The sequence below is a fragment of the Salmo salar genome, chromosome ssa11 (genome assembly GCF_905237065.1).
Source record: "Salmo salar chromosome ssa11, Ssal_v3.1, whole genome shotgun sequence".
NCBI lineage: Eukaryota > Metazoa > Chordata > Actinopteri > Salmoniformes > Salmonidae > Salmo > Salmo salar.
This window is the reverse complement of record NC_059452.1, coordinates 92,079,866-92,135,935: the sequence shown is the minus strand read 5'-3', so window position 1 is coordinate 92,135,935 and position 56,070 is coordinate 92,079,866. Positions and strand designations below refer to the sequence as shown.

Genomic DNA, 56,070 nt, shown 5'->3' with positions numbered 1-56,070 from the left:
AGGGAACCCATTTGTTTGAACTCCAGATTCCCCCTTTAACATTGAAAATATATTTAACAGCAAAGGTCAAGAAGAACATAAGACATTTTATTTGTATTTATTTAAACTCTATTTAACCAGGAAGGGTTCATTGAAATTTAGATAGGCAGATAAGTCATTACACAATTACAGACAGATAATCTAATAAAGTAATCTATAGGTAATCTAGTAAAAAAACATAGAATTCACAAGAGTATTACAAAATCATAAAACAGCCAATTAAAAATATTGACAGGTCAGGGAATCGGCCTCAAAATCCTTCATCAATGATTTAAAAACACCAATCAGGACAAGTTATTCCAGTTTAAAAGTATTTTGTTAGGCGTTCCAAGCCAATGGCGCAGGGTACATAAAAGCCTTTTTACCAAATTCAGCTCGGACATTTGGAACAGTTAGCAGGATAAAGTCCTGCGGACAAGAGAGTACCCACCACATTTCTGAACAATAAAAATGCCCAAATAAAATGGTAGTAAACCCAAAATGGCTTTGTAAATAAAAGTAGACCAGTGACTAGAGAAGGCCAGCCAACCCTGGTATATAAAGTGCAGTGGTGCGTAAGGGTTTTGCAGTTTAAAATAAATCTCAATGCTCCATGGTAAAGGGTGTCAGTTGATCTCAAAAACTGAGCAGAAGCTTTCATATAAAAGATCCCCAGAGTCTAGTATAGGCATAAATGTAGCTGATACTAGCCTCCTGGCTTCAGAACAGGTAGATCTGTGGGTGCACTGACAATGTGACATTTGCAGTTCTATGATATTTTTATACCGAACACCTCACCTCGCTGGACAAGGGAGATATAGTGCCCTAGATACAAGAACGTGTCCAACTGTTTGCACACGATAGACACATGTACTTTCCCAGGGGTGAGCTGAGTTTGATTCCTTTGAGGTAGGCCTGATCAATATGGACGTGACCATTTTTGAAATCTCTAAACTCCTGTAGCACACCGTAACACAATCGCCCTCTGGGCCACCATAACCACAACGTTCTTCAACTGATTGTTCAGTACAGTACCAACTCCATTGAATTAAACGTTGCACACCGTTCTGTTGTACTAAACATACCCCAGGTGAGTCACTGACTGCTCATGTTCAAGTAAAAGTAAGCGCATGTTCTGGGAATGACTGCCATCTGGGTTATTCTCAACAGTAACATAAGTGCATCTGACCTTTTGTCTTTAAAGGAGTGTTGTATTTGAGAGTAACCCAGATGGCAGTTATTCCCAGAACATGTGCTTACTTTCCCAGAACTCACTTGGGGTATATTCAGTGCACAGAACGGTGTGCAACGTTTAATTCAATGGAGTTGGTACTGTACTGAACGACCAGTTGAAGAAAGTTGTGGTTATGGTGTCCCAGAGGGCTCCCGAGTGGCACAGCGGTCAAAGGCACTGCGTCTCAGTGCAAGAGGTGTCACTACAGTCCCTGGTTCGAATCCAGGCTGTATCACACCCAGCCGTGATTGGGAGTCCCAGTCTTCTGGGTTTGGCCGGGGTAGGCCGTCATTGTAAATTAGAATTTGTTCTTAACTGACTTGCCTAGTTAAATAAAGGTTAAATAAAATAATCAACAGATTTAAGATACATTGAGGCCAATAACATAATGAGCATGGAGCAGGTAGATCTGATTTTGTCCCCCCCCAAGGATCGAGTCAATGGCAATTTGATATTGGCAGTGGTGGAAATGAGGTGGATTCAGGGAGTGAATTATTTCAGCATTCAGCTCGAACCCAGATTACCCTTTGCTGGGTTTTCTCAGTGAATCCAGTACATTTCCACCATTGGACAGGCCTATAAGTTACACTGAATAAGAACATTTTATATTTTCATTATTGTAGTGTACACAAGTACCGTGCAAATAATGTTTTTTGTAGCTTTTGTGGTTTCACTGGGCATGTACATGTATTTTTTTTCCTTTTTTGCCCACCTCCACCCTACATAATGGGAGGACAACTTCATTATTTAGATGTAATTTAAAAATAGGGTGTTTCAGATAAAGAGTCAGTAGAGTGGGTCAAATATACAGCGCCTTCGGAAAGTATTCAGAATCCTTGACTTTTTCCACAGTTATAAGCTTATTCTAGAATTGATTCAATATTTATTTTTTCTCCGAAATCAACACACAATACCCCATATTGACAAAGGGAAACGTTTTTTGACATTTCTGCACATTTATTATAAATACAAAAACAGATACTTTATTTACATAAGTATTTAGACCCTTTGCTCTGAGACTCAAAATTCTGCAGCATTGAAGGTCCCCAAGAACACAGTGGCCTCCATCATTATTAAATGGGAGAAGTTTGGAACCACCAAGACTCTTCCTAGAGCTGGTCGCCCGGCCAAACTGAGCAATCAGGGGAGAAGGGCCTTGGTCAGGGTGGTGACCAAGAACCCAATGGTAACTCTGACATAGTTCTAACGTTCCTCTGTAGAGATGGGAGAACCTTCCAGAAGGACAACCATCTCTGCAGCACTCACATGATGGGAGAACCTTCCAGAAGGACAACCATCTCTGCAGCACTCCACCAATCAGGCCTTTATGGTAGAGTGGCCAGACGGAAGCCACTCCTCAGTAAAAGGCACATGACAGCCTGCTTGGAGTTTGCCAAAAGGCACTTAAAGGACTCTCAGACCATGAGAAACAAGATTCTCTGGTCTGATGAAACCAAGGTTGAACTCTTTGGCCTGAATGCCAAGCGTCATGTCTGGAGGAAGCCTGGCTGCATCCCTACGTTGAAGCATGATGGTGGCAACATCATGCTGTGGGGATATTTTTCAGCGGCAGGGACTGGGAGACTAGTCAGGATCGAGGCAAAGATGAACAGAGCAAAGTACAGAGAGATCCTTGATGAAAACCTGTTCCAGAGCACTCAGGACCTCAGACTGGGGTGATGGTTCACCTTCCAACAGGACAACAACCCTAAGCACACAGCCAAGACAACGCAGGAGTGGCTACGGGACAAGTCTCTGAATGTCCTTGAGTGGCTCAGCCAGAGCCCAGACTTGAATCCGATTGAACATCTCTGGAGAGACCCGAAAATAGCTGTGCAGCAACGCTCCCCATCCAACCTGACAGAGCTTGAGAGGATCTGCAGAGAAGAATGGGAGAAACTTCCCAAATACAGGTGTGCCAAGTTTGTAGCTTCATACCCATGAAGTCTCGATGCTGTAATCGCTGCCAAAGGTCTTCAACAAAATACTGAGTAAAGAGTCTGAATACTTAAGTAAATGTGATATTTCAGTTTAATTGAATAAAGTAGCAAAAATGTCGAAAAACCTGTTTTTGCATTGTCATTATAGGTTATTGTGTGTAGATTGAGATAAAAACAACAAGAATGTAATACATTTTAGAATAAGGCTGTAACGTAACGAAATGTGGAAAAAGTCAAGGGGTCTGAATACTTTCTGAAGGCACTGTATATAAAAGCAAGTACACCAGGCACCAAATATGAGCTAGTATCTTCTTGATACCCACTCCCGTCACATAGCTCTACCACCTCTTTACCCTCCCCATCCCACCATCCAACAGTACATACAACTGTTTATTATAGTGAAGAAGGTCAACTTCAATTTAAAAGTAAGAAAGAGCAGGAAGGTTGGGTAAGAATAAAAAAAGAGGAGGAAGCAAAAAATAAAAATAAGGGAGAAGTCAAAACAGGACAAAACAAGAGATGATCTGACTGGAGAAGACAGGACAGAATGGAACGGGACAGGACAGTTAGCAGAGAGCTAATCATTAGGAAGGAGGTGCCATATTTGATCTTGTCTGGGGTTACCTGGGGGAATGTAGGATTTGAATGGTTCCCAGATTGTGTTAAAGTCCTTCAGTTGTTATTTCGTTTTAAGGTGGATCTCTCCAGGGAGGCCAGGTCAGACAGTAAACTAAGCCAGTGTATGGTTGGAACATTGGATCTGGTTTTCCAGTTTAACAGTATCACTTTTTTTGCAGATTGTTCATGAAATTAATAGGAAAAAATGTTTGTCCTTGGGGATAGCAGAAACACAGGGGTTGTCATCAAAGTAGTGCAGTATACAGAGTGATGGAGTTGTAATATGGAGGACGTTTGAGAGAATGCTCACAACTTTTTTCCAGTAATTCTCAATGATGGGACAAAACCAGAATGCATGGAGATGAGTGTCTGGAAGGTATTCTCGGCAGAATGGACACAGAGGTGAATCAACAAGCCCCATCGGTTACAACGTTCTATTGGTATAGTGGAATCTATGTAGGATTTTTTATTTTTTGGCTAAAGAGTACCAATTAATTTGATTTATGGGGACTTTCTCTGATTTGCCCCAATTAATCTTACATCCTGATATACTGTACTACCGAATGTGTTGATTGTCGAGAGCAAGTGTTCTAATGATCGATCGGGTTCTTGTACGAACATCAGAATATCATCAGCATAGACACTTATTTTGTGAGTTATGTTTGGGGATCGGACACCTATGATTGAGCTGTTTTGGCAAACAGCAACAGCCAAGGGTTCAAGAAAAATGTTAAACAGAAGTGGAGACATTGGACAGCCTTGTCTGGTCCCATTTAGTAATTTGAACAGATTTGAGATTATATTATTGGTAATTACGGAGGCTTGTGGTGAGCTACAGTTGAAGTCGGAAGTTTACGTACACTTAGGTTGGAGTCATTATAACTTGTATTTCAACCACTCCACAAATTTCTGGTTAACAAACTGTAGTTTTGGCAAGTTGGTTAGGACATCTACTTTGTGCATGACACAAGTAATTTTTCCAACAATTGTTTACAGACAGATTATTTCACTTATAATTCACTGTATCACAATTCCAGTGGGTCAGAAGTTTACATACACTAAGTTGACTGTGCCTTTAAACAGCTTGAAAAATTCCAGAAAATGATGTCATGGCTTTAGAAGCATCTGATAGGCTAATTGACATCATTTCAGTCAATTGGAGGTGTACCTGTGGATGTATTTCAAGGCCTACCTTCAAACTCAGTGCCTCTTTGTTTGAAATCATGAAAAAGTCAAAAGAAATCAGCCAAGACCTCAGATTTTTTTTTATAGACCACCACAAGTCTGGAAATTGCTCCCAAGGATGAAACAAATGCCTGAAGGTAGCACGTTCATCTGTACAAACAATAGTACGCAAGTATAAACACCATGGGACCACGCAGCCGTCATACCACTCAAGAAGGAGACGCGTTACGGTCTCCTAGAGATGAACGTACTTTGGTGCGAAAGGTGAAAATCAATCCCAGAACAACAGCAAAGGACCTTGTGAAGATGCTGGAGGGAACAGGTACAAAAGTATATCCACAGTAAAACTAGTCCTATATCGACATAACCTGAAAGGCCGCTCAGCAAGGAAGAAGCCACTGCTCCAAAACTGCCATACAAAAGCCAGACTATGGTTTGCAACTGCACATGAGGACAAAGATCGTACTTTTTGGAGAAATGTCTTCTGGTCTGATGAAACAAAAGTAGAACTGTTTGGCCATAATGACCATCGTTATGTTTGGAGGAAAAAGGGGGAGGCTTGTAAGCCGAAGAACACCATCCCAACCATGAAGCACGGGGGTGGCAGCATCATGTTGTGGGGGTGCTTTGCTGCAGAAGTGACTGGTGCACTTCACAAAATAGATGGCATCATGAGAAAGGAAAATTATGTGGCTATATTGAAGCAACGTCTCAAGACATCAGTCAGAAAGTTAAAGCTTGGTCGCAAATGGGTCTTCCAAATGGACAATGACCCCAAGCATACTTCCAAAGTTATGGCAAAATGGCTTAAGGACAACAAAGTCAAGGTATTGGAGTGGCCATCACAAAGCCCTGAACTCAATCCTATAGAAAATGTGTGTGCAGAACTGAAAAAGCATGTGCGCGCAAGAAGGCCTACAAACCTGACTCAGTTATACCAGCTCTGTCAGGAGGAATGGGGCAAAATTCAGCCAACTTATTGTGGGAAGCTTGTGGAAGGCTACCCAAAACGTTTGGCCCAAGTTAAACAATTTAAAGGCAATGCTACCTTATACTAATTGAGTGTATGTAAACTTCTGACCCACTGGGAATGTGATGAAAGAAATAAAAGCTGAAATAAATCATTTTCTCTACTATTATTCTGATATTTCATGTTCTTAAAATAAAGTGGTGATCCTAACTGACCTAAGACAGGGAATTTTTACTAGGATTAAATGTCAGGAATTGTGAAAAACTGTGTTTAAATGTATTTGGCTAAGGTGTATGTCAACTTCTGACTTCAACTGTATATAGAGAAGTTTGATCATTTGCATTCATACAGTTGAAGTCGGAAGTTTACATACACCTTAGCCAAATACATTTAAACTGTACTTCACAATTCCTGACATGTAATCCTAGTAACAATAACCTGTCTTAGGTCAGTTAGGATCACCACTTTATTTTAAGAATGTGAAATATCAGAATAATAGTAGAGAGAATGATTTATTTCAGCTTTTATTTCTTCTTTTATTTCCTCCTGACAGAGCTGGTGTAACTGAGTCAGGTTTGTAGGCCTTGCTCGCACACACTTTTTCAGTTCTGCGCACAAATGTTCTATTGGATTGAGGTCAGGGTTTTGTGATGGCCACTCCAGTACCTTGACTTTGTTGTCCTTAAACCATTTTGCCACAACTTTGGAAGTATGCTTGGGGTCATTGTTCATTTGGAAGACTCATTTGCGACCAAGCTTTAACTTCCTGACTGATGTCTTGAGATGTTGCTTCAATATATCCACATAATTTTAGTTCCTCATGATGCTATCTATTTTGTGAACTGCACTAGTCCCTCCTGCAGCAGCACCCCCCACAACATGATGCTGCCACCCCCGTGCTTCACGGTTGGGATGAGGTTCTTTGGCTTGCAAGCCTCCCCCTTTTTCCTCCAAACATTACGATGGTCATTATGGCCAAACAGTTCTATTTTTGTTTCATCAGAACAGAGGACATTTCTCCAAAAAGTACAATCTTTGTCCCCATGTGCAGTTGCAAACCGTAGTCTGGCTTTTTTATGGTGGTTTTGGAGCAGTGGCTTCTTCCTTGCTGAGTGGCCTTTCAGGTTATGTCGATATAGGACTCGTTTTACTGTGGATATACTTTTGTACCTGTTTCCTCCAGCATCTTCACAAGGTCCTTTGCTGTTGTTCTGGGATTGATTTTCACTTTTCGCACCAAAGTACGTTCATCTCTAGGAGACAGAAAGCATCTCCTTCCTGAGTGGTATGACGGCTGCGTGGTCCCATGGTGTTTATACTTGCGTACAATTGTTTGTACTGATGAACGTGGTACCTTCAGCCGTTTGGAAATTGCTCCGAAGGATGAACCAGACTTGTGGAGGTCTATAATTTTTTTTCTGAGGTCTTGGCTGATTTCTTTTGATTTTCCCATGATATCAAGCAAAGAGGCACTGGGTTTTAAGGTAGGCCTTGAAATACATCCACAGGTACACCTCCAATAGGCTAATTGACATAATTTGACTCAATCAGAAGCTTCTACAGCCATGACATAATTTTCTGGAATTTTCCAAGCTGTTTAAAGGCACAGTCAACTTAGTGTATGTAAACTTCTGACCCACTGGAATTGTGATACAGTGAATTATAAGTGAAATAATCTGTCTGTAAACAATTGTTGGAAAAACTACTTGTGCCGTGCATGAAGTAGATGTCCTAACCGACTTGCAAAAATTATAGTTTGTTAACAAGACATTTGTGGAGTGGTTGAAAAACGAGTTTTAATGACTCCAACCTAAGTGTATGTAAACTTCCGACTTCAACTGTATGCACTAAAACAAATTTCTCAAGTGCCAAGTTCAGGAAGGTCAGATTGACTGTCAGATGCCTTCTCTGCATCCAATATCACTAATGCTGTAGGAATATCGGTTTGGGATGCGAGATGCGGAGTGAAATTCGTTGGGAGTTAGCGCAGTGTATACAGTAGTTTGGAATAAAATACTTTGAAGATGGAATTAATATTTTCTTTGTGGTTGCTAGATTAACATTACCTTCAATGTTTTTAATAGAGTGGATTACCAATTTTTCCTTGTTATGTTTAAGCATATTAGCCAAGAACTTTCCGGACTTATCCTCGAGTTCATGGTCATTTTGTCGCGTTCTCATAATTAAAGCCTCTGTTTCTGCAGAAATCATTTAATTAAATTTTAGTTTGGCCTGTAATAGTCGCTTATGAATATCATCGGTTTGAGTGGATGCAAAGAGGGTATCAAGCTCCTTGACAATTTTTGCAAATTCTACTTTTTATTTTCCTTATTTTTCTTCTTTGCTGAGCAGAATGATATTTTTTCCTCTAAGTACAACTTTTGCAGCTTCCAAGAGTAGTGCCGGTGTACATTCAGATGTGCTATTAATCTCAATGAATTTGTTCTATTTGCTATTAAAATGCTTATCAAATTTGGAATCTGATAGAAGCAAGCTGTTAAATTTCCATATTGAAGGATGACGTTCGGAGTTGATGGTTAAGACAAGGCTGATCAATGCGTGATCGGAGGTGCTGCTCCAATGAATTTGGGGTTTGGAAATTTGGGATTGCAAAAATGCATTACCGATGAAAAGGTTTATACTGGATTACGTTTTATGATGAGGTGAGATACAGGTGTACTCTCTCTCGCCGGGATTGAAGAGGCGCCAAATATACCTTGTAGCTTTTAATGGTTCCTGGAGCGCTTGTTGAATGCATGTGCGCACTGCCATGGGACCTGTCAGCTAGTGGATCAATAACAGCGTTAATGTCTCCTCCAGCTAGAATTCTGGACTTGTGAAAATCTTGTAAATGCTTAAAGATTAAATGGAAAAATTGAAGATAGTCAGTTTTGCGACCATATAAAGTCAGTTTTGCGACCATATAAATTCAGCATGGTGTAGGATTGATTGTTGATTCTACCATTAATTAAAATGAAGCACCCTAAAAAATATATTAGTTTAAATGGTGTTTCTTTGTCGATGAGGATAGCGACCCCTCTGCTCTTGGAGTTAAAGGAAAAATAACACATTTGGCCAATCCACTTTATTTCTAATGTTTCATGTTCAAGATCAGTTAGATGTGTTTCTTGTGATAAACAAATATCTGATTTGACCAGACTGAGAGTGATGCCTTTTATTATTTTATTTGGTAACACTTTATAACCTTTCATGAATAAGCATTTATACACCATTAATAAAGAAGTATTTCATTATTTGTTAATATGTATAAACATTTATAAAACCGTAAAATGGATTGTTCATGAAAGTTATTATTAAGTATTACACATCATTATTTGGCTAAAAGATAGAGCCTATTTGTAAGTTATATAGCTAGGTCAATATGTATCATGTTGGTTTCTGAACTGGTTCTAATCTGGTTCAAAAAGAGAAACCTTCAGGACACCTGCTTAAACACACTCAAATTCTCACACATGACAAAACATCGACATGGTCAGAGGTTAAGGCTATTTAAGGAGACACCTGCACCCCTTCTGTCCAGACACCAACGAAGCAACCATGAAGGTAATGATCGCTCTGCTTCTGAGCACTTTGTGCTTTGAAGTCCTCAATGCCCAATGCCCAGAAGCCAATGCGTTGAAAGACGCAGATGGCGTGAAGCTTTGTGCACGGATGTTCGAGGACAGCCACTATTATTACGAGCAGAGTTGTGGGGGAGAGTACCTTGATTCCTACCCAGGTGAGGACGTCCCGATCATCCCATGGCGTTGGAACAACCGTATCTCTTCCTTGGTGGTGTCAAGGGGTTGCAGCCTTACTGTTTGGAAATACACCAAGAAGAGAGGAAGCAAATCTAAATTCGGTGCTGGAATCAAATATCGCCTCAAAGAAACGATGCAAGGTCTTTTCGGCAATTGGGAAAACGACATCTCTGGATACTACTGTGTGTGCTAGAGGCCAACATCACCATGTTCACCAGACACTTCTACCCATTCCTCTGAATTGTTATGCGCAATTAGCCTGAGGACGAGTTTAGAGATCATGCTAGAAGAGAGTCTGTCACCAGGAGAGTCTGCCAACAGAAGAGTCTGCCAATCAAAACAGAGACTATGTTGAGTGCATGATAATGATATCCTGTGTCTGGAGAATAAATGTATTTCTGCAAATCATCTTTGGGCCTATGTGAATTTATTTCAGGGAAAATGTTTTGTCCAGGTCAGTTCATAATAACAGGCCTTAAAACAAAGTACCCCTTTTAAAAATGTGTTTTGAATGTATTCATTGACTAATTGTTAAGGGAAATGGCCAGTCAGCATGTTATGGAGTGAGGAAAACAAGTTTAAAATGCACCAGAATAGTCTCAGGTGTAATCTGAACAAGTTAGTGTCTGACAATGGGCCATCCTTATCGTCTGCAGAATTCATTCAGTTCAGTGGGAAGTATAGATTTGAGCACAATATATAATAATAAAACATAATAATAGAGTTAATTTATATACCAAAAAAAGTGCATGTAGTGCTTGGGCTGGAAAATGGTCTTCAACAGAGGTTGGTGCCTCCAGGTCACACCCAACTCCGGTGGGCTGCACAAAGGCCTAGCCTAGAACAATTAAATCATCAACAAGTGTACATAAACTGCTGTTATTTAACCTATAAACATCTCAATGACTCACCAGCTGCTTAGCCCTCTGTGGCAACTTCTATACATGGTATGATATATCATTACACCATGGTCGAGACCCCTTTATACTTAAATCTGGACCTCGAAGCTATTTCCACTGCAATTTGTCATTGTTCCCCTCTAATCAGGGACTGATTTAGACTTGGAACACCAGGTGTGTGCAATTAATTATCAGGAAGAACAGAAGTCCAGAAGGCTCCGGACCTCGTAGGGTAAGAGTTCAGTACCCCTGGTCTAGACTCTAGAGTAAAAGTTTGATAAAATAACATGAATTCAATAAAAAAAACACCATTTAACAGAACACATTTCTGTGGGCAAACTATCCACCTCTGCCCCAGCAGCAGAGAAAGGGTTAGTGTAGAAGGGCTAGCTGGTTGGGCTGGTTGGAGCCCCCTACTTGCAGTGAGACGACCAATTAATGCAGGAAAAAACCTGCTAATGAGACGCTTGGCATTCAACTATGAGGCAGGCACTGTGCCCCCTGCTGTTGTCTGGCCCTGCAAGCCCTGCTGGAGATACTGACAATCCAGGCAGTACTATGAGTTACTGGAAGCTTACTGTAACTGCCCCTTGAAAGATTACATTTCACATTCTATATCAGACTGTCAGGATCCCTAGCATCACAAGGAATTATGATAATAGGCTAGCTATATGGTATTAAACATTCCGTATTACACTCCATCAAGAGTATTTTAAGATTACGATGATATTCTCTCCCTTCAATCCCAACAGATAAAATGTGTAGAGTCTGAAACTAAGCTTCCTCTCTTGTGTAATCTTGCAGGTACATATTTGTTGTGGGAGTATGTGGGAAAACAACCACTGGGCATATCTCTCACGACACCGGTCCTGCCTAAGGCACTTGGTTACATGCAGATCACTGGCTTAAATAATGAAATCCAATAAGCATTACCCAAATTTGCAAGAAAAATTATTATGAGAAGAAAAGTACAACCTTTACAACAAAATTACAATCTCCTTTCCAAAGAATGATCTAGTTGTCTAAGGTAAACAGATGAAATGCTAGTCTAATTGATGACAAGCAAATGATAAAGGAAGGTCACACCCCATGTTGCCTGCTACTACTGTTGCATTGAGCCCAACATGGGGGTAGAAAGACAGCTAATTATAAGAGGAGGCAACCTATTCAAGCACTCCTCCCCATCTTACCCCCTAATCTCTCTCCATTTGGAACTCTAAGTGGGTGGAGTGTGCCTTGTTCAACCATCACACCTCAACTGTAGCGCCCTGGACCTACCAACCCGTCTGTCTTGTTTTTGCGGTAAGTGGCTAATTAGACTCTTTGAATAAGATTGTGTTGATGTTTATGTTTTGTAGTCCATAGTGACAGTGACATTGTGTTTTGGTAAATAAAACATACATTTGGCTGTGTTCTGATATAAAAAATTATAAAGTTGTACATATTTTTTGTTGTACAGTCCATTAAAGTGTAGGTCATGTTATGTAAATGTTCATGTCAAAAACAAAACTAGTTTTCATCATCAGTTCATTCAGTTGTCTATGAAAGAAAAGTCTGAGAAAATAAACTGCAGTTAAGTTTGGATGTTTCACTGCCCTCTGAATGGGCATAGTGGGCAACAGTCATCAAGAGACAAACTGTGCCACATGATGACCAGCAACAAAACTGGGCATTGTATATGGAGGGATGAGAGGTGATTGTTATTTTCTTTATTCACATGCAATGTGTAAGAGAACGAATGCTACTTTAAATCATCACAAATACAGTACGATCCTCATTAAAGGATAATAAGTGTTAAGCTAATTTCATTTACAGATACATATACAGATACAGAGAAACAAGTGAGGTGCCCCCTGGGTAATGCTGCCGCCTATGCATGCCCCTCCCTGCACCTCTCCCTCTAAGGCCCTCACTGTAACACTTCCAGCTGAGACCCAGGCAGCAGAAGCAATAACAAGCACATGAAACCATTACACACTATCTCTTTGGCATGTATGTATGATGGAAAATGGCACTACCTGTGCAACTGATTTTAAGAAAAGTGTGATTTTGACGATTCTTGTTAATTGAATTAACATAATACATGATCTACAAACAGTTGGACCAGGCTGAGGTACAGCGACAGGAAGCAGGATGTCCAATAACATGGCTAAGATTGCAGATGCTCGCAAGACAGTGGAACAGCTGAAACTGGAGGTCAACATTGAAAGAATGATGGTGAGCAAGGAATGGTTACAAGGCATAAGCGCTGGAGTATCAGTAGTAGATTATATCTCTTCATGTTACCGAATAAGCTGTTGATTATCAGTAACTACATTGTAAATAGAACACATTGTCTTTGTCCCCACTCTCCAATCTTTTATCTTTGTCTTTGTTAACCATGTTTTATATGTGCAGGTGTCCAAAGCAGCAGCTGATCTAATGGCCTTCTGTGAGGCTCATGCCAAGGAGGACCCGCTGGTGACACCAGTGCCATCCTCTGAGAACCCCTTTCGGGAGAAGAAATTCTTCTGTGCAATACTCTGATCCCCACACTTATAACCTCAAGTTTTGTGTCATTATTAGCAATAATTAATTTCCAGTTCTAAGGAATAAATCTGATAGTAACAGTGAAGAACACCTGAATATGTTGGTTTTGGTATGCCTAGTCAGGGTGATGATTTTGTATTTAAAAACCTGTATAGTAAATGCTTTAAATATTTATCTGGATTGATCTGATTGACTGAAATAAATATTATTGATGATGGGAGAAAATTTCATTTGAGTCTGGCATTTACACTGGCCTCTCCCTTCCAGCAAACACTTCCCTGAAAGTAAGAGATTACACATTAACTGAAATTGTGCCTAAGTCCTCCTAAAACCCCCAGCAATACTCTACTGTAAAATGCCTGACATCTGAGAGTTGTGTGACCCTTTTCAGAGGTTACACAACAGTGTTGAACAGGGCTGTTCAACTCCGGTCATGGAGGGTGAAGCCACTTCTGGTTTTCATCCTCTCCTTCTAATCAGGGACTAATTCAGACCTGGGATACCAGGTGAGTGCAATTAACTACCAGGTAGAAACAAAAACCAGAAGTGTTTCAGCCCTTCAGGACCGGATTTGAACAGCCCTGGTATAGAAAAGTCAAATTTCAGTTATTTTGAAATTGACAACAAAATAGCTACCTGCCTTCAGAAAGTATTCATACCCCTTGACTTATTCCACTTTGTTGTTACAGCCTGAATTAAAAATTTATTAAATCAGGAGTTTTTCTCACCCATCTAAGCACCATACTCCATGATGACAAAGTTTAAACATGTTTTTAGACATTTTTGCACATTTACTGAAAACGAAATACAGAAATATTTTACACAAATTTACATAAGTATTCACACCCGAGTCAACACTTTGTAAAAGCACCTTTGGCAGCGATTACAGCTGTGAGTCTTTCTGGGTCTCTAAGAGCTTTGCACACCTGGATTGTGCAATATTTGCCAATTATTACTTTCTAAATTCTTCAAGCTCTGTCAGATTGGTTGTTTCAGGTCTTGCCATACAGTGAGGGAAAAAAGTATTTGATCCCCTCCTGATTTTGTACGTTTGCCCACTGACAAAGAAATGATCAGTCTATCATTTTAATGGTAGGTTTATTTGAACAGTGAGAGACAGAATAACAACAAAAAAATCCAGAAAAACGCATGTCAAAAATGTTATAAAATGATTTGCATTTTAATGAGAGAAATAAGTATTTGACCCCTCTGCAAAACATGACTTAGTACTTGGTGGCAAAACCCTTGTTGGCAATCACAGAGGTCAGACGTTTCTTGTCCATCGTCCCTTTGATGCGGTGAAGTTGTCCTGTCCCCAAATGTATTCAGGACAAAAAGTTAATTGCTTTGACACATTCTTTGCAGTATTACTTTAGTGCCTTGTTGAAAACAGTATGCATGTTTTGGACAATTCTTATTCTGTACAGGCTTCCTTCTTTTCACTGTCAATTAGGTTAGTATTGTGGAGTCACTACAATGTTGTTGATCCATCCTCAGTTCTCTTGTAACAGCCATTAATCTCTGTAACTGTTTTAAAGTCACCATTGGTGAAATCTCTGAGCAGTTTCCTTCCTCTCCGGCAACTGAGTTAGGAAGGACGCCTGTATCTTTGTAGTGACTGGGTCTATTGATACACCATCCAAACTGTGATTAATAACTTCACCATGATCAAAGGGATATTTAATGTCTGCTTCTTTTTTTTAACCTATCTACCAATACTGTAGCTGCACTTCTTTGCGAGGCACTGGAAAACCTCCCTGGTCTTTGTGGTTGAATCTGTGTTTGAAATTCATTGCTCGACTGAGAGACCTTACAGATAATTGTATGTATGGGGAACAAAGATTAGGTAGTCAATCAAAGATCACATTAAACACTATTATCAAAGACAGAAGGGGTAACCCAGACATGTCACAGGGGCTGTAAACCTGAAGCATCCGTTTGAACCATCTTGGGTTAGTTATAAATTCTTTGCTAGTATTGCACACAGAGCGAGTCTATCCTACTTATTTTGTGACTTGTTAAGCAAATGTTTACTCCTTAACTTATTTAGGCTTTCCATAACAAAGGGTCGAATACTTGACTTAAGACATTTCAGCTTTTCATAATTAATTGGTACAATTTTTGAAAATGGGTTAGGGGGTATTGTGTGTAGGCCAACGACCAAAAACATCTCAATTTAATCAATTTTAAAATCAGGCTGTAACACAACAAAATGTGTGGAAAAAATCAAGGGGTGTGACTACTTTCTGAAGGCACTGTATATTACTAGATCAAACTGTTTGCATATGAAACTGGTATTTTATTCGACTATTGAAGTAGCCATAAACACTGCAGGTGTCTCACATAATTCCATTGATGCACTACAATGACCAACAAAAAAGACATTAATGTAATAAATAGATAATTAAAATAAGCATACCATGTGTTTCCAGTTGTAATTAGAACCCTGGGGGCTGTGCTCATTGGTCGCAGTCAAGTCATGCAGAGCAAACAAGAGCAGCGTCACATGATGCTTTCAATACAGGTAGACGAGCAGGTGCACGGTGTGCGGACAGGTAGGATACTGTTATTGCAATTCATCTCAACTAACAGGATTCACTGATTTGAGAGGGAGCAGTCATCCCAACTGCTCTGTAACAACAAACAAGGTATGCACATTTTAAACTTTCTCTGGATTTTTATGGTTGTTTTGTATACAGTTTATTAATAGTGGAGAAAAAACAGTGTTCTTTCATGATTGATGAGTAAGGGTACAAAGTCTGGTGTTAATCCGGTAACGGCCCACATGTCAACAAGTCTGACGGTTTAATTTATAAACCAGACAGAAGAGGAGAAATACTCAAATTAAACTCAAAATCAACAATTCTTAGTTTTAATTGTGATGAGAACAGAAAAATGAACAGAAAATAAGGCAATATTTTATGCAATGTTGAAAGCGAATACAAGGCGACCAGTCGAGAAAAACTTGTCTGACAGATAGCTTACCACTCCTCTTTTTTAGCTCAAACACACACACACACACACACACACACACACACACACACACACACACACACACACACACACACACACACACACACACACACACACACACACACACACACACACACGTCCCCTGTCGAAACTAAAATAAACAGTAACCAACCAAAGGTATACAATACATTACACCAACAACCAAAAAATAAAAAGGATGGAACTCCAGCCTACTGTGATGCCTAATAAGTAAGTGACATCCCACCAGCATGACTTAAAGGACATCACCCGCATAACCAACTCTTGTTTTCCCCAGTACAGACAACATAGCAATATTGACCTATTATACACAGCACATGCATATTCAACTCAATACAGCATTTTTATTAAAGGTCAAATTTACTATGATCACACAAGTGCTTTTTTATATCAATTATCTGACATGACTGGAAACTACAAACCGGTGTGCAAACTCCAGAATTTTCTTGCCTTGGTCTCTCTCTACTATGCACCTCTAGGTACTCTCTAACCATCTAGCTCTCTTTTGGACTGCACAAATGGATTTGTATTTTAATTTGCAAGACAAATGTCTTTAGGACTGGTAGCTATCTCCCGGATACATGGGAGTCATTGCCAGGACTCAATGCGTGTTCTAAATGAATATACTTTCATTCTGGATGACTGAATAGGCCTAGTACAAAATCATTTCCATCTGCATCGTTTAGCTCATACGCACCTATTTGCATATTTTCTTAAAGTTGTGAAAATTGTAAAGTTGCTCAAACAATTACTCTCTGTGGTACTTTCTATTAGCACAAAACAACTTGTTTATGATTTATTTCTCATTTAATGTATCATTCCTATTTCTAATTTTTAGTTTTGACAGGAGGATGGCCAACTTCAAGGGGCATGCCCTTCCTGGCAGCTGCTTTCTGCTGTTAGGCCTGTGTTGGTCAATGAAGTACCCTCTCCGACACTGCTGGAGAAGGCGTCAGCCTAAAGGAAGACAAAAACTGCCCCTGTTCTTTAACAGAATCGACTTAATCGAGGGGGCACTCATCATTTTCTTAGCCTTTGTGGGTGAGTGTCTTCCTTGGTGCACTTATTTGTACCACTCTCTCTTTCAGGATTTTACACTATGGAATCTCTCAACCACTTTTGACCGGGATATTGTTCTGTCATTCTGTAGGCATCATGGCAGAGCAGTTTGTGCCCGATGGGCCCCATGGCCACCTGTACCTCAGAGAGACTAAGTCCTGGGTGAAGCTGATGAACTGGCAGCACAGCACAATGTACTTCTTCTTCGGCATCTGGGGAATTGTTAAAGTCCTCAGTATGTCACCGCTTCCAGTCCCACTTGGTCTTGACCGCCTTGCTCTCTCTCTGGCTTTTTTCATTGAAGGTACAGTGTCAAAAAGGTTGATTGTCGTTAGCAGACTTGAGGCGTATTTTAATTTACAGGTATTCTTACCATCAGGATAATTGTTATAGTTATTACAAATAGTATTTCCTTGCTTTTTGAACTGTAGACAGTGACTAGATGTTATCTTCATGTTGTGTTAATATTCCAGGATGTTCCATTCCCCTCCAGGGTTTCTGTTTTACTTCCATGTGCACATGCGTCCTCCTCTGGATACCCACATCCACTCTCTGCTGTTTGTGGCGGTGTTTGGTGTGGCGGCCAGCACCCTGTTGGAGGTGTTCATGCGAGATAACATCATACTGGAGCTGCTCAGGGTCAGCCTAACCATCCTGCAAGGCTCCTGGTTCTTTCAGGTAATACAGTAGCAAACCACCACCAAAAGAACCACTTTCATTTTCAAACGAGTCGATCTCATGAATCACACTCTCACAGAGAAAAACTGAGCAAATATGTGTTTGTTCTTTCAGATTGGATTCGTGCTGTACCCATTAAACGGAGTACAGTGGGATCTGACGGCACACGAAAACACAATGTTCGTCACCATGTGCTTCTGCTGGCATCTAGCTGTGGCCCTGCTGATCGTTGGCATCAACTACTGGATGGGCTGGTGGTGAGCATCTTCCTTTATCCACGTTTTATCCATACGCTTTCATATCGTCTCCAAATAGGTCAGTTAACTTTATCCCTACTAGCACTGACTTTGCTGATAGCTACTTTATTGAGGAAACATGTGTTTACTATGACTGAGATGTGGTTATCCCACCTAGCTATCTTAAGATGAATGCTAAATGACTAAAATGTAAATGTCAGTTTAACTTGAACAAAATAAACTAACTCATTACATTAATATAGCTTGGGTAAATTCACTGCCAGTATGGGCCAACTTCCACCTATGGCTTCTTCTTCTCTGGTCCTAACAGCTGTGTACAAAGATGTGCCGGGAAGGGAGGTGACATAGAGATTGGGATGAGAAAGACATCCAGCTCCCAGAAAGCTCTGCTACAGGATTCCGATGAAGAGTAAGCGGAAGGATCATGAAGTGTACCACAGGAGGTTGGTGGCACCTTAACTGGGGAGGACGGGCTAGTGGTAATGGCTGGAGCAGAATAGTATCAAATACACTACATCAACACACATGGAAGTGTTTGATGCCATTCCAATAGCTACGTTCCAGCCATTATTGAGCCGTCCTCCCCTCACCAGCTTCCACTGGTGTGTACAGTAGTAGATCACTGTTATTCTATTCTCTCCAATAGTTTTTTTTTTGTCTGAAGTTTGATTAACAGCTTTTTCCTGTTTGTATCCGTGCTAGCGTGTATATTTGTTATTTTGAGTGATATTTTTCAATGAAATTATGAGATGCATTGTTGAGTTCAGATTAAGGCCAAATGAATTGCAAAAAAAATGATTTACAAATGCATGTAATTCAAAGTATAAAAGCTAATTTCTGATTGTCAAGATAAGTGAAATGTACTAGCATTCCTTTGAGGTTTCTTCCCTGAAGTGAAACATTAACACCTGACATTGTTACCTGACAGGGTTTCCTCTCCTCTTAAGACAGTTTAAACATTTGCTCATCCCGCCTGTGGCTATAGAGCAACACACTTCCTTCCATCCTGAAAAAACAGAATGTCTAATGGATTACCAAAGATAATACACTGAACAAAAATAGAAACGCAACATGTAAAGTGTTGATCCTATGTTTCCAATCTGAATGTGTGGCATATCAAGAAGCTGATTAAACAGCATGATCATTATACAGGTGCACCTTGTGCTGGGGACTATAAAAGGCCACTCTAAAATGTGCAGTTTTGTCACACAACACAATGGCACAGATGTCTCATGTTTTGAGGCAGGGTGCAATTGGCATTCTGACTGCAGGAATGTCCATCAGAGCTGTCGCCAGATAATTACATTTTTATTTCTCTACCAGAAGCAGCCTCCAAAGTCATTTTAGAGAATTTGTCAGAACGTCCAACTGGCCTCACACAGACCACGTGCATGGGCTTGCGTGGGTGAGCGGTTTGCTGATGTCAACGTTGTAAACAGAGTGCCCCGTGGTGGTGGTGGGGTTATGGTATGGGCAGCCATAAGCTATTGACAACAAACACATTTGCATTTTATCGATGGCAATCTGAATGCATAGATACTGTGACGAGATCCTGAGGCCCATTGTCGTGCCATTCATCCACTGGCATCACCTCATGTTTTAGCATGATAATGCACGGCCCCATGTCACAAGGATCTGTCACAATTCATGGAAGCTGAAAATATCTCAGTTCTTCCATGGCCTGAATACTCACCAGATGCTCTGGATCGACATGTACGACAGCGTGTTCCAGTTGCCACCAATATCCAGCAACTTCGCACAGCCATTTTTCTTATTTATTTAACTAGGCATTGAAGAGGAGTGGGAGAACATTCCACAATCAACAGCCTGATCAACTAAGGAGAACATTACCTGCCCCAATTCATAGTGCCAACTGTAAAGTTTGGTGGAGGAGGAATAATGGTCTGGGGCTGTTTTTCATGGTTCTTGTGGCAACAGTTTGGTGAAGGCCCTTTCCTGTTTCAGCATGACAATGCTCCCGTGCACAAAGTGAGGTCCATACAGAAATGGTTTGTCGAGATCGGTTTGGAAGAAACTGACTGGCTTGCACAGAGCCCTGACCTCAACCCCATCGAACACCTTTGGGATGAATTGGAACACCGACTGCGAGCCAGCTCTAATTGCCCAACATCAGTGCCCGACCTCACTAATGATCTTGTGGCTAAATGGAAGCAAGTCCCTGCAGCAATGTTCCAACATCTAGTGGAAAGCCTTCCCAGAAGAGTGGAGGCTGTTATAGCAGCAAAGGGGGGGACCAACTCCATATTAATGCCCATGATTATGGAATGCGATGTTTGATGAGCAGGTGTCCACATACACTACATGACCAAAAGTATCTGTGACCAACAGTATTCCCAGTCATGTGAAATACACAGATTAGGGCTAATGAATTTATTTCAATTGACTGATTTCATTATATGAACTGTAACTCTGTAAAATCTTAGACATTTTTGCATGTTGTGTTTATATTTTTGTTCAGTATATATTTCCAATAAATCGTAAAAATATTTTTTTCATTCATTGTACTGTAGTTATTTATTTTTTAGGTACGAAATACTTCTACTTTCACAACCACAGAAAAAAATAAGACTATATTACAACCAGAATCATCAAGAAATGAACAACGACAAACCACTGACAAGGATGTCAAGAGAGCCTACACTGCGATCGTGTTTTATACCATGTCCTAAAGATGGAACCACAAACTTTGCATTCAAATTGTCAGTAATTGCAATGATAAGGCCCTCCATAGACTTAGAGATGAAGGATACCTAGAACAATGTATCTGCTTACTGGATAAGACACCATACCAATCTGGCTTTAAATTGGATAGAAATAAAGAGCAATCAACTTGAGTTTGTTTATAAAGATCAATGAGTAAGGTGAAAATGCACTTCCAGTCTGTTTACCATTAGTAGAAACTAGGCTAGTTTCAGTCTAGTTTGCATAGTGACATGTACAAGCTGTTGAACGAGCCTTGCCTGATACCTACTGTAAGAAAGCTTACAGTAAGGATGGATTGAAATTGACATAATGGGTACCTGGAGGAAAATGGGGGAGGGTCATGCTTAGTCAATTTTATCCAAGAGGAGTGTCTAGTATTTTTTTTCTATCTAGTCCAGGGGCGTCATCATTTGTAATTGATGAAATTTCTATATTTCTCAGTGTTTTAGAATTAGTTGCTTATAAGGCGATGTGTGCCCGATGCCACCCCTCATCTATGATTCTCCGCTGGGCATGCTATTGAAGTGCCCTTATAAGCTATTTAGTGTGGTATCAATCAAATGACCCATACCCTATAGGCCAGGGTTCTCCAACTGGCGGCCCGCGGGCCACATTTTATTTGGCCCCACAAGTTTTTTTTAGTGTGTGGAATTCTCATTGTTGGACATAAAAGACTGTAAAAACACCAGGAAATCGGCTCCAAGTGGTTTAAATTTAAGAAATCTGTTCCCAGGTATTCCCACGCATAATTGAGAGACCCTTGATCATATACAAATGTAAGTAAGGTTTGAAATAATTATGTTTTCGTTAAACATATCTGTTTGGGCTTCTTGCTGTCAATTTGCAGTCTACAAATTATGTGTAATTGTGTTCTGGCCACCTGACCATCCGCTCCAGAAAAAAATTGTCCCGCGGCCGAATCTAGTTGATGATCCCTGCTATAGGCTACGAAGTGCATCCTCAGACAAGCACAGAACAAAGTTATATTTCTAAGATAGCTGCTGGGATGGTGTAAATAAAACTAGACTGCATTACACACGGCAAGGGACATTCCAACCCTGAGCCCCAGCCTGCTCTGCTCTTGCTGATCAAAACCTTTTTGTGTGCTGCCTAACCAATGGTTGTACTGTGTAGGCCTAAGGTGGCAGTTCAGGAGGAAAGTCAAAGGCTTCTTCCAAAAATAATATTTTATTAATTAAGCCTAGTCCAAAAAATTCACTATCTTGCCCATGTTCTGTTCAGTTCAGTTTGAGAAGGAGAGCGTGAAGATGAGGAGGACCAGAGGTAAACTTTGATAGCTTGCTACTATAGATTTGATTAAAAACAATGTTTCTTTCCCATGATGTAGACCTATTTACCAGAGTTAAATAATTAGCCAGGTTCGAGCCACTTACATTGTGGTGCTGAGACTTGAAGCAGCAGCCACGGCACAATCAATCAGAAACGGACAGCTCATGGTGCTAAAAGTATGCATAATTCATTTGAACCATATTCATTTTTATTAGACTTTACTAACAAGAGGGCTTTGTGCTGGAGCCTGTTTCTTCCTATTTAAGAAAGAAGAGGTAGGTCTACCTGTTTGACAGAAGAAATTAGGCTGCTGCTATATCCATACATTTGTCAGTCAAATCCTCCACTCTTTAAATAGCCTACCTCCGTGTCATTGAAGGGCTGTTAAGTTAAAAACTAGACTCAAGTTGAGAGGGTATGAGATGTTATGTCATATGCCTACTTTTTACTAAAGAGAATGGCAAAAAGCACAGCCCTACCCCTTGTTATATTAAGATTTTGAAGAAAATAGAATGGATCCGATTATATAAAGTGATCTATAAAATCGCTTTCGTCCGCGATGCTTTATGCTAGAAACAATCTGTATCATTGGGGATATCATTGTTTTGTTTCTTTGACATTGAGAGGCTGATCTACAACCTCTTATATCCAAGAAGACAAAACAATCACTTTGCTTGGGAAGTAATCTAATTCTGTCACTATCAATTGATTAAGCTAATCACCTTCTGTACAATAAAATATGTTTAAACCAAGACAGCTTTTAGGGAAGCACTTACGACCTTCTCTCATTGGGTTAAGCCATGGAAGAAGAGTAGCCAGCAGTTAAAGCTTACATTTTTCTGCATCAGTAGGCCTTCTCTGTCTGGGGTGGAAAGGTAGGCCTACTCTGTCTGGGGTGGAAAGGTAGGCCTTCTCTGTCTGGGGTGGAAAGGTAGGCCTACTCTGTCTGGGGTGGAAAGGTAGGCCTTCTCTGTCTGGGGTGGAAAGGTAGGCCTACTCTGTCTGGGGTGGAAAGGTACCTTTCCTACTCTGTCCGGGGTGGAAAGGTACCTTTCCTACTCTGTCCGGGGTGGAAAGGTAGGCCTACTCTGTCTGGGGTGGAAAGGTAGGCCTTCTCTGTCTGGGGTGGAAAGGTAGGCCTACTCTGTCCGGGGTGGAAAGGTACCTTTCCTACTCTGTCCGGGGTGGAAAGGTACCTTTCCTACTCTGTCCGGGGTGGAAAGGTAGACCTACTCTGTCCGGGGTGGAAAGGTACCTTTCCTACTCTGTCCGGGGTGGAAAGGTAGGCCTACTCTGTCCGGGGTGGAAAGGTAGGCCTACTCTGTCCGGGGTGGAAAGGTAGGCCTACTCTGTCCGGGGTGGAAAGGTAGGCCTACTCTGTCCGGGGTGGAAAGGTAGGCCTACTCTGTCCGGGGTGGAAAGGTAGGCCTACTCTGTCCGGGGTGGAAAGGTAGGCCTACTCTGTCCGGGGTGGAAAGGTAGGCCTACTCTGTCTGGGGTGGAAAGGTAGGTCTACTCTGTCTGGGGTGGAAAGGTAGGCCTACTCTGTCTGGGGTGGAAAGGTAGGCCTACTCTGTCTGGGGTGGAAAGGTAGGCCTACTCTGTCTGGGGTGGAAAGGTACCTTTCCTACTCTGTCCGGGGTGGAAAGGTAGACCTACTCTGACTGGGGTGGAAAGGTAGGCCTACTCTGTCTGGGGTGGAAAGGTAGGCCTTCTCTGTCTGGGGTGGAAAGGTAGGCCTACTCTGTCCGGGGTGGAAAGGTAGGCCTACTCTGTCTGGGGTGGAAAGGTAGGCCTACTCTGTCTGGGGTGGAAAGGTAGGCCTACTCTGTCTGGGGTGGAAAGGTAGGCCTACTCTGTCTGGGGTGGAAAGGTAGGCCTACTCTGTCTGGGGTGGAAAGGTAGGCCTACTCTGTCTGGGGTGGAAAGGTAGGCCTACTCTGTCTGGGGTGGAAAGGTAGGCCTACTCTGTCTGGGGTGGAAAGGTAGGCCTACTCTGTCTGGGGTGGAAAGGTAGGCCTAACTTTTGAAAGTACCATGTTCAGATTCATAATGACGTCTCAGATTTAATTATTTGCAAACAGGGCCAGTGTCGTTGCAAACAAGACACAGTGATTTGACATTGGAGAAATATGACAAGATGAACAGATAGGCCTCTCTCTCTGTCCCTTCGTTTGGTAATTTGTGTGGCATTAAAAAAATATTCTGCTGATATGTAAAATTACGTAGAACTGCATGACATTATAATAGATTCATGCAATGCTTTTACTATAAAGGAGATCTTTCTACCCCTACTCTTGTTCACATTGGTCTGCGAACCCACAACCTTCTAGCCCACAGCCATGTTCGCTCTCAAAAGTCCTATTTTGCCATGTAATGCTTACAGGACGAAGAACAGTTTGTAAAACTGCATACGTGAGGCTCTGGTCTGTCCCAGAAGTAAAGGCTAAGCGCTAGACGTCCTCTGCTATCCACTTAGGTTTATTATTATTGTGTGTTCAGGGAGGGTTTAGGTCAAATATATTGTGCTGAAGGGAGGGCCATACATTTTCATTTCAAAGAGGTCCAATTTTCTCCATGTAACCCTTAATAATGTTAACTCCCTAAATGCAGGCTATTTCATTAGTGTTGCCTTGCACAACAGATATGTCAGGTGAAACCACTGTCTATAAATGGTCTAGTGAAATGCTGTCCTGGGATTACTACTATGTTCACCTGCTGCCAGATTACTCCTGTGTTCATCTCCAGACATCCGTCCTAAACATTGAGAGAGCAGAGTTGGGCTATGGCTCCCAAGCATCACCTGCCTCTGGAGCGGTGGCACTGCACAGAGCAGTTTCTGGCTTTGGGAATGCGTGTCACTGTGCTGGTGGTGGCGGGTCCGGGGCCCGTTTGGGTGAGGGTGCGGTGGTGACTACGACAGTGGACATTGACTTGGGGGAGCCTGCTGCCGAGCGCTGCTGGAGCTGCTGGGCTGGCACCGTCTGGATCCGCACCTGTAGGAGACAGATACATCAGCCACTCCTACCAACTACTATACCTGATGGGTCAGGAGTTCCCCCATCACATGGTCAAGAACAATTCTTGTCCTGCAACAGAATGCAGTTTGTTTGGGAGCTGGGTAACGGATAACAGGTGAGCTGCTGACTGACCTGTGTGGCCTGTCCCTGCTGCTGCAGCTGCTGTAACTGTTGAGCCGTGACAAAGCTGACTGGCTTGTTCCCAGCTATCAGCTTGGTACCGGCAGGCATGGTGGTGAGGATGATGTTCCTGCCCAGACTGCTGATACTGCACCGACCATATACATACACAGTGAGCTACAAAAGCATTGGGACAGTGAAACATTTTTGGTTGTTTTGGCTCTGTACTCCAGCACTTCTGAAATGATCAAATGACTGAGGTTAAAGTGCAGACTGTCAGCTTTAATTTGAGGGTATTTTCATCCATATATCCAGAAATTACAGCACTTTTTATACATAGTCCCCCATGTTAGGGGACCAAAAGATTTGGGACAAATTCACGCACCCTGAATGAATGGTGAATAATGATGAGTGATAAAGTTAGAGGTATAAATATCATACATCCTCCAGAAATGCTAACCTCCCCTGTTTTTGGTAATGGTGAGAGGTTAGCATGTGTTGGGGGTATGTTATTTGTGCATCTAACTTTCTCACTCATCATTATACACGATTAATTCAGGACATCTGTAATCATGGTAGCATCCACATGAATGTAGATGTGTTAGAAACATATTCTATTCATTTTGCTTCATAGGATGCTGCGTTGTGCATCGTATGATAATAAATACATCATTTGGGAATGATTTATGTCTTTTTTAAGTTACATTTCTTCAAAACTTGATTGGAGAGAAGCAAAACATTTTGGGACTATGTCAACAACAATGGACTAAAAGATAGTTTTGGGGTGGAGTTTTCCTTTAAGGCTGAACTGAACATGAGGACTCACTTGGTACTGAGGTTTCCTTTCAGTATGGGCGTGGTCATCACACTCTTACTTTTCAGTGGTTGGCTGAGGACAGACAGAGGCACTGTGAACCGAGCTGGTAACTTCCCCTGGGGAAATAAAAGAGACAGACAATCATTGGATGATCCTTTCAAAGGTGGGGTGGTGGGGGCTATATAGAATGTGGCTATATAGAAGGTGGCTATCGAGAATGGGGCTATATAGAATGGGGCTATATAGAATGGGGCTATCGAGAATGGGGCTATAGAGAATGGGGCTATCGAGAATGGGGCTATCGAGAATGGGGCTATAGAGAATGGGGCTATATAGAATGTGGCTATAGAGAATGGGGCTATAGAGAATGGGGCTATAGAGAATGGGGCTATATAGAATGTGGCTATAGAGAATGGGGCTATAGAGAATGGGGCTATAGAGAATGGGGCTATCGAGAATGGGGCTATCGAGAATGGGGCTATAGAGAATGGGGCTATAGAGAATGGGGCTATATAGAATGTGGCTATAGAGAATGGGGCTATAGAGAATGGGGCTATATAGAATGGGGCTATATAGAATGGGGCTATAGAGAATGGGGCTATATAGAATGTGGCTATAGAGAATGGGGCTATATAGAATGTGGCTATATAGAATGGGGCTATATAGAATGGGGCTATAGAGAATGGGGCTATATAGAATGTGGCTATAGAGAATGGGGCTATAGAGAATGTGGCTATAGAGAATGGGGCTATAGAGAATGGGGCTATAGAGAATGGGGCTATATAGAATGGGGCTATATAGAATGGGGCTATATAGAATGTGGCTATATAGAATGTGGCTATATAGAATGTGGCTATAGAGAATGTGGCTATAGAGAATGGGGCTATAGAGAATGGGGCTATATAGAATGGGGCTATATAGAATGTGGCTATAGAGAATGTGGCTATAGAGAATGGGGCTATAGAGAATGGGGCTATATAGAATCTTGAAAATAAGAGAGATCCGACGTTAGCCCTCCCAACAGAGGCAGAGAAGGTGTCTGGATAAAGAATTGCTACACTCCTGTTATTACACAACCATCCTGAATCCCACAGTAGATATAAGAGGGGAGTTAATGGTGATGTTGATGAAGCTGTGGGACTTACTGGTTGTGTGGACACCACTGTGGCTGTGACGGGGACCTGGCGGACAGTAGCTGTGGCTGTTCCCAGAGTCAGGGAGCCTGAGGCAGAAGAGCCTACCGTCACCCCTTTAGCTCCGGCCAGTCCGCTGGTGGCTATGGTGACAGTGGCAGCTCCAGTGGAGACTGGTTTGCTGCCAGTGGTGGTTGTGATGGTTTGGCCCTGTTTCTGTGGGATGACCCCGAGGCCGGGCATGATCCGTATGGTGGTGCCACTCTTCGAGTCAGACGAGGAGACGGTGGAGAAGGTTCTGGTCTTCTGCTCGGCCATAGTGACTGCTAGGGTGGGCATCAGGCGGATAGTATCCCCTGCAGCCTTCAACAGGGTGGTGGTGCCAGCAGAGGCCTTGCTGGTCCGGACTTCACCCGAGGAGGAGGCTGGGCTGGAGGTGGAGTGGGGTGGGGTCACATGGAGAGTAGCAGATATGCTCTTGGTAGTGGCAGTGCCTAACATGTCGGGGGTGAGTTTGACGGTGGTGAGAGGGGACTTAGTTAGGGTGGCCATCATGTCAGGAGTGATCCGCAGCACCGTCTGTCCTTTAGAGTCTGTGGTGATGGAGGAGGGGGGCAGGCGGAGCACATCCTTGCCCTGGATGCGAAGATTGGTAGCCGTTATTGGAAGACCCGGTCTACCTTGAGACTTTATGCCCAACTGGCCTGTGATAGCCACCTTTAGAGAGATAAATTACATGAGAATAAAACATACAGGAAATACTCTGACAAATGAAAAAACAAATCTCTTTCATGAACACATTACAGCGAAACTATAAATATCTGAAACCTTATTTACATGTAAATCCTTAAATGCCTCCTAATGAACTGTACTAACTTCCTGTTCACCTGTTTGATGATGTTCTGGCTGGTGACTCCCTGTCGGACAGCGGGGGAGGTAGGGTTGTGTGCTGGGCTGCCAGGGGACGCAGTCTGAGGTTTGAGGACAGTAACAGCAGTCGTCAGGCCTGACACTGACAGGGTTGTCTGCCCTCTGGACGCCTGCACCTGGATGGGGCTACCAGCAGACTGGGTCCTCAGTGGTAATGACACCACAGCCTGCTCAGTTACAGGGTGGAGAAAGGAGAAACACAACCCTTCAATTACCTGCGCCAGTGTATTACAGCAAAAAATGCCTCTCATCTGTGGTTCAAGACCATGTCTGATTAATACAGTTAAACATGGTGCAAATTCCAGGTAAATGTTTTTAACTCTACTCAAAATCAATGTAATACTGAAGAGACTCAGTTCTCTTGATAGTAAGCATTGCATTGTTTTGTGGGTAACAGAATGGTCAGTGATTAACCTGTGTGATGCCCTTGGTTCCCATGGTGACTGGCACTCTGATTTGATGAGGGGTTTGGTGCACCAGCGTGGCATGCTGTCCTCCTGCTGTCTGGGAAGAAACCACTCGTACCTGTGGGAGAGAGCCTGACTGGTGGCCCACTACCCTGGCTGTGTGTTGGGAGGTAGCTGGCTGAGAGACCTGGGGGCCAGACTGGCTGCTGGACAACAGGGTCCCCAGCTGGGGCATGGGGGGAGGAGATACCAGTAGAACACTAAGGGTGAAGAGAGCAGTGCATTAGTACTAACATAACATAAAGAAGTTCTATAATTGAGTCTGATAAGAGTTCATCCATGGAAGCTGGGTTATACTGACCCAGGACTGGTCTTGACTGAATCTGGGATCCCAGCTTTGGTGGGGGTTGTGGCTACAGGGGCGAGGGGTGATTTGGGGGTTCCAGGGGTGCTGGTAGTGGGGGTGGTCGGAGTTGGGGACATGGGACCCCCCACATCACTTGCTTCCAGGCCTCCAGGGGTCTTACCACCCCCCTCCTTACTTCCAGACTTCTATAACACACAGGGTGCATAGTCACCATCAACACATACCACAACCATGACATACAGTTACAGACAGTTATATTGGCACCATTGCCAATATAAAAACAGCTTCTATCTCGAGGCAATCAGAATGTTAAATAGCCATTAATAGCCGGCCTCGGCCCAGTACCCTGCCATGAACTTAGTGACTGTTACTAGCCGGCTACCACCCGGTACTCTACCATGCACCTTAGAGAGACTGCTGCCCTATGTACATGGTCATTAAACACTGGTCACTTTAATAATATTTACATACAGTTTCACATACTTTATTCTAGTCAAGGCTCATCCTATATAAATACTTCTGTACACACCTTTTTTATTCATATCAAATCAAATGTATTTATATAGCCCTTCTTACATCAGCTGATATATCAAAGTGCTGTACAGAAACCCAGCCTAAAACCCCAAACAGCAAGCAATGCAGGTGTAGAAGCGCGGTGGCTAGGAAAAACTCCCTAGAAAAAGGCCAAAACCTAGGAAGAAACCTAGAGAGGAACCAGGCTATGAGGGGTGGCCAGTCCTCTTCTGGCTGTGCCGGGTGGAGATTATAACAGAACATGGCCAAGATGTTCAAATGTTCATAAATGACCAGCATGGTCAAATAATAGTAATCAGTGAACAGGTCAGGGTTCCATAGCCATAATTTGCTTTCTAATGATCATGATCTTTTCCTCAAAGAAGTTCATGAATTTATTACTGCTGAAGTGAAAGCCATCCTCTCTTGGGGAACGCTGCTTTTTAGTTAGCTTTGCGACAGTATCAAAAAGAAATTTCAGATTGTTCTTATTTTCCTCAATTAAGTTGGAAAAATAGGATGATCGAGCAGCAGTGAGGGCTCTTCGATACTGCACGGTACTGTCTTTCCAAGCTAGTCGGAAGACTTCCAGTTTGGTGTGGCGCCATTTCCGTTTCAATTTTCTGGAAGCTTGCTTCAGAGCTCTGGTATTTTCTTTATACCAGGGAGCTAGTTTCTTATGACAAATGTTTTTAGTTTTTAGGGGTGCAACTGCATCTAGGGTATTGCGCAAGGTTAAATTGAGTTCCTCGGTTAGGTGGTTAACTGATTTTTGTCCTCTGACGTCCTTGGGTAGGCAGAGGGAGTCTGGAAGGGCATCAAGGAATCTTTGGGTTGTCTGAGAATTTATAGCACGACTTTTAATGCTCCTTGGTTGGGGTCTGAGCAGATTATTTGTTGCGATTGCAAACGCAATAAAATGGTGGTCCGATAGTCCAGGATTATGAGGAAAAACATTAAGATCCACAACATTTATTCCATGGGACAAAACTAGGTCCAGAGTATGACTGTGGCAGTGAGTAGGTCCGGAGACATGTTGGACAAAACCCACTGAGTCGATGATGGCTCCAAAAGCCTTTTGTAGTGGGTCTGTGGACTTTTCCATGTGAATGTTAAAGTCACCAAAAATTAGAATGTTATCTGCTATGACTACAAGGTCCGATAGGAATTCAGGGAACTCAGTGAGGAACGCTGTAGATGGCCCAGGATGACTGTAAACAGTAGCTATAAAAAGTGAGTGAGTAGGCTGCATAGATTTCATGACTAGAAGCTCAAAAGACGAAAACGTCAGTTTTTTTTTGTAAATTGAAATTTGCTATCGCAAATGTTAGCAACACCTCCGCCTTTGTGGGATGCGCGGGGGATATGGTCACTAGTGTAACCAGGGGGTGAGGCTTCATTTAACACAGTAAATTCATCAGGCTTAAGCCATGTTTCAGCCAGGCCAATCACATCAAGATTATGATCAGTGATTAGTTCATTGACTATAACTGCCTTTGAAGTGAGGGATCTAACATTAAGTAGCCCTATTTTGAGATGTGAGGTATCACGATCTCTTTCAATAAAGGCAGGAATGGAGGAGGTCTTTATTCTAGTAAGATTGCTAAGGCGAACACCGCCATGTTTAGTTTTGCCCAACCTAGGTCGAGGCACAGACACGGTCTCAATGGGGATAGCTGAGCTGACTACACTGACTGTGCTAGTGGCAGACTCCACTAAGCTGGCAGGCTGGCTAACAGCCTGCTGCCTGGCCTGCACCCTATCTCATTGTGGAGCTAGGGGAGTTAGAGTCCTGTCTATGTTCGTAGATAAGATGAGAGCACCCCTCCAGCTAGGATGGAGTCCGTCACACCTCAACAGGCCAGGCTTGGTTCATACTGTCCATAATGTCTACAGTGCCTTCAGAAAGTATTCACACCCCTTTACTTCTTCAGGAGTACACATTTAAGTTGGAAGGAGTCACTCTGTGTGCAATAAGTATTTAACTTTTTTTTTTAATGACTACCTCATCTCTGTACTCCACACGTGTATAATAATGTTTACATAGCTTTGCCCTACTCATCTCATATGTATATACTGTATTCTATTCTACTGTATTTTAGTCTATGCCTCTCCGACATTGCTCATCCCAATATTTATATATTCCTTAATTCCATTATTTTACTTTTAGATTTGTGTATTGTTGTGAATTGTTAGATATTACTGCACTGTTGGAGCTAGAAACACAAGCATTTCGCTACACCCACAATAACATCTGCTAAACACGTGTATGTGACCAATAAAATGTGATTTGATATACAATTATCTGTAAGGTCCCTCAGTCGAGCAGTGCAGTTCAAACACAGATTCAACAACACAAACGAGGGAGGTTTTCCAATGCCTCGCAAAGAAGGGCACCTATTGGTAGATGGGTAAAAAATAAAAAAACACAGACATTGAATATTCCTTTGAGCATGGTGAAGTTATTAATTACACTTTGGATGGTGTATCAATACACCCATTCACTACAAAGATAGAGGTGTCCTTCCTAACTCAGTTGCCGGAGAGGAAGGAAACCTCCAATGGTGACTTTAAAACAGAGATAGGAGAAAACTGAGGATGGATCAACAACATTGTAGTTATTCCACTATACTAACCCAAATGACAGAGTTAAAAGAAGGCAGCTTGTACAGAATAAAAATATTCCAAAACATGCATCATATATATATATATATTTACCTTTATTTAACTAGGCAAGTCAATTAAGAACAACTTCTTATTTACAATGACGGCCTACACCAGCCAAACCAAGACGACGCTGGGTCAATTGAGCGCCGCCCTATGGGACTCCTAATCACGGCTGGTTGTGATACAGCCTGGATTCGAACCAGGGTGTGTGTAGTGACGCCTCTAGCACTGAGATGCAGTGCCTTAGACCGCTGCACCACTCAGGAGCCCCCAGTTGGGTAAAATGTATGGAGTAAAAATTAAATTATTTTCTTTAGGAATGTAGTGAAGTAAAAGTAGTCAAAAATATAAATAGTAAAAGTACAGATACCCCAAAAAACTACTTAAGTAGTACTTTTTACTTAAGTACTTTACACCACTGCAAATTTGTGCCCAACATTTTTGAGAAATAAATGTTTTGTGTGTATGGAACATTTCCGGGATATTTGATTTCAGCTCATGAAACATGGGACCAACACTTTACATGTTGCGTTTATATTTTTGTTCAGTATTTTTGTGAAGAAATAGGGAATTATTTAAGAACAGTGCAAGGGTGCCAATATATTTGGTCGCAACTGTATATTAGACAACAACAGAGCTCATTCCATAGTAACAGTCTGATCAGCCTATCATCAGGATTCTAGACAGAAATGACAAGTGGTTTAGCAAGGCTTTCCACATTCAAAGTCGCAAATTCTCCAGTCTGCATACAAGCTGAGAGGGTATGTCAGTGTACATTAGCTGAGAGGGTATGTCAGTGTACATTAGCTGAGAGGGTATGTCAGTGTACAATAGCTGAGAGGGTATGTCAGTGTACAATAGCTGAGAGGGTATGTCAGTGTACAATAGCTGAGAGGGTATGTCAGTGTACATTAGCTGAGAGGGTATGTCAGTGTACAATAGCTGAGAGGGTATGTCAGTGTACAATAGCTGAGAGGGTATGTCAGTGTACAATAGCTGAGAGGGTATGTCAGTGTACAATAGCTGAGAGGGTATGTCAGTGTACAATAGCTGAGAGGGTATGTCAGTGTACAATAGCTGAGAGGGTATGTCAATGTACATTAGCTAAGAGGGTATGTCAGTGTACATTAGCTGAGAGGGTATGTCAGTGTATATTAGCTAAGAGGGTATGTCAGTGTACAATAGCTAAGAGGGTATAAAACGTCAATTTGTCGGAGGTACAGCAATTATAGCAGAGTAGAGGCAGTGGGACTCACAGGCTTAGACGCAGGTTTAGGTTTCTGCTGCAGAGCCTTTCTGGCCTTGGCAGCAGCAGCTTGAGCCTGGTGAATCCTCTCTAGATGAGGACAGAATCATTAGTTGTAACAATGTGCCTGTGGGCTACTGAGGAAAGCAATGTCAACCACATTCAGATCTTATCACTTTTCATTGGTAGAAAGTGCTGCTCACCAAACTCCTCCTGACCGCGGTCGCGGTGCAGGTAGATCCACAGCTTGCGGCCGATGTCATACTTCACACAGGGGTCCTTCTCATAGTGCAGCCTGTCCAGAGCCCCACTCACAACCGTGTTCACCTGCAGGAAACATTACATGAGGTGCAGTGCTCAGTCACAGACAAACAAGGACAGACCGATAACAATAACCCAGTCGCCGTGAGGATCTAACCTGAGCACTGGTGACATCTGGTGCCAGGAATTGAGAGTCCTTGAGCAGCTCACAGATCTCAGCTCTGGTCCCCTCTCCGTTGGGCAGCCGGGCTGCTGCGTCCCGCACTGAGGAAGAGGAGGAGGAGCAGAATAGTCCTATCTAACCTGTGGCTACTGCAACAACACCACACACTGATGGCAGGTGTATACATGACTGTGACTGGTTATATTGAAAGGGTCAGTCTTACCCAAGGAGAGGATGGTGACATAAGCTGGGCGGTCAGAGCGCAGCAGAGTGTGTTCTCTGGCTTTGTTGAGAGACATCTCCTTGTCAAAGACCCCCTTAACAGGCCCCACCACAGACTCAAAGCCATGCATTCTGAAGGTGAAGGCTTTGTGTGGCTGGTCATACCGCTGCTGCTCCTGATGATCAAAACAAGAACATGGACGCATAATGATTACAGAGAACACTGTGTGATCGTTGTAAATAATACACAATACAGAACAAACCCTAGACTGAAAAGGTAGAGACGTGACACGGACCTGCACTTGGAAAACATGCCTCTCGTCTCCTGTGCTGGGCCGCACCACGAAGTCAGTCCAACTGCTTAGTTACGGAGAGAACAGTAATTCAATCAAATCTAAATCCCACATACACTACCCAAGTCATTCTGAGTAAGAGCATTTGTGAAATGAGTAAAGTGGAAACTTACACTCTAGGGGTGGGAGAAGTCATCTCTGTTAGTTCTTCACATTCTGTCTGTAAAGGACATTGTTTTTTGATTCAAGTGTATTAGAGGGAACAGAAAACGACCATACTGACAGAGTAGTGAGAAGTGGAAATGTGTACTTGCAATACCTTGACCACAACCAAGTCCTTGGAGTCGACCCACAGCTGCCACAGAGCACTCAAATCCTTCTCTCCATCCTGACTGGGACCTTCGAGACATGAGATCGAGACAAACCTCTATGTCTCAAACTATAAATATTTTAATTTGCAATGTGACAGAACTTGGACAGATCATCTGACTGACAAAAAGGAGATCTTACCAATCCATTTCCATCGCTGGGAGTTTTCCCTGAACGCCACATAGGGAGTGAAGCCACTGGGAAGAACCAACATACCGACTGAGTGAGAGAGAGAGAGGAAGACATTGAGCGAGAGAGAGAGAGAGAGAGAGAGAGAGAGAGAGAGAAGAAAGATGAGAGGATGATGATATTACTGCTTTAACGATGCAGAGAAAAGATGTCTGCCTGGTCACCTTTAGTCTCCCCAGCCAGGAAGTGCAGGGCCGGCAGCACCATCTCTGACCAGCAGGAGGCCGAGGAGAACCAGGGATTCAGGGAACTAGCTGGAGATGTCTGCCACTGTTGGACCTTCTCCTCCAACTAACAACAGGACATACATGAATCATTATATACTCTTAAAGTGTTACAACAGTTCCAATTCAAAGTAACAGTTCAGCTCATCACATGCCAACTCAGTGGTCTTGTGGTTAGTGTCCACCCTACGTCATACCAAAGACACTAAAAATGGGACCTGATGCAACTCTGCTTGGCACTCGGCAATAAGGAGATAGATTGGGGGTAGAAAGGCCTTGTGATATATTAGCGTCCTGTCTAGGGGGTGTGCTTGTACATCAAGCTGCCTCACGCTATAGAAACAGGAAATAGGCTCCTGATCCTATGAGCCTTTCTGCCTCGCTTGTGCAAAGCTTCTTACTGATCACATACGCCACCATGTCGCCAAACCTACTAGCAATATACTTGTGTAGGTATAACTGAGTGAATACCATGGTGGTGCTGGCGAGGCCATCTAGTTTTAGGATGTTCTCCAGCAGGTTGAAGAAGCTCACAGCGATCTCCTCCACCATGACAGGGCTGCTCTGCACCTCCTCCATTGGCCTGCAGAGAGAAAAGTACGGTGTGCAGTGTGCAACTGAATTCATGACAGCATCTAAAATGTCTGGAGCACAAGAATATCAGTCAAGCTGTCACTTTGCTTCACTCACTGAATGTATGAACAGAGATGTTCTAACATGACAATAGTATCAAATCAATCAAATGTATTTATAACGCCCTTTTTACATCAGCCGATGTCACAAAGTGCTATTTAGAAACCCAGCCTAAACCCCAAACAGCAAGCAATGCAGATGTAGAAGCATGGTGGCTAGGAAAAACTCCTAGCCACTACTCTACTCTGCTCTACTGCACTCTACTGTACTGTACTGTACTGTACCCTACTCTGCTCAGCTCAGTTCTACCCTACTGTAGCATGCGATATTTCATTACTAACATGTCAGGTAAAAGTGCCATCTTTGTGGGATGAGTACATAGACTTCACACTGTTACCAGTGCCTGTAATCTGGTTTGGGTTATTAATCAACCTACCAGGGTGTTTACAAACACTACAGGAACAAGATCATCCACATGTATTGATCACATTTTTACTAATACAGTAAAACTTTGTTCTAAAGCTGTATCCGTACCCATTGGATGCAGTGATCACAATATAGTGGCTATATCCAGGAAAGCCAAAGTTCCAAACGCTGGGCCTAAAATAGTGTATAAGAGATCATACAAAAGATTTTGCTGTGACTCTTATGTGGATGATGTTAAAAATATTTGTTGGTCTGATGTAATAAGGAGCATCCAGATGCTGCACTTGATGAATTTAAGAAACTCCTTCCTATTATTGATAAACATGCACCTATTAAGAAACTGACTGTTAGAACTGCTCCTTGGATTGATGAGGAATTGAAAAACTGTATGGCTGAAGCTGAAAGAGATGTGGCTAATAAGTCTGGCTGCACATCTGACAAGCTGATTTACTGCAAATTCAGAAATTACAGTTGAAGTCGGAGGTTTACATACACCTTAGCCAAATACATTTCAAAACTCAGTTTTTCACAATTCCTGACATTTAATCATATTAAAAAGTCCCTGTCTTGGGTCAGGAAGGATGAACTTTATTTTAATAATGTGAAATGTCAGAATAATAGTAGAGAGAATTATTTATTTCAGCTTGTATATCTTTCATCACATTCCCAGTGGGTCAGAAGTTTACATACACCCAATTAGTATTTGGCAGCATTGCCTTTAAATTGTTTAACTTGGGTCAAACGTTTAGGGTAGCCTTCCACAAGCTTCCCACAATAAGTTGGGTGAATTTTGGCCCATTCCTCCTGACAGAGCTGGTGTAACTGAGTCAGGTTTGTAGGCCTCCTTGCTTGCACACGCCTTTTCTGTTCTGCCCACACATTATCTATAGGATTGAGGTCAGGGCTTTGTGATGGATGTCATAAGGTGAATGCACCAATTTGTAAGTCGCTCTGGATAAGAGCGTCTGCTAAATGACATAAATGTAAATGTGATGGCCACTCCAATACCTTGACTTTGTTGTCCTTAAGCCATTTTGCCACAACTTTGGAAGTATGCTTGGGGTCATTGTCCATTTGGAAGACCCATTTGCGACCAAGCTTTAACTTCCTGACTGATGTCTTGAGACGTTGCTTCAATATATCCACATAATTTACCTTCTTCGTGATGCCATCTATTTTGTGAAGTGCACTAGTCCCTCCTGCAGCAAAGCACCCCCCACAACAGGATGCTGCCACCCCCGTGCTTCATGGTTGGGATGGTGGTCTTCGGCTTGCAAGCGTCCCCCTTTTTCCTCCAAACATAACAATGGTCATTATGGCCAGACAGTTCTATTTTTGTTTCATCAGACCAGAAGACATTTCTCCAAAAAGTACAATCTTTGTCCCCATGTGCAGTTGCAAACTGTAATCTGGCTTTTTTATGGCGGTTTTGGAGCAGTGGCTTCTTCCTTGCTGAGCAGCCTTTCAGGTTATGTCGATATAGGACTTGTTTTACTGTAGATATAGATACTTTTGTACTTGTTTCTTCCAGCATCTTCACAAGGTCCTTTGCTGTTGTTCTGGGATTGATTTGCACTTTTCGCACCAAAGTATGTTCATCTCTAGGAGACAGTTCAGGAAGGTCAGATTGACTGTCAAATGCCTTCTGTGCATCTAATGTCACTAATGCGGTAGGAATATAGGTTTGGGGAGTGAGATGCGGAGTGAAATTCGTTGGGAGTTGTGTGTTTGAGCAAATTCAATGCTACTTCTCTGGTAACAAATTAACAGAACTCCTTCCTGAGCGGTATGACGGCTGCGTGGTCCCATGGCGTTTATACTTGCGTACTATTGTTTGTACAGATGAACGTTGTACCTTCAGGCATTTGGAAATTGCTCCCAAGGATGAACCAGACTTGTGGAGGTCTATAATTTTTTTTCTGAGGTCTTGGCTGATTTCTTTTGATTTTCCCATGATGTCAAGCAAAGAGGCACTGAGTTTGAAGGTAGGCCTTGAAATACATCCACAGGTACACCTCCAATTGACTCAAATTATGTCAATTAGCCTATCAGAAGCTTCTAAAGCCATGACACCATTTTCTGGAATTTTCCAAGCTGTTTAAAGGCACAGTCAACTTAGTGTATGTAAACTTCTAACCCACTGGAATTGTGATACAGTGAGTTATATGTGAAATAATCTGTCTGTAAATAATTGTTAGAAAAATTACTCATGCACAAAGTAGATGTCCTAACCGACTTGCCAAAACTATAGTTTGTTAACAAGAAATTTGTGGAGTGGTTGAAAAACAAGTTTTTGACTCCAACCTAAGTGTATTTAAACTTCAACTATATGCACTAAAACCGAATTTCTCGAGTGCCAAGTTCAGGAAGGTGAGATTGACTGTCAAATGCCTTCTGTGCATCCAATGTCACTAATGCGGTAGGAATATCAGTTTGGGAAGTGAGATGCGGAGTGAAAGTCGTTGGGAGTTGTGTGTTTGAGCAAATACAATGCTACTTCTCTGGTCACAAATTAACAACAGACTTTCAGCATGCTTATAGAGAAGGGCACTCAACATGTACGGCACTGACATAAATGACTGATGATTGGATGAAAGAAATTGATAATTAGAAGATTGCGGGAGCTGTACTGTTAGAGATCAGTGCAGTCTGACTTTATTGAACATAACCTGTTGTTGAAAAAACTTGTGCGTTATGGCTTTTCAACCTCTGCCATATCATGGATTCAGAGCTATCCATCTAATAGAACTCAGAGGGTTTTCTTTACGGGAAGTTTCTCTAATGTCAAATCTGTGGTGTACCGCAGGACAGCTCTCTAGGCCCTCTACTCTTTTCTATTTTTACTAATGACATGCCACTGGCATTAAACAAAGCATGTGTGTCCATGTATGCTGATGATTCAACCATATACAGTTAAATGCCCCCCCCTTCTCCACATTTTGTTACGTTACAGCCTTATTCTAAAATTGATTAAATACATTTTTTCCCCAATACATCTACACACAACACCCCATAATGACAAAGCAAAAACAGGTTTTTAGAAATGTTTGCAAAATACCTTATTTACGTAAGTATTCAGACCCTTTGGTATGAGACTCGAAATTGAGCTCAGGTGCATCCTGCTTCCATTGATAATCCTTGAGATGTTTCTACAACTTGATTGGAGTCCACCTGTGATAAATTCAATTGATTGGACATGATTTGGAAAGGCACATAGAGTTGACAGCGCATGTCAGAGCAAAAAGCAAGCCATGAGGTCGAAGGAATTGTCCATAGAGCTCAGACACAGGATTGTGTCGAGGCACAGATCTGGGGAAGGGTTAGCAAAACATTTTTGTAGCATTGAAGGTCCCCAAGAACACAGTGGCCTCCAGCATTCTAATATATTATTTTTCAACCTTTTCTCCCCCAATTTTGTGGTATCTAATTGGTAGTTACAGTCTTGTCTCATCGCTGCAACTCCCGTACGGACTCGGAAGAGGCGAAACACAACCCAACCAAGCCGCACTGCTTCTTGACACAATGCCCACTTAACCCAGAAGCCAGCCGCACCAATGTGTCGGAGGAAACATAGTGCACCTGGCGACTGTGTCAGCGTGCACTGTGCCCGGCCCACCACAGGAGTTGCTAGTGCGCGATGGGACAAGGATATTCCTGCCAGCCAAACCCTCCACAAACCCAGACGGCGCTGGGCCAATTGTGCGCCAACCCATGGGTCCCCGGTCGCGGCTGGCGGCGACAGAGCTTGGACTCGAACCCAGAATCTCTAGTGGCACAGCTAGCACTGCGATGCCGTGCCTTAGACCACTGCGCCACTCGGGAGGCCGTGGCCTCGATCATTCTTAAACGTCAGAAATTTGGAACCACCAAGACTCTTCCTAGAGCTGGCCGCCCGGCCAAACTGAGCAATCGGGGGAGAAGGGCCTTGGTCAGGGAGGTGACCAAGAACCCAATGGTCACTCTGACAGAGCTCCAGAGTTATTCTGTGGTGATGGGAGAACCTTCCAGAAGGACAACCATCTCTAAAGCACTCCACTAGACAGAAGCCACATGATAGCCCGCTTGGAGTTTGCCAAAAGGCACCTAAAGGACTCTGACCAAGAGAAACAAGAATCTCTGGTCTGATGAAACCAAGATTAAACTCTTTGGCCTGAATGCCAAGCATCACGTCTAGAGGAAACCAGGCACCATACCTACGTTGAAGCATGGTGGTGGCAGCATCATGCTGTGGGGATGTTTTTCAGCCGCAGGGACTGGGAGACTAGTCAGGATCAAGGGAAAGATGAACGGAGCAAAGTACAGAGAGATCATTGATGAAAACCTGTTCCAGAGTGCTCAGGACCTCAGACTGTGGCGAAGGTTCACCTTCCAACAGGACAATGACCCTAAGAACACAGCCAACATAACGCAGGAGTGGCTTCGGGACAAGTCTCTGAAGGTCCTTGAGTCACCCAGCCAGAGCCCGGACTTGAACCAGATCGAACATCTCTGGAGACCTGAAATAGCTGTGCAGCGACGCTCCCCATCCAACCAGACAGAGCTTGAGAGGATCTGCAGAGAAGACTGGGAGAAACTCCACAAATACAGGTGTGTCAAGCCTGTAGCGTCATACCCAAGAAGACTCAAGGCTGTAATGCTGCCAAAGGTGCTTCAACAACTGTAATCCATTTGCAAAAAATTCTAAAAACCTGTTTTTGCTTTGTCATTATGGGGTCTCGCATGTAGATTGATTAGGGAAAAAACATTGTCAATTTTAGAAGAAGGTTGTAACGTAACAAAATGTACACATCAGCAACCACAGCTAATGAAGTTACTTCAACCCTTAACAAAGAGTTGCAGTCTGTTTGGAATGGGTGACCAGTACTAAATTGGTCCTGAACATCTCTAAAACTAAGAGCATTGTATTTGGTACAAATCATTCCCTAAGTTCTATACCTCAGCTGAATCTGGAAATGAATGGAATGGCTGTTGATATTTCTTGTTTTCATAAGAAACATTAATTTGTTATATCTGGAGTATTTCTCCTGTCCTGTGTGAATTTAAGTATGCTCCCTCTAATTCTCTTCCTCTCCCTCCCCTCCCTGAGGACCTGAGCCCTGGGACCATGCCTCAGGACTACCTGGCCTGATGACTTATTGCTGTCCCCAGTCTACCTGGTCGTGCTGCTACTCCAGTTTCAACTGTTCTGCCTGCAGCTATGGAACTCTGACCTGTTCACCGGACATGCTACCTTGTCCCGGACCTGCTGTTTTCGACTCTCTCTCTCTACCACACCTGCTGTCTCTAACTCTGAATGCTCGGCTATGAAAAGCCAACTGACATTTGAGGTGCTGACCTGTTGCACCCTCTACAATCACTGTGATTATTATTATTTGACCCTGCTGGTCATCTATGAACGTTTGAACATCTTGGCCATGTACTGTTATAACCTCCACCCAGCACAGCCAGAAGAGGACTGGCCACCCCTGGTTCCTCTCTACGTTTCTTCCTAGGTTCCTGCCTTTCTAGGGTGTTTTTCCTAGCCACCGTGCTTCTACATCTGCATTGCTTGCTGTTTGGGGTTTAGGCTGGGTTTCTGTATAGCACTTCGTGACATCGACTGATGTAAGAATGGCTTTATAAAGACATTTGATTGATTTGATTGATGAGCACATGGAACTCCCTTCCATCTTACATAGCTCAAGTGAACAGCAAACCTAGTTTCAAAAAACAAATAACGCAAGACCTCTCCCCCATGTGACCTACTTGTTGTGTGCATGTACTGACATGTATATGTAACTGATAGATGTAAACACACACTACATGCTAATGTTTTAAATGTATGTAAAATGTAAAGTATTTTGTCTGTAATGTCTTCTTCATTATGTCGGACCCCAGTCAGACTAGCTGTTGCCATTGGCGTCGGGTAATGGGGATCCTAATTCATTAAATCAAATCTCCTGTAACCCTTTTAAAAATGTTTATTTTAGGCTATAGATGCCAGGACAGTAATGTTTTGCTAACCATAGAGGGGTTGGTTGTTTAGCAACAAAACCTACGCGTGCTTAACTATGTGGCAAAACAGATGGTGTTGGCTTAGATTGTTGACAACATGTAAACTAGATTTCTAATGAATCAAATCAAATCGACTCACTCTTCCTTGACACTGGGCAGTGGAGTGACTGGGGTCTCAGGCAGAGCAGCTGTGATGTTAACTGATGGAGCTGGGGCTTCTGAAGGCATCAGAGCCTCACAGGGATCCTCAGACTCCACTTTAATTGTCCTCATCTTCTTCTTTCTCCTCTCCTCCCTCATCTTCCTCTTGGGCAGAGCCAGGTCAAACAGTGCTAGATCATAGAAGATACTAGTTAAGAATGTTTCTACACTAGTTGTGCCTTACATCATTCAGAGGATTTAATTGAATCTAGCTACATACACTACTAACCAAAAGTATGTGGACACCCTTTGAAATTAGTGTATTCGGCTATTTCAGCCACACCTGTTGCTGACAGGTGTATAAAATCGAGCACACAGCCATAGACAAACATTTAGCAGTAGAATGGCCTGTATTGAAGAGTTCAGTGACTTTCAACGTGGCACCGCCATAGGATGCCACCTTTCTAACAAGTCAGTCATCAAATTTCTGCCCTGCTAGAGCTGCCCAGGTCAACTGTAAATGCTGTTATTGTGAAGTGGAAACATCTAGAAGCAACAACGGCTCAGCCGCTAAGTGGTAGGCTACCCAAGCTCACAGAACGGGACCGCCGAGTGCTGAAGGGCATAGCGCCCAAAACTGTCTGTCCTCAGTTGCAACACTCACTACCGAGTTCCAAACTGCCTCTGGGAGAAACATCAGCAAAATAACTGTTCATCGGGAGCTTCATGAAATGGGTTTCCATGGCCGAGCAGCCGTACAAGTCGGCTGGAAAGGTGTAAAGCTTGCCGCCATTGGAATCCGGAGCAGTGGAAATTCTGGAAAATCTTAACGTTACAGCATTCAATGATTCTAGACGATTCTGTGCTTCCAAATGTGTGGCAACAGTTTGGGGAAGGCCCTTTCCTCTTTCAGCATGACAATGCCCCCATGCACAAAGAGAGGTCCATACAGAAATAGTTTCTCAATATCGGTGTGGAAGAACTTGACAGGCCTGCACAGAGCCCTGACCTCAAATCCATCGAACAACTTTGGGATGAATTGGAACGCCGACTGCGAGCCAGGCCTAATCGCCCAACATCAGTGGCTGACCTCACTAAATGCTCCTGTGGCTGAATGGAAGCAAGTCCCGCAGCAATGTTCCAACGTCAAGTGGAAAGCCTTCCCAGAAGGGTGGAGGCTGTTATAGCAGCAAAAGGGGGGACCAACTCCATATTAATGCCCATAATTTTGGAATGAGATGTTTGACGAGCAATTGTCCACATACTTTTGGCCAAGTAGTGCATGATTAAATTTGGCTTCATGATTATGATTTTGGTGTTTTGATTATAGACTTGACTTTACTCACTCATCATGGAGCCTTTACGACCTATGTTCACTCTAGACATCATGTCACCCAGGCGGATGTCAGAAGTCATCAAGTCTGGATGATCCTGTGCAAATAACAATGACTAGGATTAGGATACAAGGAAATGTTGTACAAGATGATATTAGGTAGATAAACAGTGTCCCCAATTTCCAATCACACCTTGATTATATGGATAGCAGAATTCTCTGCTGTTTTTGTGAATGGAGAAGCATAGAAGAAACTAACCGGTTGTCGTCTCCTCTTCTCTCTATGTCTCCGTAGCATGGCTCTCATGTCCTTCTCTCCCAGTTCTTGCTTATCTGTGTAAGCAGGCACCACATATCCTCAATCACTACATCTGCAGAGTCTTTATGTACATTACAGCAGTAGGGCTGGGAATTGCCAGGGACCTCACGATACAATATTATCACGATACTTAGGTGCCGATACCATATGTATTGCGATTCGATGTTCAAAACATATTGTTCACCATATGTCTGCTGCAGCAAGACAGAGAGCATGAGAACTCGAGTTTTGATCAGTCATGGAAATACATGTGCTGAAAACATGTTGGCTCTCTATTTAAAAAGAAGACGGAGAACAAGCTATTGGACGAAAAATACCGGCGTTTTGGCGCAGTTACAGCTGACTAGCGCAAGCTAGTGCTATCTAGCAAAATCGATACTTGGAGTCAAAGTATCGATTTAATATCGTCCAAAACAATATTGCGATATGTAACCATAAATGTTTTTCCCCAATCATTATACAGTAGCTGTTTAGATCTACTGTAACTGACCGGTGGTCTTCATGTCCTGGGTGGAGAGACTGGGCAGAACCCTGACAGAGACTGTGGGCGTTGGAGAGGAAGGAGATTGAGGTGTTGGCAGCCAAGAGGCTGTATCTGCAAATACAACGCAAAGGACAAGTATGTGACATAGAAAACATTGAAAGATGAACTCTGACACTTATTCAATGCTGCTAAATGCAATTACATTTCAACATTCTAGGCTGATGAAAGCAGACTCACCATCATCGTCAGATGAGGCATTGCTGTCTCCACACTCAGTTTTAACTTCCCTCAGTATCCGGCACACTCTTCCTCTGACCCTCTGTTCCTGCACCTCACCATGTGTCTGGGTGGGATACTTTCTGTTCACCGCAATGTCAGGGCCACTGCGGACAGCCAACTCTAACAGTTCCTAAACACACAGAAATGATATACATGAACATACTGAGGAAGGCCATTCACCTTGTGCTTGAGACTGAAGCTTGAAGATATATGACGTACCTTTCTAGAGACCAGGATCTGTTTAAGGAGTTTGTGGTAGTACTGCTGCAACGAGTTCAGCTGGCGTTTTTTCTGGGACTTGGCACACAGTTGTCTGTACTTAACCACTTCCGGATTGAAATGGCCATCTGGGGAGAGCACAGTGGTTCATGATATCACTGATGTGCCATAAACAGTCCAAAAACGTACTCAAAATCAAGCCGTTTGAGAGAGGCGGAACGTTACCTTGGAACAGTTTCTGTGCAAGATGCAAGGGGTTTCCGAAGCAGAAGTTCTGTTTGTTGAAGAGTTTGCTGATGGTGCTGTCCTGCTCACTAGTGTTGTCTTCTTGAAAGTGTGGTAACAGTTGCCGGAGATGCTGCCTCTGGTCATCTGTCAGTACTTCAGACCAGGTGCTTTCACTCAGCACAGAGAAGAAGATTTCAGGCTGTTTGCCCAACAAAAACAAAAAATATATATAAACAGAACTGTAAATGCAACAATCGATATACAGTACACCTTTATATATACTGTCTATGCAGTGTACACAATGGATAAACAGCATATGATAAAGTTAACACAGAAATCACTGCAGTATGCTTTTATTAGCTACTCACATCCTCAAGCAGGTCTTCTGGAAGACTCACTTGACAGTTTCCCAACATGCACTCTTCAGTGATGCGCCCATCATTGCCCTCCCCTGAGTCTAGGGGGTCGGTCAGCATGTGATCAAGGGCATCCATTCTGATCTTCCTTAACAATCTGAAGGAAAAAAAATGAATTGCATTGGTAGCTACAGTAACGTTCGCTATCTAACTAAAATCACGAGTCCATTGGCGTTGTTAGCTAGCTAGCTAACGTAAAATAGAACCGTTTAGTCTGCATTTCTACAGAAAACATGATCGATCTTGTTGGCTGGCTAACTCGATATTACATTATCATGTCAAGGATGAAATACACACCAACAACACATGTCAACGTGAGCTACTAGCTAAATTATGCTAGCCAGCTACCTAAGGCAAGATAACTACACCAGGAAAAATACGATTCAATGAAGTATTCTGCGCACTTTGGATATGATTATCTAGCTAGCAATGTGAGCTTAAACAATAGATAACTAGTTTAGCTAACAAAGCCAAAATGAACCAATTTACCAGAAAATTGAGCACACTGGACATCGGATAAAAGAGTCAGAGGGGAATCATAACAACGACGTACCAATACGGTTTCCGTCCCGTCCGCTAAGTCTACCGTGAGTACTTCCAATTTCCTCGATTCTGGTTGCATTCGATGCACGAAAAGTTCAGCGATGATTTAAACAAGTTCTTTAGATAATACACAACAAAATACATTTCACTTCAGACTCATTTCCCCAATCATACAGGGTATTGTAATTTAATATGAAATGAGGCTTTACATAGAATTACACTGAAATAAGGCACATTGGCACTCCCACAATCTAAATTTTTCAGAGAATGGTGAAATTACTGTAGAGTACATTACAATAATCACAAACTCAAGTAAAAGCACAGGTTGTCAGGACCCTGAAATTCCACAAATACACGAGTACAAGTCTTTTTGGGGTTGTTACTATGCCTTTGTGTATTACAAGCCCAGCTTGACACTCACACAACATACACATTTTAAAATGATCAATACAAATGTCCTAAACTGTACACAAGAAAAAGTATCTAATTTACATACCACAACTAATTAATGATATACTGTAAGCACCAGAATGGATACATAGAACAGAGTATATAGGCTGCGTTAAAAAAAGGCTGCCCAATTTTGATATTTGTTTTATTTTTTGAGCAATCAGATCTTTTCAGATCTGATGGGACAAAACACCAACTACTGGAAAAAAAGATCAGAATTGGGCTGCCTGTGTAAACGCTGCCATAGTAATGTTAACATCACTTGTTAAAATGTGTACTAGAGCAATGAGATGTACTTTCAACTAATGTATAAACCTAGACAAGGACCAAGCAACCAACCATATTGACATACTATAAACCAGAAATATATTACACACCAAACGCTCTCTATGCTCTATGACATTTACATATTGATTACAAATTTAAATCTGTCTAGGGAAGAAAATATAAAAATCAATGAACTGAGTTTAGTATAAAATCACAAAAATACCTTAATTCATATCTAAAATGTTTGTGTAAAGTATAGCTCCCTGAATATGTGAAATATTTTCATTTACCATTTCCCTGTTCAATCAAACCATTAACTGAGTACCCAGGACAGTAATTTTTAGTCGTATGGTATCTCAGAAACCCAGTCACCTGTTTTGACCGAAAAGGGCCCTAAATCTCAGAGCATATTAGACAGTAAAAAAATTCAGGTACACAAGCTGTCAGGTTTACTGAGGTACAGCAGTCTGAAGATCAATTAAAAAATAAATATAAACAGGCAATGAAAACATATCCTAAAAAAAACCCACCTACATTAACAAAACATAATATAAAAAGACAAAGACATATGAGATTTTAAGAATCCACAAAACTTCATATAACATATCACTTTTGGAAAAACAAACGATTGCCTAGGCAATGTAAGGATAAGGATTATAACACATGAACAAAGCAAATTCTAAACAAAGAAACCCAGGGGGGAAAAATGCCTACAAGGTCACAAAAGCAGGCAATTTAGTGCACTTGGGTGCAAAAATCCATCTTTAACCTGCAACCAATGCTTGCTAAATGCAATCAATGCTTGCTAAATATTTATTTAAGCAAGATAATAACACAGCTAATGTAATGCCCAGTCTATTTTTAAGTAAGTGTATGTGTAAGTATGTAAGAATGGTATTTTCTATATAAAGTAATACTTTTGGATAGAACTAAACACCACGTATAAGTGTAAAATAATGAAAACTCCTTGTTGAGTCTTGTAGAGTCCCAGTAGTCACACACTGTAGTGTGCATACCAAGATTATTATAGTTTGGTTTTTAAATTCATTTTTTATTTCTATTTGTAAAAAATTTTAATTTGAAATTCAGTTTAGTTGAAGTTAGTTTTCGGACCTGATTTGCTAGTTTTTATTTAGTTTTGAGTTTTATAAAAAAAAATGTATATTTAGTTTTTATATTATTTCGTTTCAGTTTTAGTATTGCTACAAGCCATTTGGGTTGTATAGCATTTGTGTTGTTTTTGGGATGTCACTTCTTACCACTGAAGGGTGTCATGTAAAAATATTCCCAGTGTGAAATAGTTCCCAATAAGATATTTACATGACAAAGGGCAGTTATGCACAAGGTGATGGGTCAGCTCATAGGCTAGGTTTACATTATAAAGTCAATCTCAATGTGACTTGGATTTAAAGGTAATTGAGCTGAGACTGGTGAAAAATAATAATGTAGAAGGAAACCCATATTTACACCAATCCAATGCTTTTTAAAAACTTAGTAGTACATGTAAGAGGAATCAAGTTAGCTACCTAGACACTTTTTCCCCTGTTAGCTAGTGATAGCTAGGGATAGTAATGAACAAACTAGGCCTATTTGAAACATCACCATCTACTGGAAGCATTTACCCACCAGATTCAGTAGCTTAAAATCCCCCCTAAAGCTTGACAACTTTTTTACATTTACATTTGAGTAATTTAGCAGATGCTCTTATCCAGAGCGACTTACGGTATTGAGTGCATACATTTGTCAGATATCAGTTGCAGCCTTCATCCGCCTTTGAACCGCATTGAAAACCCAATAAGAAGTTTAGAAAAAAACTAAAACTGAACATAACTTATTATGGTTTTTATTTTATTTTAGTTAGTTTTGGAGTCAAAGATAATAGTTTCAGTATAGTTTTAGTTTTTTGAAACAGGTTTGTTAATTATTTTATTTCAGTTTACTAAATGGTTTTTTTCAAGATTCATTTTTGTTTTAGTTTCTGCATTAGTTTACTATAATAACCTTAATGCATACCAATCAAAGGCCTGAGGATTTTAAGAACTTGGACAATGACCAATCTTCTGAGGGCTAAGTATTGCTCAGGCTTGACAACCAGGTTTCCCACTCAGCTAGACCCTGGTCTTCTCAGCTACACCCCGGTCTTCTGCTTTATCCAGTCCCTGTATTTGGTGACTTGGGTGTAGACGCCAGGCTTGTTCCTGCGGGCACAGCCGTCCCCCCAGCTCACCACTCCAGCCAAGAAGAAACGTCCACTGTCCTCCATGGAGGACAACGGACCTCCAGAGTCTCCCTGTCAGAAGGAGCAGGGCAAAGACAGCATGATGATGATGATGATGATGATGACGTTAAGAGCGGCAAAGTAAATATGCAACAAGAAAGATCATCTAGCTGCTGGCTGGGTTACCTGACAGGCATCTACTCCTCCGTCCAGTACACCAGCACATAACATGTTGGAAGTGGTCTGTCCTTCCATCAGGGTGTTACATACTGTGGCATTGATGATACGGACCTCTGCCTTCTGCAACATTGATGCCTCGAAACCTGGGACAGTGAATGACACTCAGTCAGCATCAACAGTAGTCAGAGGTTAAAACATGAGGAAATGTCAATTGTATTACTACAGAACAAGGTGTGAGAAACTACTGCAGCTATACACCGGATTCAACTCACCCCCCTCTCTGGTGGTCCCCCAGCCAGTGATCCACACTGGCTTGCCAGCAGGGAAGTAATGCGTAGCCGTGGGCAGACAGATTGGCCAGATGTTCTGGTTGAGTGTGACAGGACTGTCTAGTTCCATAAGTGCTATGTCATTGTCATAGGTGTGGGCGTGGTAGCCAGGGTGCTGGATGATCTGCTTCAGGTTCTTCTTCAGCGTCCACTTGTTAGTCTGACTCTGAACATGAAGTCCAAGGTATGCTTCCCATTGTTGAGGTTGAGAATACCTGTTGGAACACACACACTTAGTTCACGGTGCTCAATCCTCAAGACCACAAAGGTTTTGAAAGCTGAACTGTAAACAGGAGAGCTTACAGGGAACAGTCCTTAGAGCAGTAAATAAATTGGGGAAACGTACAATGGTGTGAATGAAACTTAGTAAGAGTAGGAACAATAAGGTGAGCACGTACTTGACTTTGACGTCATCCTGGACACAGTGGGCAGCAGTGACGAGCCAGCGGTCGTTGATAACTGAGGCTCCACACACATGGCTAGACCCTCGGATGTGAAGGCTAACCTGCCAGGGCCACTCCCCCTCAATGGAGGCCTGCCCACCCACAATACGGGAGTGTCTGTAAGGCCGTATACCACACTCTGCACACAGACACACGCAAAAACCAATCAGTAAATAAAGGAGGGCCACAATGGAAACAAGTCTGACTTTTTGTCTACATAACCCTCTGCGATTTTGGTACATGTATTGTTTGCCTGTTGTTTTAAATAGTCAAATAAAATGTAATCCAAATGACATTCAGAAGTCAGGGTAATGGTGGTAAAAGTTGGTCTGATGATGTAGAGGAAGCTGTGTGAGATATCTAAACTTACGACAGTCTGCCTCATCTGAGCCATCATCACAGTCCTCTTCTTCATCGCACTCTGGGTTCAGCTTGCTGATGCATATGTTGTTCTTACACTTGTAAGTATACTCTGAGCATTGCAGGGCTAGAGCTGGATACAAGGAGATGAGGAGTCAGTCGCACAAGGTCAAAGGTCATGTTTATATGGTAGCCAGTTGTATTCTACTACAACTATTTATCTTTGGATACGTACATTTTGCGCAATTTGATTCATCAGAGCCGTCAGCACAGTCAGCACGGCCATCACATTTCAGTCTCTCTGAGATACAGTTTCCATTCCGACAGGTAAACGCACCTGATTTACAAGTCCCTACAGAGAGGACACAGTAATACACAGTGTTAACAATGATGATATAATCTTGTGTGACCTCTCTACTGATGTATATTGTTGACTTACCACAGTTTTCCTCGTCTGTGCTGTCCCCACAGTCATTGACTCCATCACACTGCCAGAACTTGACTTTACAAAGTCCATTTCTACATTTGATTTGATCTGGCTCACACTCTGTACAGAGACAAGACATCAACTCAGATTACAGCATAATCATTTAACCTAATATCTCTTGTAGAGGCAAATCAAGCATCTGTTTACAAAGGTGACGTTATGAAACTTAAACACACTCAGACGGAAACACTTGAGAAGAATAGACACGTTATAACGTAGTTCTAGGTCTGTACTCACTGCAGATCTGTACTGATAACAGGTTTTAAAGTATACACTGTAGATGTTAGTTTAAGAAACAACTGTGTACTGATAACAATGTTTCTGGCTTACGAGTAGTTGGCACAAAGGCTTCAAACTCAGCAGTGAAACCTGAATCCACATAAGACATGTCAGAGTTAAATATCACTACTATCTTGTTGACTGTGCTGGTGACCACAGTGCTGTAGGGCTTATCGCCACATAGCCTGCAACACAAAAGGTTAAAGAGGCAAAGATCAGCAATGTTCATCAATTAGGGACATTGCAGAGTCATTGCTGATATTAATGGTAAATTCTTCCAAATTCCTAACGGATATACTGACACCAAGAAGATCCCATGACTCACTTTTCACTGTTGATCTCTACGTAGTCCTTAGGACAATTATTATTGTTCTGTCCTGGCTCAGACATCAACAGCTTGTTGAACTGCACCTTGACAGACTTCCCTTTTGGGACCTGAAAGAGAATAGAATGGTAGGTGGAACTTCAAAAAGAAACACATTCTCACTCTAAAAGGTCAGCAGCAGGCTCCACAACACAAATTCAACATTTGTTTACCTCAATGTCCCAGACACACTTGGTCAGAGGTGGGTAATGGGAGGGAAAGTTTGGAGATGTGAAGGTGCCATTAAGTCCTGATAATTGACCACCACAATCTACACAGAAAGAGTAACAGATAATGAGTCTCATGACCATTGGGGACACAACATGGTACACCCCATGATCATCATAATAGTAGCTGCACCTTGGCTATTGAGGGGAACCTGAGAGTACGTGGCTCTGAAGCCAGGGAAGTTCTTCTCCTTGTTGGTTACCAGTGTCAGCAGCATGACGTTTCCAGAGGAAATGAACGACAGAGGCTCATTGCGAGTGTAATATCCACATTTCCTGGACAGAGATCAACACATGATTTAACTGAGGCAGACAGTTGCACTTGGATGGAACTCAGGAGTCATGAGGCTAGCATCTGAAGGAAATATCAGTGGGAAAATGTTGACTGTGTTTCTTGTCTCCACTTTCTCTTGATCCTAAAAGTACTGTACAACTCCTCACTACTCACTCTGCCATGACCTGCTGCTCCAATGGCACCAGGGAGTCATACACCTTGATGAAGTCGTTCTGACAGTCAGCCTCCAAGTTGAAGGTGTCAAACTCCAGTTTAATCCTGTAGCCTCGGTCAGCATGTAGTCTCCACGACACATATGTGTTTGGAGGGTATGGAGAATCAGGAAAGCCAGGTGACTGTAATGTGGCCGTGTGATTCTCACTGATGTGATAAGAATAGGTTTGGGGGGCTGAGGAGCGGACAGACAGATACAGTAGACAAGCTCAGTGAGCTGTACAAGGACGGCCTTTAACATCCAGAAAGATAATAGTTGAAACTATAACAGCGAATGTTGTTTCTCACCATTCAATAAGGCCTTTGTCATACGTGCATCCAGAGCTGTGAAATGGAGGCACATATGAGACATTAGCATGGAGCAAATAAAAACATCTGCTCTGACCTTTAACAGCTCTTCTTTTATCTGTGGGATAGAGAATGTGAAGGAAATGACTACAAACGCTCCTATTAACATAGGCCTTAATAAACAGGGATGCATACAAGAGTATAGGTAACTTTCACATCCCAAGGCTGAGTGATGTTCACCCTTTACTCTACCTCCAGACATCACATTGTTGATGAGCAGGGAGCTGGTTGGCCGGCGACCCGTCCCCATCCTCCCCTTCGAACTTCCCTCCATTGGATCCATGGAGCCAATAGCTGTATCCACTGCAGACCCCCGACCGATCGGTACATCAAACTCAGACAGGTAGTAGGCTACTACACTGTCTGCCTCACTCCCTCTGTTGCCTTCACTACAGTGGAAAGACACATAGTGCATTGTAATTTTGAATATGTTAAGCAGCAAGAAAACATAACAATTGTGGGTTGAATTGAAACAACTGTCTGCTACCCTTTGTTGTAATGTCTTTATAATGTCATCATCTTCAAGTAATCAACCATAACTATCTCTGAATTTCAAAGTGACCTTAGGGGAGTGGTTAAATGGGGAACAAATACCTGAAGGCTTGCACTGTGGATCCCACTAAATATTTATCCAGATCTTTGTATTTAGAGTAGATCCCCTTCAGCTGAAAAGCAGCAAGATGAAACGTGTTATTGTAGCTACCAGGACTTGCTACAAATAATAGAGAAGGTGATCAAGTAGAAACAACAGAAAACAGTAGACACACAAATACTTTATACAACAGCCATTTAGCAACGTGTGGTTTAGTGTAAAGGACTCCTAAAGATCCAGATCATCATCACCCTGTCTTACCTGCTGTGACACCTGCATAGCCAGTTGTTTGAACTCATTGCTGTTGGGGTTGTCGTAGGAATCTATAAATCTTTGGTTGGTGATACTCATAGAGCCAATGTACATCTTTGTCAATCGCACCTCTCCTCTCCGCACTGCAAAATAAGAGAGGGGCAGGAGTGAGGACCAGAATAAGTATACTACTGGGACCAGAATAAGTATACTACTGGGACCAGAATAAGTATACTACTGGGACCAGAATAAGTATACTACTGGGACCAGAATAAGTATACTAATGAGGCTAGAGTAAGTATACTAATGAGGCCAAAATAAGTATACTAATGAGGCCAGAATAAGTATACTAATGAGGCCAAAATAAGTACACTAATGAGGCCAGAATAAGTATACTAATGAGGCCAAAATAGGTATACTAATGAGGCTAGAGTAAGTATACCAATGAGGCCAGAATAAGTATACTAATGGGTAATGGCTCTATAGGGGTTCAGTCAAGGTGGACAATATACTCACAGTGAAAATGCCAAACCAGCAGGCCTGTCGTCAGCGCAATGACTGCTGCCAACCCCACGAGGCCAATCCCAACAAAAAGTGTTTTACTCCCTCTATTTTTCTCCAGCTTCTTCTTGTCTGGGGCTGGAAGGAATGTGACAGAATTTTCCCAGTCATCATCCTACAAGTGAGAAAATAATGTTATTTTACTGGCATTTAATTTCAACATAAACATTTCAGTGTCCATGTCAATGGCAGCAAAAGAGAAATGTCTCCCTAGATAGTAATTGGGTTTATATCGACAGCACATTCAATCAATCCATGACAACATGAATATACTAACTTGTCAAATGATCTGTCCTTAGGTGTTATACTACTTATGGTGCCTGCATAACACAGTTATATTAACTGTTATTGCAATTGAACTAACCAGTGCAAGTCAAGTCCTGTCAGATTCAACAGTTACTACATTTTCCTACAACCACACCCTACTTCAACGTATCAGTTATAGACTATTCTTTAGTGTCTAAAGAGCCATACCCTTTTTGACAAATTGACTCACATGCAGCCTAGGCCATATGATCCACCAAGCATTCCAATTCAAAGGGAGCAGCACTGAGAGGAATGCTGCTTACATAATACACCGTGCATACAAAACATGAATAACACCTGCTCTTTCCATGACATAGTCTGACCAGGTGAATCCAGGTGAAAGTTATGACCCCTTATTGATGGCACTTGTTAAATCCACTTCAATCAGTGTAGATGAAGGGGAGGAGACAGGTTAAAAAATAAATTTTAAGCCTTGAGACAATTGAGACATGTATGTGTGCCATTTAGAGGGTGAATGGGCAAGACAAAAGATTTAAGTGGCTTTGAACAGGGTATGGTAGTAAGTGCCAGGCGCACCAGTTTGTCAAGAAGTGCAACGCTGCTGCGTTTTTCATGCTCAACAGTTTCCCATGTGTATCAAGAATGATCCACCACCCAAAGGACATCCAGCCAACTTGACACAACTGTGGGAAGCATTGGAGTCAACATGGGCCAGCATCCCTGTGGAAGCTTTCGACACCTTGTAGAGCATGCCCCACGAATAGTAGAGTGAAGTCCACGGGGTTCCATCCAAATGATCCCAGTCTCTTGTTTTTTTAAAGAGATACATACGACTGAACTACAACATCTGTTTAAGAACAAAACAAAACTCAACAGCGTTTGGAGTAAAATGGTTTTGTTTTCTGTTGCTTTTTTTAAACCGAATCGGTGCAATGAATCGACCCCAGGTTTCCACTCTAGAAATACACTGAGTGTATGTATGTAGGAATGTTTTGTAGTCAGTGTATTTCTAGAGTGTATTCACACAATTATATGACAATTACACATAGCCTATATTTGATGAAACGTGCTATAAAGATTTGCTTAGATTAGACAAAATAGATGATCGATAGCGTTATAACAACTGTATTAGTAGCATTACAATACCTGCGTTTTCGGGGTAAACTTCGTTCCCGAATCAAACAAATCCATGACAGAAGAACGTCACGTGTGGAAATTGACCCAAATTTGATTTCACTGTGCTTGAAAATGTAAATGATTTGTCTAGTTTCGGTCAAATTCTACAAGCCTTGAGAATTATTATCGACAGCCTCGGTCCATTGTCTTCAATAGGATGGCAACAGCGACAGGTGTCTCGCAGGTAAATCCACACCAGTCATTACGAATAGGTTGTAATTTTTCCCCTATACAAAGTATTCTGAAGGATATCAGAACAACCGAAAAGTTAATTAATTCCGACACTAATTTGTGTTTATTTAGCGTACCTAAAAGAAATGTCGATATTAGGCCTATTGTAGACAGAAACCAAGCCACCTATCCATTCGACTTCCTGTGTACAGGTGATACACTGAACAATGGGGGAGAAGGCGACTGACTGAATAGAGAGATGAACGAGGAAATAAAACCTGTGGCACATATTCTGCTCATCCATAGGTTACTATTACAATCCTGATGTCTTCAGTTTAGACTACTCTTTCCTGGTCATAGTTTTGTATCCTGTAATATTTGTTAATTTTGAATCACATAAAATGTTTGGTTTGCAGGACCAACAGCTCTGAGTTCATCTCAGGGCAAGTGACTATCAAACA

The 56,070-nt window shown here is 42.2% G+C and overlaps 4 protein-coding genes and 1 long non-coding RNA gene across 10 annotated transcripts; 2 read left to right on the top strand and 3 right to left on the bottom strand.

The window, feature by feature from the left end:
- The first annotated feature begins 11,822 nt into the window (after nucleotides 1–11,822).
- gng8 (guanine nucleotide binding protein (G protein), gamma 8) lies at nucleotides 11,823–13,369 on the top strand. Its single transcript, XM_014129227.2, has 3 exons — nucleotides 11,823–11,927; nucleotides 12,724–12,842; nucleotides 13,023–13,369. The coding sequence occupies exons 2-3, from the start codon at nucleotides 12,759–12,761 to the stop codon at nucleotides 13,149–13,151; spliced, it is 213 nt and encodes a 70-aa protein (XP_013984702.1). The 5' UTR covers nucleotides 11,823–11,927; nucleotides 12,724–12,758; the 3' UTR covers nucleotides 13,152–13,369.
- A 2,285-nt stretch (nucleotides 13,370–15,654) lies between these two features.
- On the top strand, nucleotides 15,655–19,608 carry LOC106563414 (transmembrane protein 45B). 3 transcript variants are annotated; one of them, XM_014128963.2, is made up of 6 exons: nucleotides 15,655–15,802; nucleotides 17,005–17,207; nucleotides 17,317–17,529; nucleotides 17,719–17,903; nucleotides 18,018–18,160; nucleotides 18,471–19,608. In XM_014128963.2, exons 2-6 carry the CDS (start codon nucleotides 17,018–17,020, stop codon nucleotides 18,571–18,573), a joined length of 834 nt encoding a protein of 277 aa, XP_013984438.1. In that variant the 5' UTR covers nucleotides 15,655–15,802; nucleotides 17,005–17,017; the 3' UTR covers nucleotides 18,574–19,608. The 3 variants fall into 3 exon arrangements, with proteins under 3 accessions (XP_013984438.1, XP_045546026.1, XP_013984437.1); XM_045690070.1 differs by having other exon boundaries at nucleotides 15,676–15,802; nucleotides 17,014–17,207; XM_014128962.2 differs by lacking the exon at nucleotides 15,655–15,802 and having other exon boundaries at nucleotides 16,917–17,207.
- A 1,059-nt stretch (nucleotides 19,609–20,667) lies between these two features.
- LOC123725196 (uncharacterized) lies at nucleotides 20,668–23,708 on the bottom strand. The gene is made up of 2 exons (XR_006757685.1): nucleotides 23,225–23,708; nucleotides 20,668–23,193 (listed from the first exon to the last, which is right to left on the bottom strand). It is a non-coding gene; the product is annotated as an uncharacterized lncRNA (long non-coding RNA).
- A 655-nt stretch (nucleotides 23,709–24,363) lies between these two features.
- nfrkb (nuclear factor related to kappaB binding protein) lies at nucleotides 24,364–46,156 on the bottom strand. Of its 4 annotated transcripts, none has more exons than XR_006757684.1 (26): nucleotides 46,077–46,156; nucleotides 45,540–45,684; nucleotides 45,169–45,370; nucleotides 44,944–45,071; nucleotides 44,683–44,854; nucleotides 44,452–44,556; nucleotides 43,902–43,975; nucleotides 43,656–43,740; nucleotides 42,308–42,500; nucleotides 35,587–35,698; nucleotides 35,056–35,182; nucleotides 34,844–34,921; nucleotides 34,653–34,732; nucleotides 34,507–34,553; nucleotides 34,337–34,400; nucleotides 34,042–34,216; nucleotides 33,813–33,919; nucleotides 33,598–33,721; nucleotides 33,405–33,484; nucleotides 28,963–29,153; nucleotides 28,609–28,861; nucleotides 28,152–28,361; nucleotides 27,277–27,981; nucleotides 26,141–26,247; nucleotides 25,327–25,491; nucleotides 24,364–25,170 (listed from the first exon to the last, which is right to left on the bottom strand). XR_006757684.1 is itself a non-coding variant. In XM_014128964.2 (26 exons), exons 2-26 carry the CDS (start codon nucleotides 45,663–45,665, stop codon nucleotides 25,033–25,035), a joined length of 3,819 nt encoding a protein of 1,272 aa, XP_013984439.1. In that variant the 5' UTR covers nucleotides 45,666–45,684; nucleotides 46,077–46,156; the 3' UTR covers nucleotides 24,364–25,032. The 4 variants fall into 4 exon arrangements, 3 of the variants coding, with proteins under 3 accessions (XP_013984439.1, XP_013984442.1, XP_013984440.1); XM_014128964.2 differs by having other exon boundaries at nucleotides 25,327–25,462; XM_014128967.2 differs by having other exon boundaries at nucleotides 25,327–25,462; nucleotides 28,963–29,150.
- Nucleotides 46,157–46,285: 129 nt separating this feature from the next.
- st14b (ST14 transmembrane serine protease matriptase b) lies at nucleotides 46,286–55,846 on the bottom strand. The gene is made up of 18 exons (XM_014128968.2): nucleotides 55,409–55,846; nucleotides 53,951–54,110; nucleotides 53,444–53,577; nucleotides 53,185–53,255; nucleotides 52,783–52,979; nucleotides 52,531–52,566; nucleotides 52,183–52,417; nucleotides 51,868–52,010; nucleotides 51,681–51,778; nucleotides 51,469–51,578; nucleotides 51,195–51,328; nucleotides 50,817–50,924; nucleotides 50,613–50,729; nucleotides 50,388–50,510; nucleotides 49,973–50,156; nucleotides 49,518–49,789; nucleotides 49,252–49,388; nucleotides 46,286–49,137 (listed from the first exon to the last, which is right to left on the bottom strand). The coding sequence occupies exons 1-18, from the start codon at nucleotides 55,451–55,453 to the stop codon at nucleotides 48,976–48,978; spliced, it is 2,466 nt and encodes an 821-aa protein (XP_013984443.1). The 5' UTR covers nucleotides 55,454–55,846; the 3' UTR covers nucleotides 46,286–48,975.
- Nucleotides 55,847–56,070: the final 224 nt, after the last annotated feature.

Bases quoted from the DNA above. Each gene is read 5' to 3' on its own strand.
- gng8 (XM_014129227.2), top strand. From the start codon at position 12,759: ATGTCCAATAACATGGCTAAGATTGCAGATGCTCGCAAGACAGTGGAA. The intron at 12,843-13,022 runs GTGAGCAAGGAA...TTATATGTGCAG, and splicing joins TCAACATTGAAAGAATGATG to GTGTCCAAAGCAGCAGCTGA.
- LOC106563414 (XM_014128962.2), top strand. From the start codon at position 16,958: ATGATTTATTTCTCATTTAATGTATCATTCCTATTTCTAATTTTTAGT. The intron at 17,530-17,718 runs GTACAGTGTCAA...ATTCCCCTCCAG, and splicing joins TCTGGCTTTTTTCATTGAAG to GGTTTCTGTTTTACTTCCAT. The intron at 18,161-18,470 runs GTGAGCATCTTC...TGGTCCTAACAG, and splicing joins AACTACTGGATGGGCTGGTG to CTGTGTACAAAGATGTGCCG.
- nfrkb (XM_014128964.2), bottom strand. From the start codon at position 45,665: ATGGATGCCCTTGATCACATGCTGACCGACCCCCTAGACTCAGGGGAG. The intron at 45,371-45,539 runs GTGAGTAGCTAA...TTGGGCAAACAG, and splicing joins CAGAAGACCTGCTTGAGGAT to CCTGAAATCTTCTTCTCTGT. The intron at 44,855-44,943 runs GTACGTCATATA...CTGTGTGTTTAG, and splicing joins AGATCCTGGTCTCTAGAAAG to GAACTGTTAGAGTTGGCTGT.
- st14b (XM_014128968.2), bottom strand. From the start codon at position 55,453: ATGGATTTGTTTGATTCGGGAACGAAGTTTACCCCGAAAACGCAG. The intron at 52,567-52,782 runs GTAGAGTAAAGG...TCCATTTCACAG, and splicing joins CAACAATGTGATGTCTGGAG to CTCTGGATGCACGTATGACA. The intron at 50,925-51,194 runs GTAAGCCAGAAA...GTCTCTGTACAG, and splicing joins AGCCTTTGTGCCAACTACTC to AGTGTGAGCCAGATCAAATC.